This window comes from Hylobates moloch, unplaced genomic scaffold, assembly GCF_009828535.3.
Source record: "Hylobates moloch isolate HMO894 unplaced genomic scaffold, HMol_V3 SCAFFOLD_5, whole genome shotgun sequence".
NCBI lineage: Eukaryota > Metazoa > Chordata > Mammalia > Primates > Hylobatidae > Hylobates > Hylobates moloch.
In genome coordinates, this window is record NW_026652280.1 from 91,571,239 (window position 1) to 91,643,124 (window position 71,886).

Genomic DNA, 71,886 nt, shown 5'->3' on the forward strand with positions numbered 1-71,886 from the left:
GCTCAGTGTCATGGAGGGAAGAAAGATAAAGGTGTTGGGTCCTCTTTTAAGCAAGACAGGTCTCATGGAGAAGTTGGCATGAGGGCAGAGACTGGAAGGAGCTGAGGATGGAGTATGAAGTATCCAGAAAGAGCATTCTTCCTCGCAGGGATGAAACGTGAGTGGCCTGGGAGTGTTTGAGCCACAGCAGGAAGTGGGGGGTTCAGGTTGGTGGGAGCAGCAGCAGGAAGAGGTGTGGGGCCTGCGTAGGGGGCTGAGGTCAGAGCTGTAATGGGGGGCAGATGGCCTGGGCCACATAGGCCATGCCATTTGTTCAACAGACACCATGGGACCCTGAGGCTGTGGGGTGAATGGTGGCCCTCAAAAAGTTCTGTCCCGTCACATGCAGACTCGAACTTGTAATCCCAGCTACTCGGGAGGCTGAGCCAGGAGGATCACTTGAGACCAGGAGTCCAAGGTTATAGTGAGCTGTGATGGCACCTGTGAACAGACACTGCACTCCAGCCTAACCTAACCCTAACCCTAACCCAACCTCCACGCAGCACCCACGTGGCCTCGTGGCACAGCTCGGTTCATAGTCCGGCAGTGGTACTTTATTTCCTTGGTGACAAGCAACACCCTCGTGATGACCCATGAGGCCACCTGACCCACACTACCCATCACCGCCACCTCTATGACACCTGCCCAGCCACAGTGGTCCCGGGTTGGGCTGCCCCTGCCTAGACCCCTTCCCCTGCAGACCTTTGCCCAGGTCATCTTGGCGTGGTTGCACCCTCAGCGTGGAGTCTGCCTTGGATTTCCTCTGCACAACGGCAGCCCGTGTGGACCTGTCCCACAAACGCTCTGGGAATGAAGAGGACACACTTCCAATGGCACCTGCTGTGGCCGGCTTCACTCCTCCAGGATGTCCTGCAGACCCCTCACCCAGCGTGCGTCTGCCGGTCCCCAACCACTGCCCTCCACCACACCTCACATTGAATTAGCTGAGGAGATCCACGGACTCCACCAGGCCCTGGCCCCTGCTGCTGTCCAGCCTCCAGTAGAGCCAGCCCCTCTGGCCATGCTCCATATGGGACCAGAGCAGTGGGGCCAGAGTCTGCCTCCCTCCACTTAGAGCCCTCCATGAATCCCATGGGCCACTGGCAAATCCAGGCCCTGGCCAGGCTTCCAGCACCTGGCCCCATCCCCGGTCCTCCCACTCGCCCCTCCACTCCCAGTCCCAGGCTTCACCTGTTGCCCTCTTGCCCAGGCCCTCTGGTATCACCCTTGTCCTGGTAACTCACGAACGCCCTCTGCTGTACTGTGCCATCCTGACCCCCAGGAGTCTGGCCTCCTTGGTCTGCCTTCCTGTTTGGTCTGGCATTGAGCCCCCTGCCCCATCCGCCAGAGACACTGCTAACCATGGTCCCAAGACGCCTGCTGGCAAGTCCTCTCCAGGATCCCTGGGGCTCTGTCTGGGGCTCCCCGACCAGAGGGGTCAGACAGAAGGCCTGGGAGTGTGCCTCGAGGGACCCTGGTACCCCACCCATGGCTAACTGCCTGCCCCTTGGGTTAGCTTGCCCCTGCCCCCGGGTTAGCTTGCCCCCTGCCCCCTGGGTTAGCTTGCCCCCGTTGCCCCCTGGGTTAGCTTGCCCCCTGCCCCCAGGTTAGCTTGCCCCCTGCCCCCTGGGTTAGCTTGCCCCCGTCCCCTGGGTTAGCTTGCCCCTTGCCCCCTGTCCCCTGGGTTAGCTTGCCCCCTGTCCCCTGGGTTAGCTTGCCCCTTGCCCCCTGCCCCCCCGGTTAGCGTCCCCCTGCCCCCTGGGTTAGCTTGCCGGGGAGACCCAGCTACCAGGCATCCTTGCTGGTGTTGCCCACAGGCCCACTCAGCAGGCCTCATCCTGGAGGAACCTGTCCCTCTGGGTCTGGTCCCCAGGGTCCCTGCTCCTCCCAGCTCCCACACAGGTGCGGCCAGGCCAGGGCTGGCACCCACAGGCTGACAGCCCCACCCCTCAAGCCTGGTCTCTACCTTCTCAGCTGGGCCCCTGGCCCTGCCCAGCCCCCTCTGGCCCAGGCCGGGGTCGCAGCCCCAGGCTCAGAGTGTAGTCTCCAGCCTGTCTCCCGGCTCCCAGCCCCAGCCAGCCCAGGCCTCAGCCGGCCCGAAACCAAAGAGAAAATGCCTGTTTATGCCAGTCATGCCGAAAGCAAAACAGTTTGTGGTTTGTGACCCAAATTTTTTGCCTTTTTTTTTCAGAACATAACAAAGCCCAAGACAACTCCCTCCCCGCCCCCAGCCCTCCCCCCAAGGCAGACAGAAATGATCTGTTTACACTGGCCGCAGCACATTCCGGCCGCCAGCCCGGCCCTCTCCCCAGTGCCGTGCCCTCCGTGCTGGGCTCCTCCTCAGTGGAAGGGGCTGCCGAGGCAGGCCGGGGAGAGGGGACCGCACCACAGACCTGGGGTGAGGGTGGGGCTTGCTTCCTCTGGGGGACGGCTGAATGAGATGTGTCTTGGGGGCTGGGGGTACCAGGGTGCATGTCCATCTGGGAGTTGGAGTGGGGACTCCACGCTGCCTGCACAGGCTGCACAGGGAAGGATGGCAGGAGAGCGGCCGCCTGCAGCTGCTCCCTCCAGGGAGCCCCTCTCCAAGTCTGCCCTTCAGTACCCCCTTCACAGAGACAGGTGCTTAGACCCTCGGGGTGACAGGACCTATTACCTACCCACCCACCCCCTCTGCTGCACCCCGTCCTCTCGCCTCCTCCCTCCTTGATTGTCCAAAGCCTGAGACCCCCTGACTCAGCTCGGCCGTGGAGCACACAGAGATGGGGATGCCTCTGCCCTTGAGAGCCTGCAGCCCCAGTGTGGCGGTGGCAGTGGGGTGGTGGGTGTGGAGGAGGGTGGCCCCAGACTGCATTGATGGAGGGGGGTGCAGGCACATGTTGGAGCCCAGTGGTAGGGGGCAGGTGGGACCCCAAGGTGCCGTGGCTAGAAGCAAGAACGGGCCCCTCCCCATCTTCAGACAGTTCCCACGTGGCTGGCTCTCCCAGGAGACAGCAAAGTGGTGCAAACCTTCATCTTCCCTGGGCCTCCTCAGAGTCCTGGGACAGCCAGCATTGCCCCTCTCTCCTTCCAGCCTCCTCCACTGCCCTCTCCTGATCCCCTCCTCCCGGTCTTCATTCTTCATTCATGCACTTGGCTATGCCTGCTCTTGGTGCTGGGGAGCCAGGGCTTCAGAAGAAAGAATTCCTGGGCCAAGGGGCCCTGTTGGTGTCAGTGGGGTGAGGCAAAGGCACCTGGAGGCCTGGGGCTGAGAAAGACCATGCAGACAAGGGTGCTCCTCCCACGGGGTCGGACAGGAGCGTGGGCTTTGGCAGGACATGGGCCGGAAGGGCGTTCGTTCTAGGCACAGGGAACCGCATGTGCAGGCAAAGGTGTGCACACATGGAGGGAGATGGCTGCAGCTCAAAGGGCCTCGGTGCTGAGCCAAGAAGCTGAACTTGACCTTGAGTGAGCTCTGGGAAGCGGGGAGGGGCTTTTAAGGGGAGAGTGAGCCACTCAAATGCAAATTCTAGAGAGATGGTCTAAGTGTGGGAACCCCTGGAGCCTGAGAGGGTTTGGAGGTGCACTAGTGGGTGGGGGGGGTGGGGTGGGAGGGGTGGTGCTGGGCCGGGAGCAGGGAGGCGCTCCAGCTGGGAGGAGCTCGGTGTGGCCCAGCAGCATCGCACACAGGCATGGATGGAGTCCTTTCCACCCTGCCCCCAGCCCCACCAAATGCAGGCCCTGGCTCCTTAACTGGGGGGAGTATGGGGAGCAGGGAGCTCCTCCTGCCTCACGCCCTGGGGGCAACCCAGGTCTGCCCACTGACAGGCTGGCAGGCTCCCCACGCCTGGCCGGGAGCATCACTTTGGGAAGGTCTGGCGGTGTACCTCTGCTTCCCTTCCCCTGCCTTGTCGTCCCTGGCCTCCCGTCTATCAGGAACAGATGTGCCTCTGAGCAGGAATCCTAGCTATTTGGTTTAGCCAGCCACTCTTGGGAGTTTCTGATAAGGCAAATTGGTTCTCTGCAGAGTCGGTGGAGCTGGGAGGGGAGAGGAGAAGCAGTGCCCACCCCCACCTTTCTCCTGCCGAGGATGAGGCCTAGGATGCACCCCAGCCAGGTCCCTGGCCCCAGCTCAGCAGCACTGTGGGAAGGAAGACTTTCGAGGCCTCTCCTGACGCTCCGTGACACTGCAGTGGCTGAGGGCTGGCCGGACCACAGGGGTTTCCCCAACCCCTGGACCTGGGCTCAGAGCTTTGTGGGAGGGAACGAAATCTACACTGGGGCCCTCTGTGGTGATGAAGCAAAGCAGCCGCAACCCTCCGCAGCACCCAGCCCCCAGCAGCTACACGTCCCATGTTCCTGGCTCTGTGCGGGACCTTCCACAACACTCTGGTCCTTCCTCCCTTCATCATCTGTTCAATACACATATGCCAGGCCCTGTACGAAGCCCTAGAGTCATGAAGATGGATAAGGTTCCATTCCTGCCCTCAAAATAACTGTAGGAAGTGGCACATCAACATAAATGTAACAAACAGCAGGGCTGAGGAGGGGCCCAGTCAGCACCTTGCAAATTATTCACTCAGACCTTCCATGCTGTTTCCCTGGACATCAGAACATTGTTTTATCTTGTTCTATTCTACCCATGGTTTTAGCCTGTGGAGGCCATTTAAACTATCAATTTGGTCTTCCAAGCACTTAGCTTATATGTCTCAGCCTTGGACCTTCAATGTGGGCTCCATGAATGGATGGGTGGGTTGGTGGATGGATAAGCAGATGGGCAGATGGGTAGATGTATGGATGGGTAGATGACGGAGTGGGTGGGTGATGGATGGATGAATAGATGTGTGGGTGGGTGAATGGATGGATGGATGGATAAACGGATGTGTGGATAGGTGCAAGTCAGCTGTAGGTCAACAAGTGTCTACCTGGATTCTCTTCTGACATGATCCTTGTGAGGGAAGAGAGCAAAGGGACTGTAATCCATTGAATGTCTATGCTCATAGAGATTCTATGTGTTGATTCAGGTTAAATGTATCCTGTTTTTAGGATCTGACACATCATAGAGATTAAAAGATATTTGTTGATTAAATGAAATTTCTTGGGAATGATATTAAAAGGAATTTTAAAAATGAAATGTAAAGGTCTTGTTTAAGTGAACATATATCTGGAAATTGTCTCAAGAGGACCTAGAAAAATCTGAACATATCAGCCTGGTGCAGTGGCTCACGCCTGTAATCCCAGCACTTTGGGAGGCCGAGGCAGGCAGATCGTGAGGTCAGGAGTTCGAGACCAGCCTGATCAACTTGGTGAAACCCCATCTCTACTAAAAATACAAAAATTAGCCGGACGTGGTGGCACACGCCTGTAATCCCAGCTACTCAGGAGGCTGAGGCAGGAGAATCGCTTGAACCCGGGAGGCAGAGGTTGCAGTGAACCGAGATCACACGACTTCACTCCAGCCTGGGTGACAGAGTGAGACTCTGTCTCAAAAAAAAAAAGGAAAGAAAAGAAAAAAAAGAAAGAAAAATCTGAAAATCTGAACATATCAATTACCAGGTCGTCAACTGAGAGTTATAAGATGCTACCCCAGAAAAAGGCACAGGGCCCAGCATGTTCCACAGGCGAGTTTTTTAAACACTCAAGATCATGCCTGTACCATACAAAATGTTTCAAGTGTAGAAGATGGACACAGTTTCAATTCATTTTTGGTGTTAGCATAACCCTGATTAACAAAACCCAAACACAATGGCACAAAAAAGGAAAAACCACAGTCCAAGGTCACATGTAAAGAAAGATGCAAAAATTGTCAATAAGAGAATTAGCAAATTAAATCCAGCAGTGTATTAAATTAAAGTAATAACACACCATGACCAAGTAGAGTTTGTTTCCAGGAACGCAAGGATGACTCAACGTGAAGAAATCCATTAATATCATGATGCTAATAAGCCAAAGGAAGAAAAACCATATGATAATATTGAGAAGTGCCAAAAACATACGTAATAAAATCTAAAATGCACTTCCAGTTATAAACCATGTTGAGCAGGCTAGGACTAAAAAGAAACTTCCTTAACATAAAAAAGATACCTAGTCCTCAGTTTTCTGCTGTCTCGTCACCCACTGAGAGGACTTTTCATGACAACCACCAACCTTCTTGTAGCCAAATTCAGTGCACCCTTTTTTTTTATTATACTTGACCACTCAGCAGCCTTTTCCTGCTCACCCGCTTGCTCTCACTCCCCACTCTGAAACTTCTCATGGTTCTCCTTCCAGTATGGAGTAGCAAACTTTAACAAACCAGCACTCCTGCACATAACAACTGTAAACCCCGAATCACAAACAAACAGAAACTACCAAGGACTCTAGAAAGTTAGCAAAAGCAGGTAGATTTTGGTGGGGTAGTCAGGGTATGGTGTGGGTATCTATCATTCTAATAGAAAGCCTGCCTGTTCAACACCTTTAAAAAAAAGAGAGGATTAAAAGAAGTCCTGCCATTATTATGGCCAGAGGAAGCAGGAAAGGAGCCGGCGGCAATCAAAGTCGCTGGAGAGTGAGGTGAGACTTTCAGAAAAGTCTAGAGAAGGGCCTTTTATGTGTCAAATCTGCCCCAGTTTCTGGTATGGGGCAAAAAGCAATCTGAACTGAGATTGAGACTCCTGTCACCTCAGGTAAGACTCTTTGCAACTGGCACCTAATCAAGTTAATTGCCTGCTAAAACAAATGCATCAATTCTCTCCAGACAAATACAGGACATTTCAGAGTCTCCAACAGCATAATATTCACAAAGTCCAGGATGCCATCCCAAATCGTATGACATATGTCAGGGCCAGAAACTGGCATTTTCTTCTCAAGGGAAGGCAATTCACTGAGGCCAACCACGATGTTGGAATTGTCAAGCAAGGCCTCTATTATAACTATGCCCATGAAGATAAAGAAAAATACACTTTCAGTGAATGAAATGATAGGAAATTTCAGCAGACCAGTAGAAAATATTTAAAAATATCTAAATTGATGCTTTGAACTGAAAAATACAATCTCTGAAATTAGTAAAAAACAAAATACTGGATGAAAGGATCAGTAGTGTAGATATGACAGAAGAGTCTGTGAACTTGAAGACAGAGCAATAGAAGTTATTCAACTCAATACGAAAATGAGAGACAGAGAAAAGGCTTTAAAAACATGAACAGAGACTCAAGTACATGTGAATAGTGTTAAAAATTTAACAGATGGCCAGGTGCAGTGGCTCACACCTGTATTCCCAGCACTTTGGGAGGCTGAGGCAGGCAGATCACTTGAGGCCAGGAGTTCAAGAGCAGGCTGGCCAACATGGTGAAACCCCATCTCTACCAAAACTACAAAAATTAGCCAGGCATGGTGGCATGTGCCTGTAATCCCAGCTACTTGGGAGGCTGAGGCAGAAGAAGCACTTGAACCCAGGAGGTGGAAGTTGCAGTGAGCCAAGATCACACTACTGCACTCCAGCCTGGGTGACAGAGTGAGACTCCACCTCAAAAGAAAAAAAAAAAACCCAAAAAACTAATACATAGGAAATTGGAGTTCCAGAAGGGGAGGAGAGAGCAAATGGAGAAGAAAAAAAAATTAAAGAAATAATGATGAAAAAGTTCTCAAATTGATTAAAAAAACATCAACTTATGGATTCAAGAAGTTCATCAAAATATGAATAGGATCAATTTGAAGAAACAAAATCTGAATAGGATCAATTTGAAGAAAAGCATGCCTAGGCTCATCAAAGTCAAATGGATAAAAATGAAGATTAAAAAAGAAAATCTTGAAAGAAGAGAAAAAGGCACCACATAGCAGGGAATGGTGAATTGAATCACCACGGACTTCTGGTCAGAAACTATGGGGGCTGGAAGACAATGGAACGACATTCCTTAAACCCTGAAATGTGCTTTCCCTTTGGCTCCTGTGGCCACTTGGTCCAGTTTTACTGTCTCGTCTTTTTGTTTTCCTTGTTGCTCTCCCTTCCATTAGCATTGGCCTCATCCTGGCCTGGGCTTCCTCTATCCTTCCCTTGCTCCAACTTCACCCCCTGCATGAACTCTCCCACACCACCATGGCATATGTCCTGAAGACTCCCAAATGCAGACCTCTTGTTTCGCCCTCTTGCGATTGGGCACATAGATCCAATGCCTGCTCAATTTATCCACTAGCATCTGAAGCTCTTCCTCCCATCTCAAGGAATAACCATCCCAGCCCCTCAGTTGCTGACACCAGAATTCTGGGTGTTAGCAGTCCCCATCTCTCTTACCTTCCATCACATCTGATGAACCTGCTATCTGGCAAGTCTTAGTCCTTACAAGCCAGGCTTCACTCCAGAAGTTTCCACAGACAGGGGGCCACCCTGTGCTACCTGCTGTACATCTGTTCTGTCACTTCATCCTCAAAAGTAGAGCTATTCTCCGCATTTTAATTGATGGCCAACTGAGAAAGACAGGGACCTGTCGATGGTCATTCCATTGTTCTTGAGTGCCCCAGGTTAGCCACTGTGCTGGGCATCGGCCACGTAGCAGACGGGGAACTGCAAACTCACAGCCGGAGGCACAGACAGCCAACAAGGAGTCCATTGCCCTGATGGCATGATGCCAGGCTGCAGAGAATAGCAGGGCCGTGGGGTTGCTCACCCCAGTGCCCCCAAGTCCTCCTGTGGTTGGGCAGTGCCCACATTGTCTTGCCTCCCAAGGCTGAGGCCACAGATGTTTGTGGGCCTGTGTCTTCCAGGCAGTCCCCGGCCTCAGCACAGTCATCTCTTCCTTCCTCTACCAGGTACAGCTCTGGGTGCAGGTGGAATGGAAGCAGCCTCACCCTCCTCCTGCCCAACCCTGGCCAGCTCAGAAAGCCACTCAGAGAGGCAGCCCTAGGGTTCGCCTCCACTCCTCACTGCTGACCTGAGGCCAAGGGCGAGCTGTTCTGAGGCTTAGGACTCCTTGGCACCAGCTCTAGACCCCACCTGGGGTCTCCCTACTGCCCCAGGTCAGGCCAGAGGGCTTGCTTGGGGGTACGGTTTTGAACCACGCAGGTTGAGGACCCAGCCTGCTGCCCAACTCTCCGGCCTCCCCAGACTCCAGGTGTGAAGGCAGGGCTTTCGCATCACATTTCTCCCACTCATGGGGCCGGGGCTGCCGAGAGCCCTCCATGTGTGTCTCCCTAAATGCTCCCCATGTGCCAGGGGCAGGCTCTGTGCTCAGCAGCCCCGGCCGCCAGGTAAGAAGACTGAGACCGCAGCCGGCGAGTGAGGGGCAGGCCGGGGTTTCTCAGGGTGTGGCCAGAAGGCTGCCCTGTGTGTGTCCTCTCTGGGCCATTGCTCCAGCCGTGGTGCCCCTCCCTTCCCCTCTACGCCTCCTCCACCAGGCACCTCCCCCACTCAGGCCCAGGAAACACCACCTGGAGCTTGGAAGATCCCTCAGGGAAGGAGGGCGGCTTGGAGGGGGGAGGCCGGTGCCCTGTGTGCGGCCTCCCTTCTCTGTCTCCCAGAACAGACCAGTCTCTGCCGCTGGACCCACCACTGGGCAGTGGCGAGGAAGGGCTTCTGTGGTGCCCCAGCAGGACCCCAACAGGTGTGGCTGACTCAGTGCTGAGTCGTCTCTTCTCTCAGCTGGGCAAGATCCTCCCACCAGGGCCCAGTTCCTGTCTGAACGCTGGGTCCAGGCCAGGGCCCATGTGCCCAGGGGTGTCTGGGTCAGGCCCTCCGTGCATCCCTGTCCTGGGAATGCCGGGGCATGAGTGGGGACATCGGCCAGCACTGTCTCAGGTAGCACGAGCACTTCCAGGTGCTCCGGGCAGATTGCAGACGGCAAGCCCCGCTTGGGCGAGGCCTTCCCCTGAGCACCTCCGGGCCTGGGAGGCTCCCTTGTGGAAAACATGGGAGAGGAAGCCTGAGGGGGTCGGCTCCTTACTCCTGGTCTTTCCCGCTCACCTGGCGCTCCCCCGAAACTCCTTCCTGCAGCACTGGGATCTGACATCTAACTCCCCGGCACTTGCTAGGAAGTTCTTCACTGAACGTTGTGCATGAGAAGAAACTTGGGGCAGGGCCCGTCCAGCTAGGAGGCGCGCACCTGCCACACTCTGCTTGTGATTAGCAGGGAGGCGAGGGTTTTGCTCTCTGCGGTTCACCAGGGGGTCAAGAGAATTCCCAGATCCAGAGGAATCCCACTGCTGCCAGGCCTGAGACAGAGGGCCCTATGGGATGGCTGCGAGCTCATGGGATGGACTGCAGGAGGCCGTCCTAGCCTAGGCGAGGAGAAGATAAACCACTGCCAGATAGGAGACCGTGCTGGGTGGGGGGGTCTGCCTCTGCCAAGTTTGCAGCCTGGTGGGAGAAGCCAAGGAACATACAGGATAGTAAAGAATGGGTAGAGGGAGCTCCAGGAAGTGAATTTCTCTAGGCCGGGCTGGTCAGTGAGGGCTCCCTGGAAGAGGAGAAGCTCCAGGAGAATCTAATGGGGAGGGTGAGGTGGTGGAGGGAGGAGGGGGCAGGGAAGAGGGCAGGTCTATGAATGGGGCTGGGAGCCATCCCACCAAAGCTCCTGACAGGGTGGTGTGGCTGAGTTTGGGGCAGGAGGTGGGACTGAGCCCAGGTCTCCCAGCCAATGGGACATGGGCCAGCTGCCAGTCTCACTTAAGAATGTCCTTGATGAAGCATTAAACTTTATTAATTCTATTAAATCTTGACCCTGGAGTGTGTCTTTTTAATATTCTCAGAGGCATGCTCAAAGCACTCCCACTGTAGCCGGAAGCATGCCAGCGTCCCCAGGAAAAGCTCCTGCACGATGGTTTGCGTTGCAGGCTCAATTGGCTGCGTGCACCGCTTTTGCTGAACCGGTGACCAGCTGGTTGTTGCCTCAGAGAAGAATGAAAAGATCCACTTAGAGAAAAACAACTCCTGGATTTTGCTGCTGATGACCACCTTGGAGCTTTCACGCAAACAGCAGAATCTTGAGAAACTTAGAACTGCCCCCTTGAATCAGACGGTTTTCCAATCCTTAAAGACCTTCCTGAGGAGCCTGGTGGGGACAGTCACAAATGGAGTTTTCTGTAACGATCAAGAATGGCAGCCACTCTTAGAAGAGCTGCCTGATTGTGAGATTGATATTTTCCAAACGATCAATGCAGAACGTTACAGAGGCACACACAGGAAAAGATCCTTGAGGCCGAGGGGGGCGGATCGCTTGAGCCCAGGAGTTCAAGACCAGCCTGAGCAACATGGTGAAACTCTGTCTCTACAAAAAATGTTAAAACTAGCTGGGTGTGGTGGTGCATGCCTGTGGTCCCAGCTACTGGAGAGGCTGACGTGGGAGGATCACCTGAGCTTGGGGAGGCTGAGGCTGCAGTGAGCCATGATCATGCCACTGTAATCCAGCCTGGATGACAGAGCAAGACCCTGTCTCAAAAATAAAAATAAAAACAAAAAAGAGGAAAAGATCCTTGGAAAGTGCAAGATACACCAGTTGACTCGTTCCATAATACACCTTTCATTTTGGAATAATTTCAAGATGACAGACGAGTTGCAAGGATTGTACACACAGCCCCCCTCGCCCAATCCCCCTTTGTTAAGGTCACACCTGACTGTGGTATGGTTGTGACAATTAAGAGTCTGACATTGCTGCTCGACTTATTAATGTAACCCAGGCTTCATTTGGAGTTCGCCAATGTTTCCGTTCACATCCTCTTTCTGTTCCAGGATCCCATTCAGGGTCCACGGTGCATTTGTTTATTTTGTTTTTTGTTTTGTTTTGTTTTGAGACGGAGTTTCTTTTTTTTCTTTTGAGACGGAGTCTTGCTCTGTCACCCAGGCTGGAGTGCAGTGGCGCGATCTTGACTCACTGCAAGCTCTGCCTCCCGGTTCACACCATTCTCCTGCCTCAGCCTCCTGAGTAGCTGGGACTACAAGCGCCCGCCACCATGCCCAGCTAATTTTTGTATTTTTAGTAGAGACAGGGTTTCACTATGTTGGCGAGGCTGGTCTCAAACTCCTGACCTCAGGCGATCTGCCTGCCTCAGCCTCCCAAAGTGCTGGGATTCCAGGCGTGCGCTACCACGCCCGGCCCCGGTGCATTTGATCATCATGCCTCTGTCGTTTCCTAAACTGAGGGACTGTAACATCACAGAGTCTGTAAAGGTCATGGGTTTCAGATCCTGCATTGCAGCTAAGCTTGAAGAAATGACACTTGTCAAGTTTTGGTGTAGTAGCAAAAAGAAAATCTACAAGCACATAAGGCCATTAAAGTACCAGCGCCCCCCGCCCCCAACTCCCAACCACGTATGTTCATAGATGTCCTCATCTACATTCTTCCCATGTGCTGGCCAAAGCCTGCAGAGGCATGATGGGAATCCGCTGTCTTCCAGCAAGCCACAGAGATTCGCAAAGTGCATAGCAATCTCACTCTTCTCACTGAACTTGCTTTGTTTTGAAAAGCCTAGTTATCTTTTGTAAACAAGTATTTTATGTTAATGTGCAGTGAGTTTATTATTGCTGTTGTGATTTTACTGCTTTGTGTTCATTTGTTTCATATGGTTTTGAGTCAGAGTCTTGCTCTGTGGCCCAGGCTGGAGTGCAGTGGCACAATCAGGGCTCACTGCAGCCTCGAGCTGCACCCAGGCCCAAGTGATCCTTCTGCCTCAGCCTCCCGAGTAGCTGGTGTGTGCCACCCTACCTAACTTTTTTTTTTTTAATTAAGGATAATTTAATGGCCTTATGTGCTTGTAGATTTTCTTTTTTGATTACTCCTCCTTGTAATTCCTGGAGGATCATTGAGCCGATTCAAGACCACCGGGTAACATAGAATATGCCAGGTGGTTTGAATCCTGCATCCCCGCCCTGGTCCCTATACAACACCATGCCAGCCTCTGTGTTTTTTAAAATTAATTTCTTTTCTAATATTTTAAATATTAAAATATTTCAATGTCTTAGTTGTAACTTCTAAGACGGTAAATATCAGCAGGGGTGACCCTGCATCAGCCAACTCTCTTTAAGGGCTTGTCCATAACTTTGAGGAATGCAAGAGGCCCTGAGGCCAGAACATTTGGGAACCGAGGTCAAAGAGCCTGGGCTTAGGGGCCAATAGCTGTGCTTATAATTAGCAGAGGGGCAAGTGTTTTGACTGTTTCAAATCCTGGAGTGTTGCCTCTCTTTTCTGTGCCTCAGTGTCCCCTTGTGCAAAAGCGAGCACCTGAGCACGGGGCTCCCACAGGATGCACGTGTAAACAGCCTGGCTCGAGTCTGTTCTCCACAAAGGGAGCTGCTGAGAGTGGCATTAAAAAGTGATGGACAGACGGTCCTTGGACAAGAGTAAAACTGGGTTAGGACTACAGAAAAATCACATGGAAAGCACAGTGAGTTCCCATGGACCTCCCGCCTCATGCCTCCACAACAGTTTCCCCCATTATTCACATGTTGCAACATGTGGGCCTTCTCTTAGAATTGACCAGCCAACACCAGCACACACTGAAGTCCAGGCTCACTCTAGGGGTTGTGCATTCTATGAGTTTGGACACATGTTATCATGCCCTATATCCACCATTGGACTATCAGACAGAGTAGTTTCACTGCCCCACAGTCATGGTTCTCCACCTCTTCCTCCCTTTCTTCCTGCAAACGCTGGCAGCCACTGGTCTTTTCACTGTCTCCATAGCTTTGCCTTTTCAAGGACGTCATAGAGGTGGAATCCTACAGGGCGTAGCCTTTGCAGAGTGACTTCTTTCACTTAGTAACATCCATTTGGGGCTCCTCCATGTCTTCTTGCGGCCGACAGCTAACTTCTTTTTAGCACTGAATAGCATTCTTCTGCACAGAGGTACCGCTGTGTGTTCACCCACTGAAAGATCTCGGTTGCTTCCAAGTTTTGGTGATTATGAATAAAACTGCTATAAATAGTTGTGAGCAGGTTTTTGTGTGGACGTAAGTGTTCTCTTTGATTGAATTTTATTTCAAACTACTAACACATTATTTCAAGACAATGTCTGAGGCAGCTCCTCTGTGCTCCTCTGCTGGAAGGGCTTCTGAGATCCTATGCTGTGGTTTTAAATTGTAGTGTTCTTTTTTTCTGGAGTTTTAATGTTCTTTGTGTAGGTTGCCGGTTCCATTTCCAGACTTCCACTTCTCCTCCCCAGCCTATATCACCATCTTTGCATCAGTACCATGAGGTTTTAATTATTGTTACTCTAGAACATGTTCTAACTTCTAGCAGGCTAAAGTTTTCTGCTTTAAGCCCCTCTTAGAGCATTTCTTTAAAACTTGCCTCACACCTTTCTGAACCTGGCTCACAGAGACCCCTTCCCCGACTCAAGCCACCAGGGTGAGCTTCTGCAGGCCTCAGCGCCCCAGCTGGGCTGCAGCAGCCCTTTGAAGGCCCTTGACCTGCCCAGCATGGCTGCCAGCTCCTGCCCACTCCCATTCTACCCCATGAGGAGCCCAGCTAGTTTGTGTGCTCTGGGCTGGGTCTCAGTAGCCTGGGTGGAGCAGCTGAGCCCACCGTGGCAGAGAAGGGTGTGTGCTGGGAGCCCACCCTCCTCTGACCTGCACGGCTCCACTGGCCAAGCGCGAAGCCCAGGGGTTCCTGGCGGGGGAGTTGCAGCCTGGCCGTTTCCTGGAGGGCTGGGACTGCCCAGCCCAGCCGAGGGCCTGGCTGCAGCGCCACCTTCTAGGCAGCCCGCGTGCTGAGGCCCCAGCCCTCCCCTCACGTTCAGGGAAGACCAGCTGCTTCCTGTTTGTGTGAAGAATTCGGCTGTTTTCCTGCGTGGTGAGTGAGGGTCCAAGCACCCAGTGGGACAGTTGCTCCTCGTTTCTGTGGGGCCTGCTGTTCTGAGGAGAAACTTAATCACTTTGTTTTCTTGGTTTAGGTTTTGCTTTTTAATAAAAAAAAAATAAAATGACCCAGCTTGTCTGCAGCCCCAGGGCCCTGTGACGTTCCTGGCATAACAGGCATTACTTTTACATGGGCTGCTGCAGTGGGCGGCTGGCCGGGAGTTCCCGGGGAGGGCAGTGGGTCTCATGGACTCGGCCCTGCCCAGCCGGGCCTGGGCACCGCTGCCCGAAAGTGGCGGGGCCTGAAGGAGCCGACCCCTGTGTCCTGTGCTGGCTCAGCCGGGCTCCCTGAGGGCCCTGACCCTCTCCCAGCCATGGGTCAGTGCTGGGGAGAAGGCTCTCAGATGCTGGGGAGGCCTGGGAAGGAGAAGAGCCTGCAGGCTCCCTCAGCAAGGGCTGGCAGGTCTGGGAACCGCTGGGCCACCTGGCTTCCAGGGCAGCCCCTCTGGGAGTCAACACCCGCCCCCTCTCCCAGGAGCCCAAGCCAGGAAAGATGGGGAATAGAGCCCTGGCACCCCCACTCTTTCTGGCATTCTCCCCTCAGAGGCCTCAGCTGCTGGACAAGGTCCTGGGCTCCCTGGATTGCCCTCTTGGCCCAGGCTGGGGATGGGGAACTACGTACAGACGGTGCCCCAGTGCCCCCCAGGGCCGCAGAATGTCTCCCCCACCCTCCATTAGCTGTCCTGCCTCCCAGCCAGGCCCTTCCCTATCCCACCCAAAACTCTGGCTCTCCCCTTCCTGCCCTGTGGCTGGGGAATCTGCAGAGTCATGGGGCCAGGGAAGGGGACAGCAAGAAGGGACCCCTCGTCTATCTCAGCACTGGAGGGGTTCAGGGTCCAGGGCCACCCCAGAAACAGTCACTGTCTCACTGAAGAGCTCCAGGCACACCTTGCCCCTGGTGCTCAGGGTGGCCTGAGCTGAGCCTATTGTGGGGAAGGAAGAGGGGGCTGGAGGTGTTGGCTGGGCCAGGTCACCAGGTGTCGGGAATGGAACGGCAAGAAGATGGTCAGTCTGGGGCTACCTTGCCCACCGCTTCTCTCCCTTCATGTCATTTGTGGAAGAAAGAAGAGCATGTCGGCTGCAGGTCATGGTAGCCATGGCCCTAGATCTGCACTTCCAGGAATTCTGCCACTGTGCGGCCCCTCTCACATTAATAGGATGGATTTGTGTAACCAACAGTGGGAATGACAGTGGGTGACTTCTGAGGCCAGGTCATAATTGACACTGCAGCATCCTTCTCCTTCCCCCACCTCCCTCCCTTCAATCCCTCTGGGGAAAGCTGGCTGCCATGTTGTGAGGATGCTCAAGCCTCAGAGGTTTGTGTGGAAGGACTGAGCATCCCTCTGACAGCCACACCAGGTTGCCAGGCATGAAGGAGCCACCTTGGAGGGGATGCTCCAGTCCAGCAGAACCTTCAGATGGCTGGGGCCCAGGGCTGGTGGCTTGGCTTGGGGTGTCATAGGGTGGCAGCCAAGCCAAGCCACAACCACCAGGCTAAGCTGCTCCTGTACTCCTGACCCACAGAAACTGAGATGATAAATATCCATCACTTTAAGTCTTTATTGTTTTAAGTTTTGGAGTAATTTATTCTGCAGCTATAGGCAACGAACACTGTCTTCTGGCAGTGGTGAAATAGATGCAACTAGACCAGAGGGGACAAGGCTGGTGCAAGGAAGGCTTGTAAGGACGGAGAGTTTGAGGGGAGCTCAGGAGTCCTGGCCTTGGGTCTGGCCTGGCTCTGAGGCTCAGCAGCTATGTGCGCTGGACAAGTCTGCCTCCCACCTAGATTAGCCTGGGTGATGAGTGTGGTGTGTGGCACAGGCGAATAGCCTATGATCACACAAGGAGGACCAGTGTGAGTCACACAAGGGACAGCAATCAAGGGTGACATTGGAGGAACTTGGCTTGTGGTATGGGTACAGGGGACATCAGGGAAGCCTGCAGATGGCTCAGAGTGGCCAAATCCCCAGAGCAGGCACAGAGGAACAAATCAGAGCATGGCTCAAAACAATGGGCAGCCAGCACCTCCACAGTCCGGCTGGGTACATCTCTTTTGGCCCTTTCAACACCTGGGGCCCAGCAGTTGTTCTCAGGTCAGGGTGAGTGGTCTGGGAAGACAGCTGCCCACCTGGGCCTTTCCACTTGGCTACATTCCCTGGCTGGCACTCAGAGAAATGGCATCCACCCATCCATTCGTCCATCCATGCATCTATCCATCCATTTATCCAGGCATCTATCCATTCATTCATCCACCCACCCATTTATACACCTGGTCATTATCCATGTATTCATCTATCCATCCATCCTTCCTTCCATCCATCCATCCAACCATCTATTCCCTCACTCCTACATGTATCCATTTATCCATCCATCTATCCATCCATCCATGCATATGAATCCATGCATCCGCCCACCCATCCAGCCATCTACCCAGCCATCCATTTACCCATCTACATACCTTTCTATCCCCCACCACATACTCACATGGACATCTGGGGGGAGAGCATCTCATGGCAGGAGCAGCGGGTGCAAAGCTTGCAGAGAGGTGATGTGGCGTCTCTGAGGAGTGGTGGATAGGGAGGAAGCATGGGTTGTTGAGAAACACACCTGAGAAACCAAGGGGAGCTTGCCCAGGAAGGCATCAGGAAGTCCTGAAGGGGATGCAGCTTTTTCTTGGAGAGAAGTGGGGCTAGTGGAGGTCTCTGCTTAGGAGTGAAGGGATCCTGTGGCTGCTGAGTGACCAGAGTGCAAGAGGAGAAGTGGAGGCACCTGCTGGGATACAGAGAGAAGGGGGTGACTGGGAGGGACTGGAGGAGGAGTGAGGGTGGTTGGACCCTGGTGTGTGCTGAGGGCAGAGCGAGAGCCTTTGCTGAGGGCCTAGAGGAGTGAAGAGCCCAGTATGGCCCCTAGGAAGGATGGCATCACCTGACAGAGAAGAGGAGAGGCAGAAAGGTGCATTTGGAGCTTCAGGGCTAGGCAGTCACGTCCACAGAGGCTGGGGACATCTGTGAGAGGGGAATAATGGACAGACAGCACCTGCCAGGTCATGTTGCCAAGAGGCCCTTGGCCAGGAGCTCAGACCAGCCTGGGCAAGTGGTCAGGTCCTGGCTGCTGGCTGTGGCCTTCTTCTTGCCGGCCTCTCAGATGTCACAGGGAGCTCTTGGAGCCTCTTGAGCTGTCCCCCAATGGGCTGCTAGCTGGCCCCGAGGCCTGGTCACGGCCCCACAGCCCCAACTTGGTCTTCCTTCAGGGCAGAGACAGATGGGACAGGGGTCAGTGAGGGGAGGAGAGTTCTGAGGAGGTGGTGCTTGGGCTGGGCCTGGGGAGGGAAGCTCCAGGGTGCTCATGGGGCAGCAGGGTGAACCAGCTCTGATGTTTTCTGTATTAAGGAGCATCTGGGAAGGGAGAGAACAAATGCTTTGCTTTTCCACTTCAGGCACAACGTGATCGGTCATCCATTTTCATTCCGGGATCTGGAAAACAGCTGATTCTGGAAACCTACAACTTCCCTAGGTGCAGAGCTCTGTGGAGAAGGGCCCCCGCAGGGCTAGGGGTGGGAGCTCAGGCCCCAGGCACTCCAGAGGTGGCTTAAGAAAGGGTGAGGCTCAGACTGGGCCTGGAGGGAAGAGCCCACCAAGAAGGAACCAGTCTCCACCCCCTGCCTGTGGCCAGGTTTCTATAGCACTGGTGACCAGGACACTCGAGCCTCTGGGACCTCAGTGGGCTAATCCAGGACTAATCCTAGCAACAGCCTGGGCCTGCAGCCACATGATGGCCGAGGGTTGCTGAGCATGCACCACTGACCCTCCCCGGGGGCCTGGCCACAGTGCCTGGTTTCCCTCTGTGCCCTGGCATTGAGTGGAGTCTGCTCCAGGAGCAAGGTCCCCTGGGCCTTTGGTCCCCTTCCTGGGCCCTGCTCTGGGCCACTGGGGTCCCCTTGGCTGCCCTCACCTGGGGGTTGGCAGGATCAGCGGAGATTAGCAGGTGAGGGAGGCCTCATGCATGAAGCACGGCTTCCTGCTGGGAGTGGTGGAAACCCGGGGATTTCAGGGCGGGCTCAGGGATCCTGACACACTCACTTGGGGCCCTGGGCTGGGGTAAGGCAACGTGGTGAGTCTTCTGGGCCACTGGAACCCTGAGGAAGGACAAAGCTCTGGAGGCCTTGACCAAGAAGGCCTGCTGCGCATGTGTGTATATGAATGTGTGTTTGCATGTGTGGGCACGTATGTGTATGCATGTGTGTCTGTGCGTGCATGTGTGCACCCCTGTGTGTGTGTGTGTGCGCACACTGGCACAGGAGGGGGTTGTACCCCTGCCTCCACTCCCCAGCAGCTCTGGCTCCATCTGTGTTCGTGCTTTTCCTCCAGTCAGCCATCATTTGTTAATTCATTCATTCACCCATCATTCATTCAGCAATGGTCAGGAGGAGCCAGGAAGCACCCCTGTCCGTGCTGACCCAGGCTGTGGGTCTGTTGTGTCGGCCTCCACAATGTCTGGGCATCAGCAGGTGAAAGGGTGCCCGAGTCTCAGCGCGGGAGCGGCCTCCACTGAGAACTGCAGCTCCCTGGGGGTACCCTGAGCGGCAACCCTCCGTCCCCTGCTCTGCCGTCTCCTGGACCCATGCCCTTCCTAGCTGCTGGATCAACCTCCGCCCAGGTTGGGCTGCAGGTGCTGGGTCCAGGCTTCCCTGGGGTGCCCCTTGCCAGGGGTTGCGGGCAGCCTCTGTGACCGTGGCTGGAGCTGGGCTGACCTGGGCTCAAACTCCTGACTCTTGTGCCACTTAGTGTGTGTCTGCGGGAAAGCCACTTAGTGGAGACTGATCCTCAGTCTCCTTGTCTGTAACATCCTCAGTCTCCTTGTCTGTAACATCCTCAGTCTCCTTGTCTGGAACAGCGACAGTCCTGACTCCTTCAGAGTTTCAAAGGTGATGCTTATGGAACATGCTACTGGCACCTGGCCATGGAGGGCATGTGAGGGACGGCCACTGTCACTGTCACTACCCAGATTTTCCCTGGGCCAGCAATGTGGGAACAGGTGGGATTTGGGGTGGAGCACGTGCAGGACGGGCCTGGTTCATTTTGGGTCCACACAGGCCTGTGTCCCCAGTTCCCGGCCCTGCCCCTGCTCCATACTGCAGCGCCCCTACCCTCAGAAGAGACCCCTTATTTCCATATGGAAAGGGCTCTGTGGACTCTAAGTGGCTTCCCAGGAGGGCAGAGCCCCTGGAGCCATCTCTGGGTTTCCAGGAAGCCCACTGGGAGGGTGGTGGATGGTGTCTCCAAGGCTGTGGAACACTCTGGCTGCCCTTAGCACGAGACGGGGAGATTCTCTGGTTTTCAGCTTGTCCTTCTGTTCCAGGGGGCAGCTCTGTGGGAGAGGCTCCCTCCTGCCAATGCAGGAGACAGAGCTGGAGCAGAGGAGAGCCCCTGCTTAGGCCTGAGAGCCCCAGCTTGGTCACTGAACCTGGGAGCCACCGTTGGGTTGGAAAGTCTGGTCCTCCGTGCTCTGGCAAGGGCAGACTTGGTTTTCCCTCCTACTCTACTCTTCCAGTCTCCTCTTCTGCCAGACTGGCCATGGTGGGGCAGAGAGAGGGGCAAGGAAAGGGAAGTGGGGGGACAGAGCAGGATGACTGTAAGGAAGAGGACACAGGAGAGAGAAGGGGATGCAGGGCCTTCCAACTACAGACTTGAAGAAGAAAGATGAAAACAAGAAACCAAAGTCATGTCTTGGCCAACAAGGGATGGCGGGGAGTGGGACCTACCATCAACCCCAGCTCCTGTCTCCCTACAGAAAGAAGCTTGGGGGAAACTGGCTCCAGGTGGCTTGGCTGTAGGGAAGGCAGCATTTCCAGGACTGAGCCCTTTGCAAACTATGTGGGTCCTGCTCTTTTTGGCCCTCCTGCTCCAGCCCCCAGCTCCCTGCATCCAGCTCTGAGGGCCCCAGAGCCCCATCAGATGTGGAGGGAGCTTGGGTGGAGCAGGGTGGAGGTGCGGCAAAGATCAGGCCAGGCCTCATTGTTTAGAAAAGAAGGAACTGACTTCAGCTCCGGGAGCAGGGCCTCCCACCCCACCCGGACTTCCTGCTCCCTGGGCCTGCCAGGGAGGACTTTGTCCACCTTATTTGGGGATTGAGAAGCCACACTGCTGTATGGCCCTGGGGGTCATGGCAGAGAACCAGAGACTCACAGAGTGGAGGGTGCCTGGCAATCATTCTCCATGATTCAAGGTTACAACACTTTAGCCAAAGAAAGTGCTATTTGAGGATCCATTCATTCCTCCATCCAACTGTCCATCCACCCTTCCATCCACCCACCTGCTCTTCACTCATCCACCTGCTTATTCATACATCTACATTCATCCTCATGTCTACACATCCCCCACTCACCCATCCATTCATCCTTCCCTCTACCCACTCATCCATCCATCCATCCATCTATCCATCCATCCATCCATCCATCCATCCCAATCATCCATCCATCCATTCACACACCACCTTCCCATCCACTCATCCACCCATCCATCCCACACATCCTTCCACTCACCTACGCATTCACTCATCCATCCATCCATCCATTCCAACCTCCATCCATTCACCCACCTACACATCCATCAATCATCCATCCATCCATCCATCCATCCATCCATCCATCCATCCGTTTATCCATCCACCCATCCATCCATCCATCCACCAATTCACCCACCCATCTATCCACCCACCTATCTACCACCCTTTCCACCACAATTCTATAGCATCCTGGTTTGATAATTGGAAGCCCATTGCTAAGAAAACTTCTTGAACAAGTTCTTTGGCGAAGAAACAAGAGGCTGCCTCAATTCACCCACTGCATCTGTGTCTTATAGATTTGAAGTCATCATAAGTCACATCTAAGACCAGGACCAGGACCTGAGACTGTCCTTTCAGGACCTTTTATTTTCCACAATGACAGTGACAGACACACACAGGGAGGACTAAGGGTGGGTCCCAGTGGACGTCAGTGTGGGGAAGAGTCTCTCCTGGCTCTGTGTGGCCTTTGAAAGGCATCTCATTCCTTTGGTCTAGCCTTCTCTGTAAAATGGGCTGCCAAGATGGTTGTGCAGGTCGATGGAGAGAAGGAATCTGCCTGTCTTTGAATCATTGCCTCCAGGTGAAGGTCTCCCCTCTTTCTAACTCTAATGTAAAAACCCATGAGGTTGAAATCCTCAAGCCCCAAGCGACACCTGTGAAATGGCCCAAGAGAAGTGTGCCATGAGGCAGCAGGAAGGGCATTCCAGGAGGAGGGAACAGAGGTGAGAGAGACGCCCTGACCTTTGGGGACCCAGCAAGGAGTTTGGCCTGGCTGTCACTGGAATGGCAGCAAAGGTGGCTGGGGAGGAAAGAGGGGCCAGGCTGAAGGATCAGATGCCCCTGGGAACACACAGGAGCTGTGGGGTGGGCCAGGTGGGGTTCCTGGGGGAGGGGCACGGGTGGGCCAGCTGGCCCAGAAGAAGCTGCCTCTGCAGGGTGGTGCGTAGAAAGGGGAGTGAGCCCCACCTGCGTGGCTGCCGAGGGGTCCAGTGAGGGAAGGCGGTGAGTCCAGGGACCCAGCTTCAAGTACGACACGGGTCCCGCTTGGCCATGCTGCTGCTTGGCCATGCTGGATGTGAAGGGTTCTCCTCTGGTACACTGTGTCTGGAGGCCCCGGGTCTTCCTCCCTTGGCCTGGCAGGGTGGTCCCTCCCGCTGCTCGGCTCTGTACAGGGCTTGATCCCCTGTCTTGGGTCCAGTCCTGCCCCAGCCTCCCCAGGCATCCGGTCCCTCCTGTCCTGCCCCATCGAGTCTGCAAACCCAATGCCCTTGGCTTCTCCCTGCCTCCAGCTTCCGTCCTTCAGCCCGTGCCAGGGGCCTGCCCAGGAGGTCTCTTGTCACCAGTCCCCAGTGCCTGTCTCCCAGTCTCCCACTCAGCAACCGTGGGGCACCTGGAAGGACCTGTGAAATAAACCCCTGAACCCTGGCCCAAAGCCACTGCCCCCCAAAACCTGGACTCAGGGAGCTCAGCAGAGCATGCAGGACCGCAACTGTCCTGGGCTGTCCACTTGTCCTACAGGCTTTGGGTGTGAGGAAGGGCAGATAGAGGGGCAGGGCCAGGCCAGCCCAGGAGGCCCGGGGGGTGCAGAGTGGGGCCTGGTTGCACCAGGGAACCCAGGGGCTCTGGTCCCCTGGGCCCAGCAAGCTTGAGATGGGCCTGGGCACCTCCCTCCCTGCACTGGGCGGGCTTCCTGCCTGGCCCCGGGAAGTGGCCCCCCTGCGCCCCCCGCAGACAGGTGACGTCAGCGTCTGAGATAACAAGGCGGCCCTGCCGGCGTCTGCCCCAGCATATGCCCACTGTAATCTGGGCTGTCTGGGCACAGGGGCCACCTTGGCTCCGTGAAAAGCTACCCTCGCAGCGGGCTCCAGTGGGGCTGAGGAAAACACGTCTGCAGGCCTAGGCGGGGCAGGCCCCAGGGGCGGCTCTGCCTCGCTCGCCCTTAGATCTGTGCCAGAACCGAGCTGTTCTTACTGGGGCACACAGGACCTGGAGCCCAGCAGGGCACGCAGTCAGTAGGTGCCCAATAAATGTGTGGATGAGCCAAGGAACCCTGCACAAATTAGCGAGGCTGAAAAGCAAGATGATTTAGAGGCCAGAGAGGCCAGAGGAGCCTGGGCCTCTCCAAAGAGGAGGACAGGATGCAGGGCCCCTGGCACACACAGCCCAGCCCCCACTCTGCCCCACCCCCACCCAGGCCAGCCTCAGGCAGCCTGTCCTCCAGGCCCTGCTACCACTGTGGCCCGTCTTGTGGCCTGGCAAGGGCACTTGGGTGCAGGGCCAAGAGTGCGGGGCCTCCCTTCCTTGTAGCCCACTCCAGTCTCCTCCACTGGCTGGCGAGGGCAGGGGAGCAGCTGCTGGAGCTGCGGCTAAGCGGGTGACGGGTACTGTTCTCAGGCAAGGCGGGGGTGCGGCTCCCGCTTGGCATCCTCCACCAGGGCTGCAGTGAGAGGTGTGGCCAGCAAGTGAGCAGGCAGAGGAGTGTGTGGGTGCACCCAGCCCAGCAGCCTGGCCACGAGGGCCCCCTGGCACCCAGGCGCTGCTTTTCATCAGAGTCTGCCCTGTGCCAGCTGGCAGGGCCAGCATAGGGATGTTTAACTTACGTACACTTCACAAGGGAAGCGGCAGGCTGAGGAGCTGTCTGCTGAGGGCCAGGACCCAGGGACTCACCACAAGTGGGGACAGCAGTTCCTGAGGACCCCAATGACCCCTGGTGGGAGGGGCCACGGGGGGGTCCCAGGGAGCAGGTGCTGGGCACAGTAGCGTGTCTGGGCCAGCTTCGACCCTCAGGAGGGTGGGCTGGGGTCAGCCAAGCCACTTCTTAGAAACTGGGGATATCAAAAAGAGCATAGCTGGCCTGCTGTGCCCAGCACCAGCCAGGACAGGAGACAGCAGGGGTGGGGCACCAGCATATCACCTACCCAGGGCTGCAGGAGCTGGGTGGGGGCAGGCAGCAGGCACCAGGAAAGAAGGGGGAGTGATAAGGGATGTGGGCTGAGACTGGTGGGAGTTCTGGGTTCAGGATAAACTTGGCCACAGCCTCGAGGAGAGGGGAGGAAGTCCCCGCCCCAGCTGGACCCGCATTTCTGGCCACGTTCAGACGCCCTGCGGTCCGGTCTCCACTCCAGGTACTCTGCCCGGGCAGGAGGCTCTGACGCACCCTCATTGTCACGGGGCATTTAGGGATAAGGCTCCTACTTGCAAGGAGCTCACTCTAGAAGGGGAGCGACTCCGAAGCAGACAGGATGGGGCGAACCGTGTGGGGTGACGAGGAGGCATCCCAACCGGGGGGATTGGGAGGTCCCGGGAGGGAGTCCAGCCCAATGTGAATGCTCATCTGTCACGATGGCAGCGGAGGGGTAGGATCCAGGAGGGGTGCTGGTGGCGCCAAGGGGCATGAGGACAGGGTAGGATGCTCCTGAGCTTGGTGCTGGACCTGGAAGCCTTGCTCCCAGGAGGCCCGATGCCCCTGCCTCCTGCCCCAGTCCTTGGCAAGATGCCCGTGGTCCTGGGTTGCCCCTGCCCACCGTCCACCAGGGACCCCCAGTGTGCGCCCGCCACAAGAGGTACAGGGTCTCCCACCCCCGCCTGGCAGTTAGTCCACCTCTGTGAAGGTGAATTTTCAGCTTTCAGGTTCCCCAGGTGCCCTGACTTCATCAGAAAGTCCCTGTCCTGCTCCCAGCCCAGAAGGGCCTTCCTGCCCCTCAGATCTGGGCCTGTATCCCAGGGCCCTGCTGGAGCCGGGGGGCCGCTCTGCGACTTCTGGCAGCACATGTGGGGTTCCGTGCCCAGACAGGTGATTGGTTTGCGTCCTTGGTTTGGGGTGTGCGTGGGAGGGCAAAGGGGCTCCACTGCTGGCCCTTGGAGGCCCCCTCTTGGTCAGCATTTCCATTTCTCCAGGGCCCTTTCTGGACTAGACACTCCTTTGGTTTCAGAAATGAAGGAAAATTTCGGAAGGCACTGGCACAGGGGGCTGGAGTAGGAGTGGTCAACAGGGAACAGCATTTCCGAAGGCTGGAACAGCACGAATGCAAGGACGACGGGGAGGGCAGGGGCCCAGAGGGCCCATGTGTGAGGCCGGCAGGTGTCAGGACTATAGGAGAGAGACGAGAGTGAGGGCCTCCCCTAAGTTCCCCTGGCAGCCTTTCTGGAGGGCGAGATTATCCCATGTTGCAGACCAGCACCTGACTCCTGGGCCTTCCTTGCCCGAGGCCACAGAGCTCAGGCAAGAAGCTGTGCTGCCTGACCCCGCAGCAGTCTCTGTGGACAAAGGGAGGCAGAGATGCTGGAGGCATGTCCCGGGTTTGTGCTGCTCTCTCAACTCACGTCCCCTCTTCCAGGGCCTCCTCCGTCCCCATCACCAGCTCCTGGTGCAGAGCTCACCCAGAGAGGCATTGCACAAGTTGACCTCCTTCTGCCCTGGCCTGGACCAGCACGGGCCAGAGTAGGGAGGGCCAGGGGAGCAGTCCAGGCCAGGACCTCCAGCCCTGGCCGGTGCAGCTTGCCCGGCCCTTCAGCGGCTGCATCCTCTGCTCTGTAAAGGCACATTCCTGAGGCTGCGGGTTAGCGGCCCCCCTCGGTGGGGCATTAATGAAGAAATGGAGGCTGGCCTTGTGTAACCGTGACAGCCAGATCAGAGCAGCCAGGGCGGGCGGGCGCCCGGCCCTGGGTGGGGAGGGCTGGGACGTGGCCCTGCCCTTGGCCCCCGCCCGCCTGACCCCCAAGCTCACGGTCTGTGGCCGCGGCATGCCTGAACCCTCCCAGCCTCCCCCGCAGCGGGAAGCCCTGGGCTGGGCCTGCACTCAATGTGTGCTGAGTGAGTGTGTGTGTTTATCCTTCATCACTGAGCCCGCGCGTAGTGCGTTCGTTTCCTGATGTAGTAAACATTTTAGAAGGCCAAGATCCTCTCCTTCCTGTCTCTGTGCCAGCGAAATTCCCCAAGACCAGCTTGTCCTTCTTGGAGCGCCAGAGCCCATCTTCCCGAGGGGAGATCGGGGGGCTCCTAGACCCTCCCATCGGTGCCCCCAAGGGGTCCCCAGCTCCCTGGGCCTCCCCATCAGTGCTGTTCTCCTCTGGGCCAAGCAGCGCCTCCCGATGCCTCTTGGGGCCGGGTGGGGTGTGCACCGTGGGCGGGAGGGCCGTGGTGTGCGGGTGCCCCAGACTCGGAGCCTCAGAGCCTCAGAGCGGGCCCTCAGGCCAGCAGTTGGAGCAGGAAGTCCCTGCATTCAAATCCCAACTCAGTTTCTTAAAGCTGCATGTTCTGGGCCAAAGAATCTGCCTCTCCAGGGGAGAACTCCAGGCAGTGAAGACTGTCAGTGCCCGTGAGCAGGGCAGCTTCCTGCAGAGTGGGCAGTTCACGGAGGGGTGTGGAAGGGGTCTAGGGAGGAGCTGGGGCTGCTTTGGGGCAAACAGCCTGGGGGCACAGACTTGAGGGGCATGCTGCCTTGGGGATTCAGCCTCGGTGGTACAGCCTTGGGTGGCACAACTTTGGGGGTGCAGCCTTGGTGTTGTAGCCTTGGGGGTGCAGGGGTAGGTCTAAGGCAGGCCAGGGCAGGGTTGCTATGGCCAAAGGGGACCCACTGTGCCCTGGAGCAGGCCCTGGGTCCCCAGCTACAAGGGCCTCTGTGGGACACGGGCTGGGGTCCCACATCACGTGGCTGCATGTGCTGACATGCAGGGCCTGTCACCCCCCATCTCACCGATTCTTCAGAGGACTCTAGGAGGCGTGAGGGGCAGAGAAAGGGAAACTGAGGCAAAGAGAAACCAAAAGACTGCTAGGCAGGACGGTGGGGGCCTGGACCCAGCAGCCGGCCCCCCAGCCTGAACTCCTTTCGCAATATCACAACCGGGACTGGGGAAAAGGTTACCCCGAGGCCCTGTGTGTGATGTGCATGCGGGCCTGCATATGTATGTACAAGCATGTATGTGCATGTGTGCAGGTGCGTGTGTACATGTGTGCACGTGCATGGTGCCTGTGTGCACGCCGCAGACCAGGCGTGGGGCCTGTGCTCCTCACCCAGCTCTGTCTGCACGGCTTCTATTTTCTTATACATGTCTGGCATTTTTTGCTGCTGAGTTGGGGGGCCGTGGTTTGGGGGGAGGCTGGGCAGTGGGGGAGGGGCTGTTTATGCCAGTTGTTCACCCTGGCTACACATTCTTGTGGTTGTCTCTTCAACTTGGTAAAAATTTGGGAAATTTCTAAATAAAACAAAACAAAGGAAAAACATTTTCAAAAGGATTTCAAAATCGGTGCTGCCACTTCCCCCAGTAACCGGACCTGTGGGGCCTGGGAGATGCTTATGTGAGGAGGGGTCTGGAAGGTGGAACTTTCTAACCACCAGCACCTTTGAAAAGTGTTGTGCTGTGGAGGGATGAGCTTGCTGTCAGGAGAAACATGGAAGCCTTGGGGAGCTGCTGGGCTGTTGGCTGAGACCTGGCCTTCTCTAGAAGGAATCCAAGGCATCAGGTTCGTTAGAGGAAAGTCTTGACATCTTCGGGTTCTGGTGGCCAGGTAAGGGGTGCTGGACCCCACTCTCTGAGACCCGTGGGGGCAGCAGGGGTGGGCAGGGCGAGGGCCTGCAGGGAGCTGGGGCAGGGCTGGTGAGACTAGAAATGGGGGTGAGGAAAGGAAGGGGCCCTTGGCCGGTGAGGACCCATGGATAGGTGTGCACTTGGTGAAGGCAGGTCCTATTGACCGCTGCATTCTTGGTGTCTGACCTGGGCTGGCCAGAGAAGGCTCTGGAAGGTCTTTGTTGAGCTGGGAGGTGTAAGGGGGTGTTGGAGGTGGTTCTATGGGGATGACCATCAGTCATGGTCATCTCCTACCTACCTAAGTGGTAGGTGCCTTAGACCTACCCTGCACCCCCAAGGCTACAACCCCAAGGCTGCACCCCCAAAGTTGTGCCACATCCCACTGGGGATGACCAGTCAGGCCTAGGGGAGGGGTCCTTGTGGGATGAGAAAGCATGGGCTGCTGGGGACAGAGGCTGGAGAGGGAGGTTGAGGTGGGCCTTGGCCTCCCACAGGGTGATGTGGTGTCCACACCGGGCACTGTGGGGTCCAAGCGGCCCTTTGGCCCCCAGGCTTTTTCCTGTCCCAACCTGGCTGCACCTCTGAAACTCTGGGAGGAAGGAAGGGGGACCCCATATGTGCCCAGTGGCCTGGACAGACGGCCCCACTGGAAACTTGTCCCTGGGTGCATGGAGTATCCCTGTGTGCCTGGGCCCTGGGGAGGGGCTGGGCATGGAGCCCTGGGAAGCTGCTCCCGGGCTTCAGTTTTCCACTCTGTAGAGTGTCCAGTGGGACTCCAGCTCCGTTCTGGCCTGTGTTTAGGCCACCAGGCCCTGGGGTCGAGGCTGGGGAGGGACAGCTGCAGGAACAGAGAGGCTCCGCCTCCACCTGATGTGGGTCCCCTACCTAGTGACGTGCCCTGGTCTGGTCCCTGGGCTCCCAGGATGAGCTGACCAGGCAGGATTAAGGACCACGTCTTTTTGGGGATGTCCATCCACCCAGGGGCCCCAGGGCACAGGTGGACCTGGAGTACCCCAGACTGTGCAGACGTCGTGTTCTCAGGGACTGTGCCTGTGACCAAGCCCTGGGGCATGCACATACCCCTCTAGTCCTTGCCTCCTGCTCCCAGGATCTTACACCCTCGGCCAAACCCAAAGCCCCAAGCCAGTCTGATTGTCCCAGAAGAGCCCAGGAACCCCGGGAAGTGTTACACGGGCTCCTTTGGGGTTTCACCTTTCCATTGCACAACCAAACCCTGTGTTTTGTTTGCCAGCAGAGTTTTTAGCTTGCGATGACGCCCAGCTTTCCTATGAGACCCTCACGCAAGTGTTGGCATGGAGCCAGTAGCTGCTGGGGTCTCCTGGGCAGAGCTGGCCTTAGCCTCCCGGGCCATCCAGCTCAGGGTTGTGCCGCCCAGCATCCAGGCTGTCCTTGGGCGCCGCTGCCACCCTCCTCCATGCCTGGCAGCTCAGGGACTAGGCTTTGAGAGGCCACAGACACTTACCATAATCCCAGGAGAGTGCCCTGGGCTGTGCGTGGGAAGCTTTCTGGGCCAGGTGCCACAGAGACTCCACGAGTCTACGGCCAGCGGCGTGTCAGGCCATGCTGACGATTCCTGACATTCAGGCCCTGGCCAAGTCGGGCTCCTGGTCCGGGGGTTCCTCCTTGTCCTGGGCACTCGTCCTGTATGTTCCTGTCTCTGCCTTTTGCCCATACCCTGCCTTCCCCTCTCTGCCACATGACCTCCCTCAGAGCCCCCATCTCTCTTGTGGAGCCACATGCCAGTCCATGGGGCACTGCCAGCTTTCGGAGACAGTGTCTCATCGCTGTGGCCGGCAGGGCCCTCTTCTTGGGTGAGTGCAATTCTTGTCACCGTGGCCAGCAGGAAGCTGCTATTGGGTGAGTGCATGGGGAGTCCTGCTAACTGTTCGGTCATGGCCAGGCTGGCGAGTGGGGCGCTGCTCTGCTCCAAATCCCCCGGGGTTCCCCAGCACCTTTGGTCCCAGTCCAAGGTCTGTGGCCTGGTTCTCTGGGTCCTCGCCATCCTGCCTGCTCCTGTGTCCCTCTCCTCTGACATCCACACACCCAGGCTGCTGCCATGCTGAAAAGTGCAGCGCCTGGCCACACTTTCCCTTAGCTGGGCTGGCTTCTCAGTGAGGAGCGCCACCTCCTTTCCTCCCTGCTGCATTTCTGTACCCAGCTCAAATGTCAGCTCTTCCACACAACTTCCAGACCTTCCCAGGGACTGATTTTTTTTTCCCTCCTCCGTGGTTTCAGTCCATCTCGGGGGATCTGATTCAGCAGGCACCATGCTAGGCCCCTCCCACATAGCACCTCCTTAACCCCCACCCGAGGTGGGTCTGTCATCAGCAGGTCAGGCGACTGGGCTGGGGTTCAGCCCCCTTTCCTCATTGCCCAGCCGGTAAAGGCAGGAGCTGGTGCAGGGCCCAGCCCCAGGAGGGGCCAGGTGGGACCTGCTGCAATCACAGCCTCACCGCCCACTGGGCAGGAAGCCAGCCTGGGAGCCAGGAAGCCAGCTTGGGTGCCAGAAAGCCTCAAACCACAGGCGGCAGCTGTCACAGGGAGGCTGGCAGCCACCACCTGGCGAGGCCCCAAGCTGCTGCCTGGCTGAGCCAGGGGCTGCTCCAGGCACACTCTGGTCTCGGCTCCCATCCAGCCTGCCGGGCAGCCTCCTCCCCGGGGACCTGGTTGGGAGTTCCACTGGCCCGGGCCTCCTCAGAAGACGTACTGGGTGAGTCAGTTACCACCCACACCTGGCTGCCTCCTGCTGACCAGGAGCCTCCCCAGCCTCCCCAGAAGCGTCCCTTGTTTGTTCCTTCACCTGGGACCTTGTCCAGTCGTAGCTGTGAGCTCTTGCTTGCTTAGGGCCAGGGTGGCTGCATAGGGGTGGATAGCTTTGCACTGGCCCCAGCAGTTCCCTGGGCAGCTGGCGAGGGCTCAGGGTATGCAGTCAGCATGGAGCTGGAAGGCAGGACCCCAGGCAATGGTTGGGGTGTAGGAAAGAGGGTTGATGGAGCAGGAGCTCACAGGAGGGACTAGATGGGGCTGATGTGGGCAGCAAGGGGGATGAGCCAGTCCCAGGCTGAGAAGCCCCAAGGCAGGGGCTGGGACCGGCTGGGGCTGCTGGAAGGAGACAGTGGGGGCTTGTCAAGGCCAGCCTGGCCTCCCACCTCCCCTGAAGCCCCCAGGGAAGCCTCAGCCTCTGCCATCAGGCTGGTCTTCCGGGGGCCCCAAGGCTTGGCATGGGCCAGACTCTGGGCATTTGCTGCTTCTGCTGCCCTCCAGGAACTGTCTCCCCTCTGCCCCAGGCAGGCCTATCGCTTGCACAGTGGTGCTGGAAGGCATTCATCAATACCCCAGCATAAGCCTCAGTTTCCCCTCCTAAATGATGAGCATCTCATAGTTGCTAGGAGGGTGAAGGGCCTCATGTGTGGACCCCTGGCAGCATACCCAGCACACGGTGGAGCCCTGGCAGCTCTCAGTAACCGTCCCACATATCACCTGGGTGCTTGGCAGGCACAGGCCCCGGACCCTGGTCCTGAGAGCGTCCACTAGTCAGTCCACAGCAAGGCCAGTTGCGCCAGACTCTCATGCTCCACCAGGCCTGAGGACCAGGGACGCTTCTCCCCTCTGTGCCTCAGTTTCCAATCTGTTAGTGCAAGGCACTCCCACTGTGCACTGTTCTGCCCATCCACAAAGGACATAGTCCCCTGTAGAGGGCTCTGCCTGCCCTTCCTGAGCCACCAGCCCCAAAGGCGCACACCGCACTGCCTCCTCCATCTGCTGTCTCGGGCTCTGCGGCCATGCTGGTGGCTGGGGTGCAGCAGGGAGAGGACAGAGATCCCGGCTCTCCTGTCTTGAGGTCCACATTCCCGTGGGCTGACAGGAATGAACAAAGTAAGGGTGTGGAGTGCCAGCTGTGATGGCAGAGACAGGTGAGCGATGTGCCTGCTGGCCGAGGAGCTCCAGCAGCCCCTGGAAGCGGGAAGAGGCAGGAGGGACCCTCCCGTAGCCCCTGGAGGAAGCCCAGCCATGCTGACACCTGCATTTCTAAATTCTGGCCCCCGGAATCGGGACAGAACCCATTTATGTTGCTTTAAACCACCTAGTTTGTGGTCCTGTGTTGCACCCGCAGGGGACGCAGATGCAGAGGACTCCTGGGTGAGATGAGAGTGTGGGGTGGGGGCAGAGGGGGCTCCAGCCTTTGCTCATCCTTTGCCAGGGCCCCTCTGGCTGCTGTCGGAGCATGGATACAAGAGTGGGCAGGGCTGGCCTGGCTGCGGGGCTACCCTGGAGCCCACCTGCTGGTTCTGGGGTGGCCAGGCTCAGCGGAGGGGAAGCCAGTTGGGCAAAGGGCTTGGGAGCCGGACAGGAGCAGGCCCTGTTCTCCTGCTGCACTGTACCACACAGCTGTGCTCTGTAATTTGGGGCTGAGGTCAGCACACCCCACTTCAGGTGGGGGTGAGGCTGGTAATTACAGCCTGGGGGCCAGCTCCTCAGCCCCCAGCCCCATAGGGCTTCCACTGGGGCTGTGCAGCCAGGACCCAGAATCCAAGCCCCTTCTTCCACCTCCACCCACATGTGAGGCCTGCAGGTTAGCCTGTGGTCCTCTCTAGAGTGTCACTCCGTTCACCCTTCCCAAGCCCCTCAAGGTGTCACAGGTAAAAAGACAATAATAATAAATAAGCAAAATTTCAAGTAAGTTATTACAGTAAAAATATACAGAAACCAAGCCCCTCAGGAGGTTGTGTTGTGGGCTGTGCTAGGGTCCAAAAGCTCCCCAGAAGATGTGACAAGTCATGGGCTTCCAAGAGTGTGGGGGCCACCTGAGAGTTTTGGGGCCTGGAGGATGGGAGGGGCTTTTCCTGGTGTGGGAAGACCAGGTGCAAGGTGGTAAGGTGTGGGACAAGGTTTGGGTGAGGGTCCTGGAGGCGCTGGCTGACCCCCGAAGGCCCTCCAGCCCTCCTACATCCAGTGTCAGCAGGAAATTCCAGGCGGCAGTGGTCTTGGTGGAACCCTGCAAGGCAGCGGCCACTCTGAGCCCAGCTCCAGAATCCGATGTCTTCAAGGCTACTGTGGCCCTTGTCCTGCCCTCAGCCCTGGATGGCTAAGCCCTGGACGTGCAAGTGTGCGCGTACACATGGCCCGCTTGCCTCTGTGCGCACTTGCCTGTGAGGATGGCGGTGGCGGCGGCTTTTCATCAGTCCAGATGTTGGAGGCTGCATAGCCAGACGAGCAAGCCTGTGGAGGGGGCCGGGGGTCCAGGAAGCAGGCTGGGGGCGGAGAGCCAATAACTTCACAAGGCTGAATGGGAGTTTTGTGGCCCAGCGTCTTTTGGAAATGATGTGCAAAGCCCAGTTAATCCAGTGGGTAGGGTGTGGTGGCTCCTGGGTGAGCCAAGAGGGGCCAGGGGTCAGGAGGCTACCGGGCGGCCAGCAGGACAGGGGGTACCTGCTGAGCAGATCTCATGCCCGCCCTCCCCATGGCCTTCATGATGACGGGAGCCCCCTTTAAACCCAGGCAGCTGCCAGCCACAGCCCTGCCTGGCCCTGCCATGCAAGGGTAGGGAGTCCAGGACCAGGCATCCTTACGACAGGGTCTGTTTGGCCAAGCATCAACAAGGGGCAGAGGGCAGTGACGCTGGTGCTGCTTGTGGCTGTGCCCTATTTAGAACTTAGCCCCTCACCTTCCTCCCCTAACTGAATTATTTTTGGCTTGCTTGGTGGCCTCGGGGTCTTCATGCTGACTTTAGGAGCCAGATGGGGCTCAGCTTCCAGGTGGCTCTGAGCAGCAGCATCGGGGGTGCTGGAGGGTAGGGCATGAGGGTGGCAGGCCCAGCTGGCCAGGCCTGGGGGGCTCGAGGTGAGTCACTGCCCAGCTTCCAGGACCCAACCCACCTCTGCCCTTACACTCGCCCCTCATTGGGTGGTAGCATCCCTTGGGACCCTGGAGTCAGAACACTCTTTAATTTGATTCCCAGATCTGGGGGCCTGAGCTGTCAGCTGGGGACGTGAGGATCCTATACACCGTCCATTCATTCTAGCAGTGAATCTGCTGGCACAGAGGCCATATCCTCTCTAGAGGCCACACCCTCTCTAAGGCCACATCCTCTCTAGAGGTCACACCCTCTCTAAGGCCACACCCTCACTGGAAACCACACCCTCTCTAAGGCCACACCCTCACTAGAGGCCACACCCCCTCTAAGACCACATGCTCACTAGAGGCCACACCCTCTCTAAGACCACACCCTCTTCTTAAGACCGCACTGGCTCTAAGGCCAGCTCTCTCTGAGGCTCTAGGTGGCACCCTTCCTGCCTCTCTCAGCTCTTGAGGGCTCCCGCGGTTCCATGCTATGTGGTCCCGTTCCTCTCATCTCTGCCTCTGTCTTCCCACGGCCTCCTCCGCCCCTCTGTCATCAAATCTCCAGCTGCCTCCCTCTTATAACCACCTTGTGTTGGCGTTTAGGGTGTTCAGATAGTCCAGGACCGGACTGCCATCTCAAAGCCCTTCGCCTCCTCACACCTGCACAGACCCTTCGTCCTCATTAGGTCACATTCAGGGATGAGGACCAGACACCTCTGGGGCCGTTATTCCACCTGCTGGCTCCTCTTCACAGCGCAGCTCCGAAGACGAGAGCTTCTGCTTTGGGCTCTGCTCCTCTCCTGCCTCCTCTGAACCACATCCATGGGACTGTCCCACCTCCCCAAAGCAGCTCTCTTCAAGGCTTCTGGTGGCCTCTACGTGGCCAAACCCAAGAGTCCTTTCTTGGCTCTGTTTTTTCCCAGACAGGGCAGTGCCTGATGCAGGCAGACACAGGTTACCCAAACCACACTGCTCCCTGGGCCCCTGGCTCTGACTGCCCGGCTGCTGGCTCAGCCCCTTTCTTTCCTTTCGGTCACACCCCATTTTCAGAGCTGGCCTCCACACCTTCCATGTCTGGGTGGTCCCTGCCCTGCCCTCCGGGCCGACTGCCCAGCTCCCCACGTCTCCTGAGTCCTCCTGGGACTCCGGAAGCCGCTCAGCCCTAGCCCACCAGCCCTGCCCTCACCCCCACAGCCCCTCCTTGCGCAGCCAGGCTTTCTGTTCAAAGGCCCACATTCCTGGGACCACATTTTTTTTTAGATCAAGCATTTGGATTTTCAAAATTAATTTTATTGTGTTTTATTACAATTGGTTTTAGTTGTGGGATCGAGGAAAAATGTACACAGCTCCAAGCAGATATTTGGCAATAGGGTGTTCCACATGCGGATCTGACCTGGCATTTTAGGGTTTGTGGTCTACAGGTCTCTGTTGTAATGACTCAGTTCCACCATTGGAAGCAACCTGAGGCCATACATAAAAATGAAGGGGGCAGAGTGTCAATAAAACTTTATTAACAGAAGCAGATGACAGCCCGGTGCCCAATGCCAGTCTGGTGTGCACGAAGCAGCAGAATCAAATGCCTGGCACTGGGTGGAGCCTGAAGGAGGTGTGTGGGAGGGTGGCGCTCTGGTATAAGCTCTACCAGCAAACCTCAGACAGAAGAGTTTCAAAGACGCTAGGGGATTTTCTCACAGCTAGACAAGACAAATGGCTTTCCTACTTGCTTAAACAATGACGAACTTTTCTAACTGAACCAAACCGAGTAACCTGATCACTGCCACCACGATAGTCTAAAAATAGATAGGAAAATATGGATTCCTCTTATTTATTGTGGCAAAATAGACATACTGTGAATTCGATCATCTTCACCGTGTTTAAGTGCACAGTTCTGTGGCACTATATACATTCACGACGTTGTGCAGATGTCACCAGCATCCATCTCCAGAACTTTCTCACCGTCCCACATTGAAACCCCACCCCTATCGAACACGGACTCCACATTCCCTCCCCCAGCCCTGGTCCCCTGGCACTTTCTGTCTCTATGACTTTGACCATTCTAGAAAGCTCGTGTGAGTGGAATCATGGCGTTTGTCCTTTGGTGACTGGTTTCTTTCTTTTTTATTTGTATTTATTTATTTTGAGACAGAGTCTTTCTCTGAAGCCCAGGTTAGAGTGCAGAGGTGCAATCTTGGCTCACTGCAACCTCCACCTCCTGGGTTCAAGCAATTCTCCTGCCTCAGCCTCCCGAGTAGCTGAGACTACAGGCGCCCACCACCACGCCCAGCTAATTTTTGTATTTTTAGTAGACACAAGGTTTCACCATGTTGGCCTGGATGGTCTTGAACTCCTGACCTCAGATGATCCACTCGCCTCAGCCTCCCAAAGTGTTGGGATGACAGGCGTGAGCCACCGCGCCTGGCCGGTGACTGGCTTCTTTCACTGAGCGTAATGTCTTCAAGGCGCCTTCACGTTGTCGCATGTGCCAGAATTTCCCTCTGTGTTATCCCGTTCTCGCACTGCTATATAGAAATACCTGAGACTGGGTAATTTAGAAAGAAGGGGTTTAATTGGCTCATAGTTCTGCAGGCTGTACGGGAACATGGCGCCAGGCATCTGCTAGACTTCTGCGGAGGCCTCAGGAAGATGAGAAGTTGACGGGGGAGCTGGTGTCTCACATGGCGGAATCAGAGAGACACAGCAGGGGAGGTGCCACACACTTTTAAACAACCAGATCTGGGGAGAACTCACTCAGTATCGCAAGGACAGCACCAAGAGGATGGTGCTAAGCCATTCATGAGAAATCTACTCCCATGATCAAATCACCTCCCACCAGACCCCACCTCCAACACTGGAGGTTACAATTCAACATGAGGTTTGGGTGGGGACACAGATCCAAACCATATCCCCTTCCTTTTTATGGCTGAGTCATGTTCCATTGTATGGATGGACCCCATTTGCTTAATCCTGTCATCAGATGGTAGACATTTGGGCTGTTGGCCCTTTTCGGCCATAGAAGATGGAATGCTATGAGTGTTTATGCACACATTTGCGTGTGGACTTAGGTTTTCATTTCCTGTAGGCACATTCCCAGGAGCGGGCTTGCTGGGTGGAATGGCAACCATAGGTTTACATGTGTGAGGAGCTCACAGCCCCACAGCGTTGGCACCACGGCCCATCCCCAGCAGCACAGGCAGCTCCAACTCCCCCACGCCCAGCACTTGCCGTGGCCTGGCTTTGGGATGGCAGCTGTCCTAGTGGTTCTGACGTGCATTCCTCGGTAAATAGCTAGCCCCGTGGCTCTTGTATGTGCGCTGGCTGCTTGTCTCTGTTCAAGGAGAACACAGCACCTCTGGAAAGGGACTGCAGGGCTTGTCCCTACCTCCTTTTGTCCTTGCTCAGGTGTCACCATCTCTGTGAGGCCTTTCCTGACCCTCCCCCTGGCCTGCCACCCTGCCCCTGGTGTTCCTCATCCGCCACTGCCGGCCACTGCAGTGCCCGTGGGCCTTGGCGTGGAAGTGAAGGAGGAGAGGCCGCCTCTGCCGGAGACGCCACGCAGGTCTGTTCAATGAGTAAATGAGGCTAAGGGCATTCCCCGTCCACCTGCTGAGTCTCTTGGCATAAGGACTGTCCCAGGGAAAGTCTCAGGATGCCTGGCTTGGGGGGCACACCTGGACCCCTGGCTTGTGGGTTCCCAGAGCTGGTGCAGAGTCCGGCTAACCCTGTCACACACAGGGCCCTGCTGAGCTCTGATCCGTGCACTGCATGGGTGGCTGGGCCCAGGCAGGAGGAGGCTGGACCTTGCCACAGCTGTGTCTCTCATTGCAGTCCCTGGAGACCCGAAGTCTCTGCATAGCTTCCACCAGTCCCTCAAATCCTGGCTTCTTTGTGGTGAGCACAGGGTGTGGGGCGTCCTGCTCCTAGGCCACAGGAACTCAAGAAGCAACTGGAGCCTGGGCCAGTGTGGGTGGGGGGCTGCCAGGTCCCTCCCTGACAGTGGCTTCTGCCCCCCAGCCCTTGGATGCCACCCCAGATGGTCACTCCTAAGTCTTGGCCACAACACTTACCCTTCAGGTGCCCCAAACCCAGGCATCGTCTCTCCCATGCCCTGGATTCCCGGTCTTGGGATGGACTAGCATCCACCCTGGCTTCAAAACGCCCTCCAGACGGCCAGCCTCAAGCCCTTCTGTCACCCAGCAGCCACACACCCCGCCCTGCCGCACTGACCACGCCCGGGGGCTGGATCTCATCATCCTTGGGTCTCTAGGCCTCCCCACCCCAGTGCCACCCCCGGTCCCGTCTGGCCACCCTGTCATTGCCTGAACCCTTCATGAGATTTCTAGAGCCCCTTGATGAAATTACATGGACTGCCCCGGACCAGAGGCGCAGAGGCCAGCACAGCTGTCCGCTCCGCCCACCGCCTGGTCTAGGCCAGGCCCCTCCTGGTGTTGTGACAGGGCCTTCCTGTTCCCAGTTCCTTCTTGCCCATGGCCCACAGAAGATTCCATCACAATGCATCTGGGGTGCAGGCTGCTCAGCTTCCCCTGCCAGGCCTTGAAGACGCGGCCCACTGGTTCAGCTGTGTCCTCGAGACCCTGACACCCTCCTGGAACGTTCTCTGAATGGAAAGGCTCCAGGTGGTCACGGTGGGAGCACCTCAGACTGGCAGGCCATGTGCCAGTCCTCCCCAAGGCCAAGGCAGGCTTGCCTCCTCCCGGGCTCCTGATCAACGTGGTTCCGAGGTCTGTTCTTTCTCCTCTGGGTGTGTGTGATTTGAGTCTGCGTGTGTGTGAGAGTGTGTATGTGTGTGATCTGTGTGAGTGTGTGTGCATGGGTGTGATGTGTGTGAGTATATGTGTGTGTGATGTGTGCGGGGGTGTGATGTGTGTGTGTGCATGAGTGTGATGTGTGTGAGTATACGTGTGATGTGTGTGGGGGTGTGATTGTGTGTGTGGAGATGGGTGTGAGTATATGTGTGTGATGTGTGGGGGGTGTGATATGTGTGTGCATGCATGCATGGGTGTGATGTGTGTGATGTGGGTGGGTGTGATGTGTGTGTGTGTGCGTGCACGGGTGTGTTGGGTGGTAGGGTACAGGCTCATGCAGTCTCTGCACTCCGCCTCCTGCTCAGTCTGGTGGACGCTTTCCTACCACTGTGTGCACTTTCTGAGCAGTGCCGAATGAGGAGGCAGTGGCCCCTGCTTTGTGTTCTTCTGGGGGTGCCCACCTCTTCAGCCTCCCCTCCTCAGGTCAGGCCTCTCCTGGGCTACAGGCTCACTTGTGCATTTTCTTGGTGCACCCTGGGGTGGACTTATTCTCGCCATGCCTGTTGCTGAAACACTGGCCTCCTCCCAGTTCCCACCCTGGTGTATGTTGGGATGGGATGACCCTCCCAGGAAGGTGCAGCAGGCTGCTGGGCAGTGTGTTCAACCCTCTCGATTCTCTCACCATCCCTGAGTGTGCCTGCCTGGGGCCATCAAACAAATGATAAAGTAAAGCCTGAAAGAATCAACCTGCTTCCAAGTAACTGAACTGAAGCCCAGGACAAAGTCCAAAAAAATTTTATAAGAGTACAAAATACTGAACACCCAAAAAGGTACAATTCACAATGCGCAGCAACCAATCAGAGATGACTAAGCACACAAAAAGGCACGAAAATATGCCCCACAATGAGGAAAATCTGTCAGCTGAAACTGATGCACACGGACACAAAATTATCAGAAAAAAACATTGAAACAGCTTCCTAACTGTGTTCCCCAGCTGCAAAAAGTTAAAGACATGAAATATAGTTTAAAAGACTCAAATACAACTTCTAAAGATAAAAACTACAATGCCTGAGATGAAAAAATACACTGGATGAGATTAACAGCAAAAGAAAAGAATACTGAATTTGAAGACATAAAAATGGAAACCACTCAAAATAAAATACATAGAGACAAAAGAAAATTTTTTAACTGCATCGATGAGTTCTGGTATAACTTCAGGTGGCCCAATATATAGATAATTGGCTTCACTGAAGGAGAGATGTGTGTATGTTTGGGGCAGGAGGGAGAAAGAAAAATGTTTGAAGAAATAATGACTGAAACATTTCCAAACTTAATGAAAACTACAAACCTATAGGTCCAAGAAACTCAATGACTCCCTAGGGCAGGAAACAGGACTAAAACCAGGCCAAGGTACATCATAATCAAATTGTTCAAACTAGTGATAAAATGAGAATCTTAAAAGCAACTAGAGGGAAAAGGAACATGTTATGTGCAGAGGAACGGATGGGAGCAGATTTCCCGCAAGTCGCAATGCACGAAGACAGGAAAGCAAGACCTTTAAATTGCTGAAACAAAAAGAACCCATCAGCATCAGAATACTATGCCTGGGTAAAACATCCTTCACAAACGAAATTTAAATAAAAACATTTTAGAGATACAAAAGCTGAAGCTCCATCGCCGGCAGAACCGTGCTGTGAACAATGTTCAAGAAATTCACTCAGGCTGAAGGGGCGTGAAATCAGACAGAAATCTGCATTCTACTGGAAATGGTAACTACATGGGTAAACATGTGAGATTTTAAAATCATTTAAATTTCTTTGGAGATGCACATCAAAACCACAAGGAGGCCAGGCCCGGTGGCTCACGCCTATAATCCCAGCACTTTGGGAGGCTGAGGTGGGCAGGTCACTTGAGGTCAGGAGTTTGAGTCCGGCCTAACCAATGTGGTGAAACCCCGTCTCTGCTAAAACTACAAAAATTAGCCAGGTATGGTGGCGCGTGCCTGTAATCTCAGCTACTCAGGAGGCTGAGGCAGGAGAATTGCTTGAACCCGGGAGTCAGAGCTTGCAGTGAGCCAAGATCACATCACTGCACTCCAGCCTGGGCAACAGAGCGAGACTCTGTCTCAAAAAACAAAACAAAACAAAACAAAACAACCCACAAGGCTATACCATCTCACACCAGTCAGAATGCCTATTACTAAAAAGTCAAAAAAAACAGATGCTGGGGAGGTTGTGGAAAAGAAAGAACGCTTTTATCCTGTTGGTGGAAGTGTAAATTAGTTCAGCCATTGTGGAAGACAATATGGTGATTCCTCAAACACCTAGAGAGAGAACTACCATTCAACCCAGCAATCTTTTTACTGAGTATATACCTAGAGGAATATAAGTCATTCTATTATAAAGACACATGCACGCCATTGCAGCACTATTCAATAGCGAAGACATGGAATCAACCTAAATGCCCATCAATGATAGACTGGATAGGCTGGGCACGGTGGCTCATGCCTATAATCGCAGCAGTTTGGGAGGCCGAGGTGGGTGGATCACGTGAAGTCAGGACTTCAAGACCAGCCTGACCAGCATAGTGAAACCCCGTCTCTACTAAAAATACAAAATTAGCCGGGCGTGGTGGTGCGCACCTGTAGCACCAGCTACTTGGGAGGCTGAGACAAGAGAATTGCATGAACCGGGGAGGCAGAAGCTGCAGTGAGCCAAGATTGCACCATTGCACTCCAGCCTAGGCAACAAGAAGTAAACTCCATCTCAAAAAAAAAAAAGATAGACTAGATAAAGAAAATGTGGTATATATACACCATGGAATACTCTTTAGCCATAAAAAGGAATGAGGTCATGTCCTTTGCAGAGACATGAATGGAATTGGAGGCCATTATCCTTCCCAAACTAACGCAGGAACAGAAATCCAAATACTGCATGTTCTCACTTATAAGTGGAAACTACATGATGAGAACACATGGAGATATGGGGAACAATGCACACTGGGGCTTATTGAAGGGTGGAGGGTGGGAGAAGGGAGAGGATCCGGAAAAATAACTAATGGATACTAGGCTTAATACCTCGGTGATTAAATAATCTGTACAACAAAGCCCCATGACACACGCTTATGTATGTAACAAACCTGCACATCCTGCACATGTTCCGCTGAACTTAAAAGTTAAAAAAAAAAAACAAAAAACTCTTTGGCCAGGCGCGGTGGCTCACACCTGTAATCCCAGCACTTTGGGAGGCCGAGGCAGGCAGATCATGAGGTCAGGAGATCGAGACCATCTTGGCTAGCACAGTGAAACCCCATCTCTACTAAAAATACAAAAAATTCGCCGGGCGTGGTGGCGGGCGCCTGTAGTCATAGGAGGCTGAGACAGGAGAATGATGTGAACCTGGGAGGCGGAGCTTGCAGTGAGCCCAGATTGTGCCACTGCACTCCAGCCTGGGTGACAGAGCGAGACTCTGTCTCAAAAAAAAAAAGAAAGAAGAATAAAGAAAGAAAGAAAGAAAGAAAGAAAGAAAGAAAGAAAGAAAGAAAGAAAACAACAAAACAACTCTTTAAAACCGGGGTTGGGGGCAGGTGGGGATGGTTAATGGGTATGAAAAGTAGAATGAATAAGACCTGCTATTTGGATAGCACAACAGGGTGACTATAGTCAATAATAGCTTAATTACATATTTTAAAATAAAGAATGTAATTGGATTATTTTCAACTCAAAGGATAAATGCGTGAGGGAATGGATACCCCATTCTCCATGATGTGCTTATTTCACATTGCATGCCTGTATCAAAACATCTCATGTACTTTATAAATATAGACACCTACTGTGTACCCACAAAAGTTTTTTTAAACAACAAAAATAATTTAAATCACTTTAAAAGGTAATAGACTAGAAAAATTAATAACGGTGTATTATGAGATTTTTAACATACGTAAAAGTAAAATGCTTGAGAAGAACTGCCTAACGACTGAGGGGAAATGGAAGGGTCTGAGTGCAAGGTGCTTTCCTACAAGTAACGTGGTGAGACATCATTGTAGAGAGTGATGCTTAAAATGTATACTAAAGGGACTAATAAAATAAACAAGAAGTTATAGCTACGAAGTCAACAAAAGAGATAAAATGAAATCATGACAAATATTCAGGCTGGGCACAGCGGATCACACCTGTAATCCCAGAACTTTGGGAGGCTGAGGGGGGTGTATCCCTTGAACTCAGAAGTTTGAGACTAGCCAGGGCAACGTGATGAAACTCTGTTTCTACCAAAAATACAAAAAATTAGCCATGGCATAGTGGCGTGTTTCTGTGGTTCCCGCTACTCAGGAGGCTGAGGCTGAAGGATCACTTGAGCCCGGAAAGCTGAGGCTGCAGTGAGCTGAGATTGCACCGCTGCACTCCAGCCTGGGTGATGGAGTGAGACTCTGTCTCAAAAGAGAAAAAAAAATCAATCAATTCAGAAGAAGACAGAGAAGAAAAATAATAAAGAATAAGTGTGGCAAATAGAAAACAAATAGGAAGATGATAGAAGATTCAAGCCTAATGATATCAATAATCACATGAAATACAAATGGTCTAAACCTCATTAAAAGTAGAAAATGTCAAATTGGGTTTAAAAAGCAAGGCCTGAGTGTAGGCTGCCTAATTAAATATATAGACACAAATAGGCTAAAAGAAAAAGAATGAAGAAAAGATACAGCATGCTAACGCTCATCAAAAGAAAGCTGGAGTGACTATCTTAATTTCAGATAAAGGACGTTTTGGAGCAAAGAATATTGGAAGGAGAATGAAGGCTATTTTATAATGATAAAGAGGTCAATTCATCTAGAGGAAATAAGCATCCTAAACATTTAGGCACCTAATCATATAGCTTCCAAATGCATAATGAGATTGCAAGAAGTAAGCAAAACCATAATTACAGTCAGAGATTTCAATACCCCTTCTCCATAACTATGAGAACAAGCAGGCAGAAAAACTCAGTAAGGATTGAGTAGACGTAGACAGCACTGTGAAGAAATTTGATCCAATTGACATTTATAGGCCATTCCACCCAACAACAGCAGACTACACTCTCTCCTCAAGTGCAGGTGGGACATTTATAAAGATAGACCATATTCTGGTCCATAAAAGAAGTCTTACTAAATTCAGCAGAATTCAAGTGATGCCAAATGTATTACCTGGCCATAACAGAATACAATTAGGAATCAATAACAAAAATATATCTGGAAAATTCCCAAATATTAAGAACTAAATAATAGACTAAATAACAGACTTATAAATAACTCATGGATCAAAGACAAAATCAAAAGGCAAATTAGAAAATATTTTGAACTGAATAAAAGTAGCAACACAGCACATCCAAATTTGTGGGATGCTGATAAGGTGGTCATTAAAGAAAAAATTATAGCACTAACTGCTATATTGTAAAAGAAGAAATGTCTCAAAGCAATGGCTTCAACTTTTACCATAAGAAATTGAGGAAAGAAGAGCAAATTAAACCCAAGTAAAAGAGAAAGAATGAAGATCAAAACAGAAATTAAGAAATAGAAAACAGAAAAAAAGAGAAAACCAATGAAAGTAAAAATTAGTTTTTTGGTAGGCTCAATCAAATTGATAAGCTTCTAGCCAGAATGATCGGGCAGGAGGGAGGGAGGAAAAGAAGGAGAGAGAGAGAAAAAAAGAGACATAAGTTCCAAATATCAGAAGCAAGTGACCCAACCACACATTCTACAGATATGAAAGGGATAATAAGGGAATATTATAAATAACTTTATGCCAATGGGTTCAACAACTTAGATGAAATGGAAAAATATTAGCAATCAATGCTCAGAAATTGAAATAACAACATTTACAATGGCATACAAAATATGAAGAACCTAGGAATAGATTTGACAGAAATGCAAAAGGTGTATTCACTGAAAACTGCAAAATATTACCTAGAGAAGTTAAAAAAGTTTTAAATAAAAGAAAGATATACCTTTCTCATAGACCAGGAGATTCATTAATGTTAAGACGTCAATTCTCCTTAAACTGATCTACAGATGAAATGCAATCTCAATCCAAATTACAGAAGTCTTCATTGTAGAAACTGACAAGCTCTAAGATTCATATGAAAATGCAAAGGCCAAGCAACTCTGAAAAAGAAGAAAAAGGTTGGAAGGGTCTCACAATCTGGTATCAAGAGCTGTTATAGTGTGGCATCAGCATAAAGGCAGACTAATAGTGCCGCAATAAACATACGTGTGCATGTGTCTTTATAGCAGCATGATTTATATTCCTTTGGGTATATACCCAGTAATGGGATGGCTGGGTCAAATGGTATTTCTAGTTCTAGATCCCTGAGGAATCACCACACTGTCTTCCACAATGGTTGAACTAGTTTACTTTGAACAATGAGAACACTTGGACACAGGAAGGGGAACATCACACACCAGGGCCAGTTGTGGGGTGGGTGCAGGGGAGGGATAGCATTAGGAGATATACCTAATGTAAATGACGAGTTAATGGGTGCAGCACACCAACATGGCACATGTATACATCTGTAACAAACCTGCACGTTGTGCACATGTACCCTAGAACTTAAAGTATAATAAATATATATATATATATACAATTTTTAAAAAGTGAAAAAAAAGACGGACTAATAGAACAATGGAACTGAGCAGTGGGTCCAGAAATGAGTCCACACATATGTGTACAGGTCTTTTGACAAAGATACAAAGTCAATGCTGTTAAAAAAAAAAGAGACAAGTTTTCAACCAGTGGTGCTGGAACAATGACCATACACAAGCCCCCCACCCACACACCCTCAAGCCATGTCTCACATATATAAAAATTCACCCAAAATGGATGATAGACCTAAATGTAAAACCTAAAAATATCAAATTTCTAGGAGAAAACATCAAAGAACATTTTTGTGACCTTGGGTTAGGCAAAGATTTCTTAGTTATGATACCAAAACTATAATTCATAAAAGAACTAATGGATAACATGGCCTTCAGCCAAATTACAAACTGCTTCACAAAAGAGGCTGTTAAGAGAACAAAAAAACAAGCCACAAACAGGGAGAAAATCTTTGCAAATCATTAATCTGATGAAGGATATAGAGTTATCAAAACTCAACAATTAAGAAAACAAACAATTCAATTAAACATGGTAAAAGATTTGAACAGACACTCCACCAAATAAGATAAACAGCTGGCAAATGAGTACATGGAAAGATTCTCAGCCTGATTTGTCATCAGGTAAACAGAACAGCTAAACTTAAAATGACTGATTATAACCAGCGTTGCTGAGGATGTGGTGGAACTGGAATTCTCACCGTGGGTACAGGGTATGGTACAACCGTTTGGAAACCAATTTGGTAGTTTCTTAGAAAGTTGAACATTCACCCAGCACAGGGCCCAGCCATTCCACTCCTACATATTTACTCAAGAGAAAAAATAAGTTGATGCAAAGACTTGTGCATGAATATTCACAGAATCTTTTTTTTTGTAATAGCCAGAACCTGGATATGACTCAGGTGTTCATCAACAGATGAACAGATAAAAACAAGCTCTGGTCTAGCCAGGCAGGAGGGTACAGTTAGCAACAGGAAGGGGTGAGTTACTCATACAGAACAACAAACAAGGGTGAAGCTCAAGAGAATTTTCTGAATGAAGGAAGTCAGAGGAAAAAGAAGACTCATTGTATATTTCCCTATACACAGTGAAACTCGGAAATGCGGTAGAAAGCAGGCCAGCGGTGGCTCATGGGAGCTGGGGAAAGGGAAGAGTGATAGGAAGGGTTACAACGGGGCAGGAGGACACCATCAGGGAGGGGACATGCCCACTGTCCCCATCATGGTGACCATTTCCGAGGACGTGAGTGGACACAACTTTCACATGTTTTAAAATCTATCAAACTGTATACATTTTAAATATGTGCAGCTTATTGTATGTCAATAATACCTCAATAAAGCTGTTTATTTAAAGAAAAGAGACTATGAATGAATGGGGAAGAGGCTGAAAGTGATCGCTCCGTTAAGAAGCCGTGCTGTTTTGCCCCATGTCCGTATCTGAGTTTATTTCTGACCGAGAGCCTGTTGCTTGAAGACGCAGCCAAGGTCTGCAGAGGGAAGGCCCAGCAACACCACTGCCAGCATTTGCTGGAATGTTCTCACAAAGGAACGTGGCGTTTACTCACAGGGCTGAGCACTCTGGCACAGGGAGCCCCTCACATTGTAGGACTGATGGACACAGGTTCTGAGTTGACGTTGGCATCTAAAGACCTGGAGGGTGGCTAGGCACAGTGGTTCATGCCTGTTATCACAGCACTTTGGGTGGCCAAGGAGGAATCGCTTGCACCCAGGAGATCAAGACCAGCCTGTGCACCACCATGCCTGGCTAATTTCTCTCAATTTTTCTTTTTTTGTAGAGAGACACCCTTTTGTAGAGAGACAAAAAAAGAAAAATTAAGAGAAATTAGTCAGGCGTGGTGGTGCATACCTGGGGTCCCAGGCGAGGCAGGAGGATCATTTGAGCCCAGGGGTTTGAGGCTGCAGTGAGCCATGATCATGCCACTGCACTCCAGCCTGGGCAACATAGCAAGACCCTGTCTCGCAAAACAAACAAACAAGACCTGAAACGTTATCATTGTCTTCTGTTAGAGAGGAGCCTCATGGGTCAAGAAGTGAATGATGTCCCTGCCAAGCTTAGAATGGACCTTCAGGGTTCATGGACCCATCCAGTGGTCATTTTTACAGTCTCTGAATATTCCATTGGGATTGAGATATTTGGCAGTTAGAGTAATCCCCGTAAATGGGTCCTTGGCCTGTGAGGTGAAAGCTACCATAAGTGAAGTGAGGAGGTGAAGTGTAGGCCACTGAAAGCATCCTCGGTCAAGATAATAAATCAGAAACACAATAGCAACTTGGCGAGGACAGTGGATGTTTGTATGCACCATCAAGATCTCTGCTGTGATGATTATTTCTACGTGTTCACTTAACTGGGCCACAGGGTGCCCAGATTAAACCTTGATCCGGGCATGCCTGTGAGGTTGATCCTGGGTGAGATGAGTATTGGGATTGGTGGACTCAGGAAGGCAGATGCCCTCCCCAGGGTGGGGGCCTCCTCCCATCCATTGTGAACCTAAATAGAACAGAAAGGCAGGGGAAGAAGAATCTGCCCTCTTTTTCTTGCCTCTCTGTTTGAGCTGGGACATCTTATCTCATCTCCTGCCCTCGGACTGGGATTTACTCCACTGGCTGTCCCGGGTCTCAGCTTGCAGAGGGAACAGATCATGGGAGCCAATTGCTTTCATCTCTCTCGTGTGTGTGTGTGTGTGTGTGTGTGTGTGTGTGTTCGTTCACTGGTCTGGTCCTTGTGGAAGGTGAACAGATGGGATAGATTCTGGAAAACAGACATGACTCCTGCAGGCTCAATGTGGCCCCGTCTCTGGTCACAACTGATGTGCTGGATGCGGTGTTTTTGCCAAAGCCTCAGGTGTGTGGTGTGTGACTATGATTTGTGGGTGTGTTGCAGGCTTGGCTGATGAAAGCTGTCAGCTCTAGTTCCCACTCCCATGGAATGGACGGTGTGGCTCCGTGCTTCTAGGACCTCTTCCACTATCTGTTAAAAGGTTGAAGAAATGAAAATTTAACCTATGAAATGGGAGAAAATATTTGCAAACCATATATATGCTAAAGAGCTAACATCTAGCACATACAAAGAACAACTTAACAATGACGACTACAAAATAACCCAGTCCAAAAAACTGACAGAGGACTTGAAGAAGCTTTTCTCCAAAAAAGATATACAAATGGCCAATAAGCACATGAAAAGACACCGAATATCAGTAATCATCAGGGAAATAGAACGAGATACTGCCTCTCACCCACTAGGATGGCCGCTAAGAAACCCCGAAAATAATAAGGCAAGGACGTGGCAACGTTGGAACCCCCGGGCACTGCTGGTGAGAGTGTAGAATGATGCAGCCGCTCTGGAGAACAGTATGGTGGCTCCTCACAACATTAAAGATAGAATTCCCATACGACCCAGCAATCCCACTTCTGGATCTGTGCCCAAAACAGTTGAAAGCTGAGACACAAAGAGATGCTTGTTTACACATGTTCACAGCAGCATTATTCACAATAGCCAAAAGGCGAAGGTAACTCAAGTATCTATTGAGAGACAATGAATATACAAAATGTGGTCCATCCATCTGTGGAATATTATTCAGCTGTAAACAGGAAGGAAATTCTGACACAGGCAACGACGTGGGTGAACCTTGAGGACTTGATGCTCAGTGAGATAAGCCGGTTGCAAAAGGACAGATGTTGTCTAATTCCAGTTTTATGAGATCCTTAGAGTAGAGTTTGACCCTCATAGCTATGACTGAATGATGGTGGCCAAGGGCTGGGTGGGGGGATGCGGGAACTGTTGTGTAATGGAGACAGTTTCAGTAGGGGGTGCTGTCTTTCAGAAGCAAAGAGGCCTTGCTGGCTTTGTGCCTTCTCCTTTGTCACAGGGGAGACACGTGCAGCATGTGTCTTTGATTTACACATCCAAACGTGCCCCTCCCCATGTTTGGGAAGATGAGAAAGTTCTGGAGATGGATGGTGGCGATGGCACCAATATAAATGTATTTAATGCCACTGAACTATATGCTTAAAATGGTTAAGATGGTAAACTTTGTGATTTGTATATTTTATCACAATTTCAAAAAAAAAAGATAGAAGAGATCTAGACGTCCTGACATCTGCAGTACAGCCCATTGAGTCAATGGATCATTAATTGAACATGAATGACTTAACGGGGAGCCGACAGGATGAGTGGGGGTAGCGGGCGCACTGGGGTCCTGCTTAGGATGTGCCCAGGAGGACGTGTGGTAAGCCCTGCAAAGATCCAGGGGCCAGACCTGCAGGAGAGTTCTCAGAGGCCCAGGCTCAGGGGCGTGTTTGCACGTCGAAATAAAAGACACATGGCTGCACGTGTCTCCCCGTGACAAAGGAGGCACAAAGCTGGCTAGGCCTCTTTGCTTTTCAAAGAAAGTGCCCCTACTCCTGGAAATGTGGGGAGACAGTGTCGCCTACTCCCAGGAATGGGGGAAACAGTGCACTCCACTCCATGGAATGTGGAGAGACAGTGGCCCCCACTCCTGGGAATGTGAAGAGTCAATGGACCCCACTCTTGGGGATGTGGAGAGTCAGCGGCCCCCACTCTTGGGGATGTGGAGAGTCAGCGGCCCCCACTCTTGGGGATGTGGAGACAGTGGCCCCCACTCTTGGGGATGTGGAGAGACAGTGGACCCCACTCTTGGGGATATGGAGAGTCAGCGGCCCCCACTCTTGGGAATATGGGGAGTCGGTGGCCCCACTCCAGGGAATATTACCTTGGGCCATACGCTGGGCAACAGGGAAGCTGCAGCTATGAGTGGGGCCTGTCTCAGAGGAGGCCCGACCACAGCCCAGTGCCAGGGCTTGGGTGGTTGGAATGCCCATCTGGGGTGCAGCAGGAGCACCAGCTCAGAGGCGAGTCTCAGCATGCACCAGGGAGCTTCATGCAGCCCTGCGTCCCCAACAGGAGACGTGCATATGGTGCTGAGAACGGGGGTGGTTGTCGGGGTGGCCCCGCTTCCCATCATTCCCAGTGCTCCATGGGGACTTCCTGTTTCCTGTGTCCTTAACGCCTGGCTCTGTGGCATTGGAGGCCCCTGTGCCCGAAGGAGAACCCTGGCAAGGGTGCAGAGAGGGTGTCCTTGAACTTGAAGGTCTGTCTGCCACCTAGGTCATTTGGATTCCTGTGTTCAAGGACCAGCAAGAAGAGGAGACGGCACCTTGTTGGGGTCAACTGACCCTGGCCAGCAGGAGGAGGCAGGGCTTCTGCAGCCCAGTGTGGCCTGGGAGGGACACGGGCGGACTGTAGGGGACCCGTTCATGTGCTCCTTGTACTCCTTGGCTAGGTGCGACCATGAATGGACAAGTAAAGTGGCCCTGGCCTGAGACGGGCCTGTGCTGGGGCCAGACCATGCAGGTGAGAGGTGAGGGGAGTGCAGACTGGGTGGAGGAAGAGGGAGATGGTAAGTGCTGCTCACAGCCCCAGAGGAGCTCCAGTGAGCGGGGGGCTATGGTTTGTCCCAGGAGCCCTGTTCCCAGGGCCCTGTGAGCTGCTCTTTCATCATGTGTAGGGAAGTGGATGACGCAGCACAGGGGCACCATGCAGAGCCACATGGAGAAAGGGCTCCCTGCTCACTGCAAGGAATGAGGACAACTGATGCTCCAGTGTCCAGAGCCTCCAGAATCCACCTCAGCTTTCGTGCCAACATCAGGCTATTCTTGAGGTTCCCCTGGCCAAGGACTGAGCCAGGCAGCGGTACAAGGGCCCAGCCACTTCCACCCAAGGGACACTCTCCTGATGCCCAACCCTTACTCCTGTGGTCCCTTAGCTTGGCAGAACCCTTTGCAGGGGGCACTGGGACCTGGGGGCTGCCTCTGCCCCATCCTGCAGCCCTCTCTGTATTTTCATAGGTGTCCTCCCAGTGCACCTTGCGTTCACCCAACTCCATCTCAGCATCTTCTCCTCTGAGAACTCAGCTCACAACAACCCAAATTTTGGCTTTTTAATCCTCCTCCAGACAGAGAAATGATAATCGCTTCTAATGAGGCCAGAGTCTTCATTCACTCACCAAATCCTGATTGAATGCAAGGTCAGGGTAGAAAAAGCTCTGCAGTGACCCAAGAAAACACAGTCCCAGGCAGCAGGGACAGCAAGTGCAATGGCCCTGGGGCATGACCTCATTGGGTACAGTCAGGGAACAGCAAGGGGAATAGGGAGGCTGGAGTTGGCTGAACAAAGGTGCAACCAAGTGGCTAGAGGGATTCCAGGCCACACCTGTGGGTCTTAGTCAGACACTGCAAGCACTTGAAACTTTACTCTGAGCGAGGCAGGGCCTATGCAGGGCTCTGAGCAGAAAAGGGATGGGTCTGTCTTATGTTGTAACAAGACCACTCCACCCCCAGCCGCTGTGTGGAGAGTGGTCGGAAGGGGGCCAGGGCAGAAGCAGGAGGATCACTGAGGACATTGGTGTTGTAATCCAGGAGCCAAAATGGTGGCTTGGACCGGGGTAGGGGATGTGGAGGTCTGAGGGTGGTCAGATTCTGGGTGCCTCCAACAGATGCGAGGTTGGGGTGTCAGAGAAAGAGGAGCCAAGCCTGGTGCCCAGACATCTGTCCAGGGATCAGATGCGGAGATGAGGTGGGAGCAGGAGGGAGGAGGGAAGCTGGCATTGGCCTGGTTCTGATGGAAACACTTGTCAGACAAGGGTGAGTGGGAACCTCAAGGTTGCACGTGACTATCTGGGTCTGCAATGGAGCCTGGACATGAGAGTTGGCACAGAGGCAGTCCACATGGTCATGAGCAGAGGGGTCACCAAGTCTGCGAGTGTGGATGGAAAGGGACCAAGCCAGGCCCTACAGCATGGAAAAGAGAGGAAGATGAGGACGCTGAGCAATGAAGCACAGAAAAAAACGCCCAGATGGTGGGATACACCCAGGAGGGTCCTGCGGCCTGGGGCAAGGTGTAGGCAATAGCTCAAGGAGAGAAAGTGACCCAGGGAGGTACTGGATGTGAACTATTATTCAGGTAAGGGGGTCCTGAGCCAGGACCTTGGGTGGGGTGCCTTGGGGGAGTCACTGCTGAGCTTGGGGTGTGTTGAGGAGAGGACAGCCTGGGGTCAAGGGGAGACACAGTGTGGAGGAATCGTCTGGGTGGCCTGTGTGTTTGCTGGTTTTCAGGTGAAAGGAATACCCTTCATCAGGATGTTGGAAGGATCCTGAAAGGAGATTTTTCCCAGATGGCTGCGTGGCTCCCTCACTCTCCTCCTAATTTTGACTTTCAAATCATATCGTTTTGGGATTTGGTGAGTGAAGGAAGACTCCGAACTCACTAGCAGCTGTTATCATTTCCTCCTTAGGGAAGGGTTTGGGCTGTTCAGGTTGAGGTCCCCTAGAAGGAGAGGCTGAGGCAGAGTGAGGTTAACCCAGGAGTGGGGCCTGGGAGAATGTTCTTCCTGCTGCGATATCCTGAGCTGGGGCAGGAACCTGGTCTCCAATGGACGGGTGACCTTTGAAGGAGCATGAGGAGTTTCCACCCAACATTGAGGGAAAGGAGCGATTTCATGGGACGGGCACAGAGGTTGGTGGGCACAGCACACGCTGGTGGGCATGGGGCAGGGCATGATGCGCACCAAGACAACTGAAAGGTCAGGTCCCTAGTGGGACAGGATGGTGGAAGGGGCTGCTGGAAGTCAGAGACAAGAAGAAAGATAGAAGAGCCTCCAGGAGAGAGGGGTGTGAGTGGACATAATGGTGTGTGAAGGATGGAACAGAAAGAATGGAGTGTGGGGTACACAGTGTGAAGCATGGGGAAATATGGGACATGGAGAATGGAATCAGCAGAATAGACAGTGGGCATGAAGAATGGGGAAGAGAACATGGAGATTGGAGCACTGGCTATAAAGGATGGAGAATGGAGCGTGGAACACTGAGAGTGAAGCAAGGAGAATGGGAAATGGAGCATAAAGAAAAGAGACTGAATGTGGAGGCAGAGTATACAAGATGAAGAATGGAGGACGGAGAATGAAGTCCGAAGAATGGTGTAGCAGCATGGAACATGGACGATGTATGGAAAACGGAGTGAGTATGGAGAATGGAGAATGGATAATAGAGGTAGCAAATGGGGTTGAGAGAATGGAGCACGGAGAATGAAGAAGGGAGTAGAGATGGAGTTTGGTATAAGGAGGATAGAGAATTGAGAATGGAGGGTGGAGCGTGAGGTAGGGTATGGTGGACAGAATGTGGAATGCATCATGAGAGTGGGTCATGGAGCATGCTGTATGGGGAACAGTGATGCAGAGTGGGGAATAGAGAAAGAAGTGTGCAGTATGGAGAGGAGCGCATGGAAAATGGAGTGTGCAGAATGGAGATTAGAGAATGGAGTACAGTCAGTCCCTGACTTACAATGGTTCAGCTTACAATTTTTTTTTTTTTACAATGGTGTGAAAGTGATATGCATTCAGTAGGAGCCATACTTCAAATCTGGAATTTTGATGTTTTCCCAGGCTAGTGACCTGATGTAGAATACTGTCTCATGAAGCTGCTGGGCTGCCACCATGAGCCACAGCCCCCAGTCAGCCAGGCTAGTGTGAGTGCTCTGAGCATGTTCCAGACAGGCTGGGCTCAGCTATGATGTTCAGTAGATTAGGTGTATCAAATGCATTTTGGACTTAAACAATGTATTTCACGTGTGATGTGTTTATCAGGACATAACTCTCATAACTCAGAAGCATCTGGATAGAATATGGACAGAAAAGTATGGAGAATGAACAAGGGAAACTGTAGCATCTAATAACAGAGTATGGAGTATGAAAAGGACAGGAATGTGGAAAATGAAGCGTAGAATATGGAGAATGGCGCATCAAGAATGGAGTATGAAGTATGAAGAATAGAGTGTGAAACATAGAGCGTGGAGAATGGAAAACAGGGAATGAAGTACAGATATGAAGGATGAAGTACTGTGTGGGGAATGGAGAATGGAAAATGGTGTGTGGAAAATGGAAAGTGGAGTTTGTGGGATGGAGTATAGAAAATGCAGAATGGTGATGGGGAATGCAGTGTAGGGTATGGAGTGTGGATTCTGGAGACTGTAGACGGATAATGAGAATGGAGGATAGAGAACGCACAGCCACACCTGGTTTTATTGTGCTTTGCAGATATTGTGTTTTTTACAAATTGAAGGTTTGTAGCAACCCTGTGTCCAGCAAGTCTATTGGTACCATTTTTTCCAATAGTGCGTGCTCACTTCATGTCTCTGAGTCACATTTGGGAAATTCTTCAAATATTTCACACTTTATCATTTTAGCATTTATGGCAATCTGTGATCAGTGATCTTTGAAGTTACTATTATTGTTTTGGGGTGCTATGAACCATGCCCATATAAGATGGGGAACTTAATTGATGTTTGTGTTCTGACTGCTCTACCAACTGGCCATTTCCCCATCTCTCTCCCTCTCCTCAGGCCTCTCTATTCACTGAGGCACAACAGTATGGAAATTAGACCAATTAATAAATGAACAATGGCCTCTGAATGTTCAAATGTAAAAAGAGTCTCATGTCTTTCACTTTAAATAAAAAACTAGACATGATTAAGCTTACTGAGAAAGGCCTGTTGAAAGCCAAGATAGGTGAAAGCTAGGCCTTTTGCACCAATTAGTCACGTTGCAGATGTAAAGGAAAAGTTCTTGAAGGGAATTAAAGATGCTACTCCAATGAACACATGAATAATAAAGAAGCAAAACAGTCTTTTGCTGATAGGGAGAAATTTTAGTGGTCTACATAAAAGATCACACCCCCATAACATTTCTTTAAGCCTCATTCAGAGCAAGGTCCTAACTCTCCTCAATTCTGTGAAAGGTGAGGAAGCTGCAGAAGAAAAGTTGGAAGATAGTAGAACTGGGATCATGAAGTTTAAGGGAGGAAGCCATCTCTATAACATAAAAGTACAAAGTGAAGCAGTAAGTGCTGATATAAGAGCTGCAGCAACTTATCCAGAAGATCTAGCTAAGATCATTGAGGGAGGTCACTACATTAAATAGCAGATTTTCAATGTAGATGAAATGGCCTTCTATGGGGAGAAGATCCCACCTAGGACTTTCATAGCTAGAGAGGAGAAGTCAATGCCTGGCTTCGAAGCTTCATATGAGAGGCTGTTTTGTTATGGCTAATAGAGCTGGTGAAGCCAACATTCACAATTCCAAAAACTCTAGGGCCCTTAAGAACTTTTATGCTAAATCTACTCTGCCTGTGCTCTGTCAGTGGAACAAAAAAGCCTGGATGATAGCATGTCTGTTTACAGCATGGTCTGCTCAATATTTGAGGCCCACTTTTGAGAACTACTGCTCAGAAAAAAATTCCTTTCAAAATTTTACTGCACATTAAGAATGCACCTGGTCACTCAAGAACTCTGATGGAGATGTACCAGGAGTCAAATGTTGTTTTCATGCCTGCTAACACAACATCCATTCTGCAACCCATGGATCAAAGAGTAATTTTGACTTTCAAATCATATTATTTAAGAAATACACTTTGTAAAGCTATCTGTCCCATAGATGGAGATTCCTCAGATGGATCTGAATCTGAGCATAGTAAATTGAGAGGCTTCTGAAAAGGATTCACCATTCTAGATACCATTAAGGACATTTGTGATTCATAGGAGGTAAAAATATCAACATTAGCAGGAGATTGGAAGAAGCCATTTCTCTCATGGATGATTTTAAGGAGCTTAAGACTTCAGTGGATGAAGTAATTGCAGACGTTATGGAAATGGCAAGAAAACTAGCAGGGGGGCCTGAAGACATGATGAAATTGCTATAGCCTCATGATAAAATTTGATCAGATGAGGAGTTGCTTCCAGGGATGAGCAGATTGTGGTTTCTTGAGATGGAATCTCCTGCTAAAGAAGAAGATGCAGTGAATATTGTTGAAATGACAACAAGGGATTTAGAATATGACATAAACTTAGTTGATAAAGCAGTGGCAGGGTTTGAGAGGCTTGATTCCAATTTTGAAAGAAATTCTACTGTGGTTAAAATGTTATCAAACAGCATCACATACTACAGAGAAATCTTCCATAAAAGGAATAGCCAATCAATGTGGCAAACTTCATTGTTGTCTTATTTTAAGAAATTGCCACAGCCACCCCATCCTTCAGCAACCACCACCCTGATCAGTCAGCAGCCGTCAATAACTAGGCAAGACCCTCCACCAACAAAAAGATCATGACTTCTTGAAGGCTCAGATGATCATTAGCATTTTTTAGCAATACAATTTGTTTAAGCTAAGGTATGTATATTGTTTTTTAGACATAATTCTATCGCACACTTAATAGACTATAGTATAGTATAAGCATATAAGCACTGGGAAACAAAAAAATGTGTTACTTGTTTTATTGTAATATTTGCTTTATTGTTGTGGTCTAGAACTGAACCTGCAATAGCTTTGAGGCATTCCTGTAGTATGGAGAATGGTTGTGTTGAATGGAGAATGAGGTATAGAATATGGAGACTCGATTATGGAGTATAGAGAATGGAGTACAGTTGATTTCTGACTTATGATTTCATTTACTATTTTTTGATTTTACAATGGTGTGAAAGCGACAGGCTGTCAGTAGAAACTATACTGAATTTTGATTTTTCCTGGCCTATAATACTGTATCATCACGGTGGGCAGCCACAGAGAGTCACAGCACTCAGTCACCCAGGCTAATGTCGGCATTCTAAACATGTTTAAGGTAGGCTGGGCTAAGCTATGATGTACAGTAGATTAGGTGTATTCAATGCAGTTATGACTTGTTATATTTTCAATTTACCATGGAGGTCAAGATGTAACCCCATTGTAAGTTAAGGAGCATGTGTATAGAATATAAACAAAAGAGTACGGAGTATGAAAGACAGAGAACAGAGAAAGAAGCATGAGAAAAGAGAATGGGATAAAAATATGTAGCTAGAATACAGAGAATAGATAATGAACTATGGAGATAGGACAATGAAGAATGGGGCATGGAGTATAGACTAGGGAGAAAGGAGATGAAATATGAAGAATATAGAATATAGAGAGGAGTTATGGAGAATGGAATATAGCTTGGACTATGGCATATAGAGAATAAAATATAAAGTATGGAGTATGGAGAAAAAATGTGGAGCATGGAAAATGAAGAATGAGGAACAGAGTATGAAGAATAAAGAATGAAATGGGGTCTAGAATATGGAGAATGATGCCTGGAGCATGGAAAATGGAGAATGGAATGGAATATGGAAAATGGAGAATAGAGAGTGGAATACGGACAATGGTTAATATAGGAAGAATGAAACTTGGAGGATGGAGAATGGAGAAAAAGTACAGGGTGTGGAGACTGAGTATGGAGAATGAAGTGTAGAGTATGGAGAATGGAATACCAAGTATGATAAATATTGTGCAAAGTGTGTACCGCATGTGTGCACAGAGAACCTGAAGCAATATGTGGTCCAAGAGGAAGGCCTAGTGCAAGGCCTGATACATGATAGATGTTCCCAGAAACTATGGGAAGGCAGGTAGCACTGGTTCTGCACACAGTGGGGGCAGTAACCCATAATCCATAACTATGAATATGGGGTATGAGAATTGCAGAATAGAGTATAGAGTATGAAGTGGGTTATGGAGTATGGAAAATGGTGTATGGAGTATAAAGAATGGAAAATGAAAAATAAATAACAAAGAATTGAAAGCAGTTGGAGCAGGAAAATGGTGTATGGAGAATGGAGAGTGGAGTATGAACAATGAATATGAAGTATGGAATATGGAGAATAGAATATAGAGTATGAAGGATGGCATATGCAGTACGAGAAATGCATGCACGATGGAGTATAAAAAATAAAGAATAAAATTGGAGAATGGAGTGGAGTAGATAGATAACAGTCTACAGAGAATAAATTAAGGACAAAGTGGTATGAAATATGGGCTATGGTGTATAAAAATGATGTGTGGAAATGGGGTATAAAGTGAAAAGTATGGTGTATGGAGAAAAGAGAATGGAGGGCAGAGTACAGAGTATGCAGTAGGGTGAATAGAGAAGGGTATGTGTACGGAGTGTGGAGAAAGGAAAATGAGGGATGATTTATGGGCTATGGACTACAGAGAATAAAGAATGAAGAATGAAAACGGACAACATATAATGGAGTGTGGAGAATGGAAAATAAAGAAAGGAGAATGGAGCGAGGAGAATGGAGCATGGAGAATGGAAAATGGAGAAAGAGATATGGAGAATGAAGTATAGAGAAAAGAATAGAGAATGGATTATGAACTATGAACTAGGGAGCATGGAGTGTGGAGAATGAGAAATGAAGAATAGAGAATGGTACATGCAGAATGGAGAATTGTGTATGGAGAATGGAGAAATATTGAAAAGAATAATGAAGCATACAATATGGAAAATGGAAAGTTGAGAATGGTGTATGGAGAATGGAAAATATAGAATGGAAATTGGTGCATGAAGAATCAAATGTGAAGAAAGAATAACTGAGTATAGAGTTTGGAGAACAAAGGATGGAATTGGAAAAGGGGGAAGGGAAATGGTATATGAAGAAAGGAGTATGGAAGACAAAGAATGGAGAATGGAGTATGCAGTGTGAAGTACGAAGAATGGAGACTAGAAAATGGTGCATGGAGAATGGAGTTTGGAGAAAGGAGAATGGAAAATGCAGTGTGGAGAAAGAAGAATGGAGGAGGACGGAGGATGAAGAAAGAAGAAGGGAGAATACGGTGTGGAGTACAAAGAATGGAATATGGAGAATGGAGTATAGAGAAAAAAGAATGAATTGTGGAGATTGGAAAATGTATGGAAAAGTATGATGTATGGATAAAGGAGAATGGAAAGTGGAGTATAAAGAATGGAGAATGAAGGATGTGTATGGAGAATAAAGTATGAAGAAAGGAGAATTAAGAATAGAGTATAGAGAATGGAGTATGAGGAGAGAAGAATGAGCAATGGAGTATAGGGAACGGAGTATGGAGAAAGCAGTATGAAGAATGAAGAATGCCAGAAGGAAAATGGAGTATGGAGAACGAAGCATGGAAAATAGAAAATGGAGAATGAAGAATGATGTATGAGAGTAGAGTATGAAAAAAGGAGAATGGAGTATAGAGATGGAGAATGGAGAATAGGTAGTGACGTATGGAAAATTGAATACGGAGAAAGAAAAGTGGAGAACAGCCTATGGAGAATGGAGGATGGTGAATGGTGTATAAGGAATGGAGTATGGAGCGCACCAGTCAGAATGGCAGTTATTAAAAAGTCAAGAAACATCATATGCTGGTGAGGTTGCAGAGAAAAAGTGACACTTTTATGCTGTTGGTGGGAATGTAAATTAGTTCAACCATTGTGGCAGGCAGTGTGGAGATTCCTCAAAGATCTAGACGCAGAAAAACCATTTGACCCAGCAATCGCATTACTGGGTATATACCGAAAGGAATATAAATCATTCTATCATAAAGACACAAGCACGTGTACATTCATTGCAGCACTACTCACAATGGCAAAACAATGGAATCAACCCAATGTCCATCTCTGGTAGGCTGGATAAAGAAAATGTGGTAAATATACACCATGGAATACTATGCAGCCATTAAAAATGAGATCATGTCCTTTGCAGGGACATGAATGGAGCTGAAATTTGTTATTCTCAGCAAACTCATATAGGAACAGAAAACCGAACACCACATGTTCTTACTTATAAGTGGAAGCTAAACTATGAGAACACATGGACACATGGAGTGGGGGTAACAACACACACTGAGGCCTGTCAGTCAGGGGGCAGGGGGAGGGAGAGCATAAGGAAGAATAGATAACGGATGCTGGGCTTAATGCTTAGGTGATGGGTTGATTTGTGCATCAAACCACCATGGCACATGTTTACCTATATAACAAACCTGCACATCCTACACATGTACCCCAGAACTTAAAATAAAAGTTGAAGAAAAAAATGGAGTATGGAGAAAAATGGAGAATGGACTATGGAATATGAGTATAAAGAATGTAGTATGGAAAAGGGAGAATGAAGAATGCAGAATGCCATATGTAAAATGGACTATGAAGAAAGGAGAATAGAGCATAGAATATGGAGAATAAAAAACTGTAATGGAAAGGTGTATGAAGAACAGAATATGGCAAATAGAAAATGGAGAATGGTGTTTGAAGAAAGGTGAATACGGAATGGAGCATCGAGAATGAACTATGAACAAAAGAGTATGAAAAAGGGAGTGTGCAGAATAGAAAGTGGAGAATGAAGAATGGTGTGTGTAAAGTGGGGTATGAAGAAAGCAGGATGGAGTATAGAGTATACAGTATGGAGGATTAAAAATGGAGAATGAACCATGGTGCACAAAGAATGAAGAAACGAGATTAGAAAATAAAGAATGAAGAACAGCATATGAGGATGGAGTATAAAGTATATAGTATGGAAAATGGAGGATGGGGAATGGCGCATAGGGAATGAAGTATAGACAAAGGAGTAAGGAGAATGAAGTATGAAGAATGGAGTATGTTGAAAAGAGAACGAATGAACAATGAGTATACAGAATGAGGTATAGAGAAAGGAGCATGATGAACAGAAAATGGAGAATGAAGAATGTTGTATGAAAAATGAAGTATGAAGAAAGAATTGAGTATACAGTACAGAATGTGGAGAATAAAAAATGGAGAATGGAATATGGAGAATAAGGTATGAGGAGGAGAATGAAGAAATGATAATAGAGAAAGGAGTATAGAGAACGGAGAGTGGAGAATGGTATGTGGAAAATGAAGTATGGAGAAAAAGAATGAAGAACGGAGTATAGAAAATCAAAAATAGCAAATGGAGAGCAGTGTACAGAGAAGGGAATATGAAGTATGCCATATGGAAAATGGAAAATACTATACAGAGAAAAGAGTAAGGAGTATGGAACAAAAAGAATGGAGTATGATGAAAAAAGAGAGAAGAATGGAGTATGGAGAATGAGCATGGAGAAAGGATCATGAAGAATAGAAAATGGAGAATGAAGAATGGTGTATGTAAAATGGCATATGAAGAAAGAAGAATGGATTATAGAGTATGGAGAATAAAAAATGAAGAATGTACAACAGTGTATGAAGAATGGAGGATGAAGAATAGAAAATGAGTAATGAAGAATGGCATATGAAGAGAGGTATGAAGAAAGGAGAGTGGAGAAAGGAGCATGGTGAGAGTAAAGAGTAATGTGTGGAGAATGGAGTATGAAATATGGTTTATGGAGTATGGAGAATCCAGAATGGACAGTACAGAATGGTGTACAGACAATGGAGTACAAAGTATAGAGTAAGGAAAACGGAAAACGGTGTATGGAGAAAGGAGTATGAATAATGGAATATGACAAAAGAAAAAGAAGAATAAAATATGGAGAAGAGTGTGGAGAAAGGAGAATGGAGTAAAGATAATAAACTATGGAGAATAGAAAACAGAGATTTAAAATGGTGTATGTAGAACGGAGTATGAAGATAAAAGAATGGAACATAGAGTATGGAGAATAAAAATGGAGAATGAACAATGGTGTGTGAAGAATGGAGTATGGAGAACAGAAAATGAAGAATGGAGAAAGAATGGAGAATGGAATATGAGGAGGAGTGCGAAAAAAGGAGAATGGAGAAAGGAGTATGGAGAATGGTGTATGGAGTATGGCTTATGGAGAGTGGAGTGTGGAATCCAAAAGAGAGTATGTAGAATAGAAAATGTTGTATAAGGAATGGAGCATGGGGGGAAAGAATGGAGCATGAAATGTGGGATATAAAAAATGGAGTATGGAGAATGGAAAATGGGGAATGAAGTTGTTGGATGGATAATAAAGTATGAAAAGAGAAGAATGAGTACTGGGTATGTAGAATGAAATCAGAAGAATGGAAAATGAAGAACAGAGAATGGTATACAGAGAATGGCGTATAGTGAGAGGGGAAAAGAAAATGGAGTTTGGAGAATGAGTATGAATAATTTTGAAAAGCCATAGAATATGGCATATGGAATGTGAAGATTACAAAATGCAGAATGAAAAATGGTATATAAAGAATGCAGTATGGAGAAAGGAGAATGGAATATGGAAAATGGATCATAGACAAAGAAGACATAATGGAGTAAAAAGAATAATGTTTGGAGAAAGGAGAATGGGATATGAAAAATGGAGAATGGTGTAAGGGGATTAGGGTATGGAAAAAGCAGTGTGGAGTATAAAGTATAGAGAATGGAGAGTGCAGAAAGGGGGAGGGAATTTGGAGTATGATTATGGAGAAAGGAGTTTGGAGAATGGAAATGGAGAATGGCGTATAGAGAATGAACTATAGGTGAGGGAGAATGGAGAATGATGTATAAAGTATGGAATATTGAAAATGCAGAGTGTAGTATGAAGAAACAGGAATGGAGACTGGGATATGAAAAATGGAGAATAGATAATAGTTTATGGAGAATGAAGTATGGAGAAACCAGACTGGAGTACAAAATATGAGGAATAGAGATTGAGAATAGAGTATGGAGAATGGAGAGTATTGTATAGAGAATGTAGTATAGAGTGTGGAGAAAGAGTATTGAGAACAAAGTACGGAGTATGGAGAATTTATAGAGAAGTATAGAGCATGGAGAATGGTGTACAGAAAGGAGAATGAAGAATGGTATATATAGAATAAAGTATTGTGTATGAAGGAAGAGGAATCGAGAAAAGAATATGAAGAATACATAATGGTTTATGGAGAATGGAATATGAAAACTTCAGATTGAAATATAAAGTATGCAAATGGAGAATGAAGAATAATAGAGTGTGTAAAATCGAAAATGGTGGATGGAAAATGAGGAAAGAGTAAGGGAAATGGAGAATGGATGATAATGTATGGAGAATGAAGTATGGAAAAAAGAATAAAATATTGAATACAGAGATTGATGATGGAGAAAGGAGTATGGAGAAAGCAGAATCAGAATAATGTATACATTATGTAGTGGGGGAATTTAGAATGGCGGTTGGAGTCAGGAATATGAAGTATGGAGAATGAAAAATGGAGTACGGTATATGCAGAATGGAGTTAGAAGAAAGAAAAATGGAGTATAGAGTATGAAAAATGGCTTATGGAGAACTGACGTGGAGAATGGAGAATAAGGAATATAGTACAGAGAACAAAGAATAAAGAATTGTGTATGAAGAATAAAGTATGGAAAAAGAAGACTGGAGAATTGTGTATGGAGTGAGTATGGAGAAGGGAACGTAAAGAATGGATATTAGAGAATGGTATATGGAGGATGGAGAGTGGAGTATAGTAAGTGAGGAATAAAGAATAGAGTATGGAGAATGAAATATGAAGAAGAGAGAATAAAGTGTGGAATATGGGGCATTGAGAATGGTGTATAGAGAATGAGGTGTGAGGAAAAAGAATGAGAATGAAGTATTAAGTAAGTCTGGAATATGGGGAATGGAGAATAGAAAAAGGAGAATGGAGCATGGTGTATAAAGAATTGAGAATGAAGAATGGGGCATAAAATATGGGGAATGGTGTGTGGAGAATAGAGTATGGAGAAAGAAGAATGAAGAATGGAATATGGAGAATGGTGTATGAAGAATGAAGTATGGAGAAAAGAGAATGGAGTATGGAATGTAGAGAATGAACAAAGAAAAATGGTGTGTTGAGAATGTAGTGTGTAGAAAGGAGAATGAGAATGGGGAAGTATAATGCATGAAGTATGGAAAATGAAGTGAGTCTGGAATATGGTGCATGGTGTATGCTGAATGTTTTATGGAGAAAGAAACATGAAATATGGAGTATGGGAAATTGAGAATGGTGTACAGAGAATAGAATATGAAGAAAGGATAATAAAGAACATAGTACAGAGAATGGAGAAAAAGAATAGTGTATGGAGAATAAAGTATGTAAAATGAAGAATGGGGAATTGTATATGGCATATAGGGTATGGAGAATGGAACAGAAAGAATGAAGAATGGAGAGTGTTGAACGGAGAATGCAGCATAAATAATGAAGAATGGAGTATTGGTAATCAAATAGTAAAAAAAATTGAAAATAGTCCAGGTGCGGTGGCTCACACCTGTAATCCTAGCACTTTGGGAGGCCAAGGCAGGCGGATCACTTGAGGCCAGTAGTTCAGGACCAGCCTGGCCAACATGGTGAAACCCCATCTCTACTAAAAATACAAAAATCATCTGAGCATGGAGGTGCATGCCTGTAATCACAACTACTTGGGAGACAGAGGCAGGAGAATCACTTGAATCTGGGAGGCAGAGGTTGCAGTGAGCCAGGATCACACCACTGCACTCCAGCCTGGATGACAGAGTAAGACTCTACCTCGAAAAAAAAAAAAAAAGGAATATAAAGAATGAAAAAACAAGAAAGGAGAATGGAGAATGATGTATGGAGAATAAAGTATGGAGAAAGAGAATGGAGAATAGGCCATGAAGTGTGGAGAATAGACTATGAAAATGGAGAATGGTGTATGAAAAGTGGTGTATCTGAGAGCAGAAAAGGAAATGGAGGATGGAGAATGAGTATGAAGAACAAAGAACCAAGCATGGAGTATGTAGTATAAAGAATGGAGTATAGAGATGAAAAAATGGAGAACGGAGAATGGTGTATAAAGAATGAAGCATGGGGCCGGGCGCGGTGGCTCACGCTTGTAATCCCACACTTTGGGAGGCCGAGGCGGGCGGATCACGAGGTCAGGAGATCGAGACCACGGTGAAACCCCGTCTCTACTAAAAATACAAAAAATTAGCCGGGCGTGGTGGCGGGCGCCTGTAGTCCCAGCTACTCGGAGAGGCTGAGGCAGGAGAATGGCGTGAACCCGGGAGGCGGAGCTTGCAGTGAGCCGAGATTGCGCCACTGCACTCCAGCCTGGGCGACAGAGCAAGACTCCGTCTCAAAAAAAAAAAAAAGAATGAAGCATGGAGAAAGGAGAAAGGAGTATGGAGAAAAGACAAGAGAGAATGGAGTATAAAGAATAAGTTTGGGAGAATGGAGTATGGGTATGAAAATGGAGAAGGATATGAAAATGGAGAAAGGTATAAAGAAATTGGAGCATGGAGAAAGAAGAAAGGAGTGTGGAGTGTGGAATATGAAGAATGGAAAATGCACAATAGAGAATGATGTGTGGAGGGGAAAGGATTGAAAGAAGAGAATGGAGAATAGAGTGTGGAGTGTGGAGAATTTGAAATAGAGACTGGAGAATGTTGTATGAGGAATAGACAATGTAGTATGGAGTATGGTGAAAAGAGGATGAAGAATGAAGAGTGAATAGAGAATGGAGTATAGAGAATGGAGAGTAGAGACTGGAGTATGGATAAGGAAGCATGGAGAAAAGAGTGGAGAATGAAGTATGAAGTGTGAATACGAGAGAAAGGAGAATGGTGTGTAATGAATGAGAATGTAAAAAGGGGAATGAAGAATGGAGAATGGAGGAAGGTATATGGGGAATAAAGTATAGAGAAAAAAGCATGGAGTGTGAAGTATAAAGAATGGAGAGGCTGGGAGTAGTGACTGAAGCCTGTATTCCCAGCACTTTGGGAGGCCAAGGCAGGTGAATCCCTTGAGCCCTAGAGTTTGGGACCAGAATGGGAAATATGGCAAAACCTCATCTCTACAAAAAATTAAAAAATTAGCTGGGCATGGTGGCACACACTTGTAGTCTCAGCTACTCAGAAGACTGAGGTAGGAAGATTGCTTAAGCCCAGGAGGTGGAGGTTGCAGTGAGCCGAGATTGTACCACTGCACTCCAGTCTGGGCGACAGAGTGAGATCCTGTCTCAATTAAATGAATAAATAAATAAATAAATAAATAAATAAAGGAGAATGAAAAATGGAGTATGGAGAATGGATTGTGGAGAAAGAAGAATAAAGATTGGACTATGGGTATAGAGTATGGAAAACATTATGGAAATTGAAAAATGGAGAATGGACAATGGTGTATGGAGAATGGAATATAGAGAAAAAAGAGTGAAGTATGGAGAGTAGAGCATGGCAAAAGAGGAACAGAGAATAAAATGTAGAGAATAAAATTTGGAGAACGGAGAATGGGAAATGAAAATGGAGAATAGACTATGGCCTACAGAGAACGAAGTATAAAGTATAGAATATGGAAAATGGAGAATTGAGGATCACGTATATTAAATGGAGTATGGAGAAAGCAGTAAGGACAATGAAGTATAATGAGAGGAAAAAAGAGAGTGGAGCATGCAAAATGACTGTGGAGGCCGGGCGCAGTGGCTCAAGCCTGTAACCCCAGCACTTTGGGAGGCTGAGGCGGGCAGATAACGAGGCCAGGAGTTCGAGACCAGCCTGGCCAACATGGTGAAACCCCATCTCTACTAAAAATACAAAAATTAGCCGGGCGTGATGGTGTGGGCCTGTAATCCCAGCTACTCAGGAGGCTGAGGTAGGAGAATCTCTTGAACCCGGGAGGCAGAGGTTGCAGTGAGCCAAGATTGTGCCACTGCACTCTAGCCTGGGTGACAGAGTGAGACTCCATCTCAAAAAAAAAAAAAAAAAAGACTACGGAGAAAGAAGAATATGGAGAATGGTGCATGGAGAACTGAGAATAAAGTGTAGAGAATGGACTATGAGGAGAGGAGAATGAGCAATGGAATATAGCAAATGGAGGATGGAAAAGGAGCATGGAGAATAGAGGAAAACTGAATATGGAGAATGGAATATGGACAAAGTAGAAGGGAGGAAGGAAAATGAAGAATGGCATATGGAGAATAAAGCATTAACAAAGGAGAATGGGGAATAGAGTATGGAGAAGAGAAAAAAGAGAATGGAGAAAGGAGTATGAAGAATGGAGAAAGGAGTATGAAGAATGGAGAAAGGAGTATGAAGAACGGAGAATGGAGCTGGCATATGATGAAGGGAGTATGGAGTATGGAATATGTTGAATGGAGCTGAGAGAAGGAAAAATGGAGAGTGGTGCATGAAGAAGGGTGTATAGTGAGAGGGTGAAAGAACATGGAGTATAAAGAATGAGTATGAACAATGAAGAACAAAGTATGGAGTATGTAGATCTGAGTGCAGAGACAAAAAAAATGGAAAATGGTGTATAAAAAATAGCGTATGGAGCCTCCCCTCCCCTCCCCTCCCCTTCTCTTTCCTCTGTGGCCCAGGCTGGAATCTAGTCGGCTTGCTGCAGACTCCCTGCCTCCGGCTCCAGTGATTCTCCTGCCCCCGCCTGTGGGCTGCCTGGGATTGCCGGCGCGCGCCACCACCAATGCCTGCTTTTTCTCTTTTGGCTGGAGGCGCGGTTTTGCCATGTTGGCCAGGCTGGTCTCCAGCTCCTGACCCCGAGTGCTCTGCCCGCCTCGGCCTCCCGAGGTGCTGGGACTGCAGACGGAGTCTCGCTCACTCGGTACTTGGTGTTGCCCGGGCTGGAGTGCGGTGGCGTGGTCTTGGCTCGCTGCAGCCTCCCCCTCCCAGCCGCCTGCCTTTGCCTCCCAGGGTGCTGGCATTGCAGCCCCTGCCCGGCCGCGAAGTGAGGAGCGCCTCTGCCCGGCCACCCATCGTCTGGGAAGTGAGGAGCGCCTCTGCCCGGCCACCCATCGTCTGGGAAGAAGTGAGGAGCGCCTCTGCCTGGCCACCCATCGTCTGGGAAGTGAGGAGCGCCTCTGCCCAGCCACCCCGTCTGGGAAGAAGTGAGGAGCGCCTCTGCCCGGCCGCCCCATCTGGGAAGTGAGGAGCACCTCTGCCCGGCCACCCCATCTGGGAAGTGAGGAGCGCCTCTGCCCAGCCGCCCCGTCTGGGAAGAAGTGAGGAGCACCTCTGCCCGGACGCCCCGTCTGGGAAGAAGTGAGGAGCGTCTCTCCCCTGCCGCCCTGTCTGGGAAGTGAGGAGCACCTCTGCCCGGCCGCCCCGTCTGGGATGTGGGGAGTGCCTCTGCCCGACCGCCCCGTCTGGGAGGTCTACCACGGAGGCCAGAAGCAATGTGGAAGCTGGCCGTGGTGGCTCACGCCTGTAGTCCCAGGAGGCCGAGGCGGGTTGATCACTTGAGGCTAGGAGTTCGAGACCAGCCTGGCCAACATGGCGAAACATATGAAAAATACAACAGACAAACCAACCAACCAACCAAGCGACAACAAAACAGGTCTACCCTGGAGTCATACTCTAATTTTTTCTATTTTCCTCCCTTTCTGATCCTTTATCCCACTTTCTTTTTCTTCCTCTTCCTTCTCCTTCTTCTTTGTCAAATAGAGGATTGAGTTATTATCATTGATCCATACAAAGTCCCTCTCTCATTTATTTTCTTTAATTCCCACCCCCCATTTCTATTCCCCGTCTTCCCATGTGCAACCTTCCTAATATGTTTGATACGCATCTTTTTGTTTGTATGTATTTTTAGAAAATGTTTATTGTTTTGTGTGCAAAAAAAAATTAATAAAAAAATAGCATATGGAGAAAGTAGAAAGGAGAATTAAGTATGGAAAATGTAGTATAAAGAAAGAAGAGAGAACAAAATATAGAGAATAATGATTGGAGAATGGAGTATGGGGAATTTAAAATGCTGAATAATGTAAGGAGTGAAGTATGGAGAAAGAAGGAAGTGTGTACTATGGAGTATGGAGAAAGAAGAATGAAATATGGAGTATGAAGTATGATTACGGAGTATGGAGAATGGAGGATGAAAAATGGAAAATGCAGAATGAAGAATGGTGTATGAAGGAGAAGGTATGGAGAGGGAACAATGGAGAACGGAATATGAAGAATGTTCGATTTGGAATAGACAACATTGTAGGCAGAATGGAGACTAAAGAAAGAAGAATAGAGAATGGTGTATGATATATGTGATATGAAATATGAAGAAAGAATGGTGTATGAAAAATGAAATATGGAGAATAGTGTATAGAGATGGAATATAGAGAATGAAAAATGTATGATAGAAATGGTGTATGGACAAAGTAGAAGGGAGGAAGGAAAATGAAGAATGGCATATGGAGAATAAAGCATTAACAAAGGAGAATGGGGAATAGAGTATGGAGAAGAGAAAAAAGAGAATGTATGGAGAAAATTGTGAAGAATGGAGTATGGAGAAAAGCCAATGGAGATTGTTGTATAACAAATGGAATATCTTCCTTCCTTCCTTCCTTCCTTCCTTCCTTCCTTTCTTTTTTTGAGACGGTCTCCCTCTGTTGCCCAGGCTGGAGTGCAGCAGCATGATCTCGGCTCACTGCAACCTCCCTGCCTCCGGCTCCCATGATTCTCCTGCCTCAGCCTGCCGAATGCCTGGGATTGCAGGCGCACACCACCACGCCTGGCTGGTTTTTATATTTTTGGTGGAGACAGGGTTTCGCCGTGTTGGCCAGGCTGGTCTCCAACTCCTGACCTTGAGTGATCTGCCCGCCTCGGCCTCCCGAAGTGCTGGGATTACAGATGGAGTCTCGCTCACTCAATGCTCAGTGTTGCCCAGGCTGGAGTGCAGTGGCGTGATCTCGGCTCGCTACAACCTCCACCTCCCAGCCGCCTGCCTTGGCCTCCCAAAGTGCTAAGATTACAGCCTCTGCCCGGCTGCCACCCTGTCTAGGAAGTGAGGAGCGTCTCTGCCTGGCCACCCATCGTCTGGGATGTGAGGAGCGCCTCTGCCCAGCCACCCTGTCTAGGAAGTGAGGAGCGCCTCTGCCTGGCCGCCCCGTCTGGGATGTGAGGAGCGCCTCTGCCCGGCCACCACCCCGTCTAGGAAGTGAGGAGCACCTCTGCCTGGCCGCCCCATCTGGGAAGTGAGGAGTGCCTCTCTGCCCGGCCGCCCTGTCTGGGAAATGAGGAGTGCCTCTGCCTGGCCACTGTGCAACCTTCCAAGTGTGAAGTGACAGCCTTCATTGTAGAATGAATGAAAACACTGGCACTGATTATATAACACCTTGGCAGCTATCTCAAGTCATTGATGGTGAAAGTATTGGAATTATAGAAGAAAGCAAACACACAAATTTGACTAAAGGCGATTTTGTGACTTCTTTCTATTGGCCCTGGCAAACCAAGGTTATTCTGGATGGAAATAGCCTTGAAAAGGTGATATATATATGAACAGATCTGATTTTTTTCCCTGTATAATTCTTACTTTGTGCATTTGATATTCAGTTGTGTTTGTAATCACGGAAAAATAAAATCATATATTTTCCTTTAAAAAAAGAAAAAAGAAAAAATGGAATATGAAGAAAGTAGAATAGAGAACGGAGTATGGAGAATAAAGATTGGTGTATATAAAATTAATTAAAGAGAAAACAGAATGGAGTATGGACAATGAAGAATGATGTATGAAGAGTGGCGCATGTAAACAAAATGAAGAATAGAGAATGGAGGTGAGAAAATGGAGAATGCAGAATAGTGTGGGGATAATGGAGTATGAAGAAAAAAGGATGAAGTATGAAGAATGGGCATGGAAAAAGAAAAACAGATCAGGGAATATAGAGAATAAGGTTTTCAGAATGAAGTATTGAGAATGGAAAATGGAGAAATGAATGGTGTATTGAGAATGAAGTATGAAGAAAGGAGAATGAAGTATGGAGTATTATTATGTAGAATATGGAGAATAAAGAAAGGAGAATGGAAAAAACGTGTACGAAGAAGTATGGAAAGAGGAGAATGGAGATTGGAGTATGAAGTATAAAAATGGAATATGAAGAATGGTGTATGAAGAATGGAGAACAGTGTATGGAGAATGGATTATGGAAGAAAGGAGAATAAAAACTAGTGCATAAAGTATGAGCTATGAGAAATACAGTATAAAAAATGAAAAATGGAGAACTGCATCTGGCGAATGGTGTATGGAGAAAAAAGAATAAGGAATGGACTGTGGAAAATGAAAAAATGGAGATCAGAGACTGGTGTGTAAAGAATGGAGTATGGAGTATGAAGGAAGGAGATTTGAGAATGAAGTATGAAGTTTGGAGTTTGGAGAATGGAGAAAAAACAATGGAAAATGGAATCTGAAATATAAAGTATGTAGAATGAAGTATGAAGAATGAAATTGGAAAACAAAGTATGGTGTATGGAGAATGAAGTATTAAGAATGAAGAATGGAGTACAGAAATGGATAAAAGAGCTGGGCATGGTGGCTCACGCCTGTAATCCCAGCACTTTGAGAGGCTGAGGCAGGTGGATCATTTGAGGCCAGGAGTTCGAGGCCAGCCTGGCCAACATGGTGAAACCGCATCGCTACTAAAAATGTAAAAATTGGTGCACACCTGTAGTCCCAGCTACTCAGGAGGCTGAGGCAGGAGAATAGTTTGAACCACTGCAAATAGTTCTCACCACTGCACTTCAGCCTGGGAGACAGAGCGAGACTCTGTCTCAAAAAAGAAAGAAAGAAAGAAAAGAAGAAAGAAAAGGAAAGGAAAGGGAAGGGAAGAGAAGGGAAGGGAAGGGAAGGGAAGGGAAGGGAAGGGAGGGCAGGGGAGGGGAGGGGAGGGGAGGGGAAGGGAAGGGAGGGGAGGAGAAAGGAGGAAGGAAAGGAGGAAGAAAGGAAAGGAAGGAAAGGAAGGAAGGAAGGAGAGAGAAAGAAAGGGAGAAAGGAAAATGGAGAATGGTATGTAGATAATGGAGTATGGAGAAAGAATAACAGAGTATGGAGAATGAAGAACTGAGAATCATGTATGGAGAATGGATTATTGAGAGAAAAAAGCACGGAGAATGGTGTTTGGAGAATGGAATATGAAAAATGGAGAAGAGAGCATGGATTCTGCTGGTATACAGTATGGATGGTTAAGAATGGAGAATAGAGAATGGAGGACTGACG